The sequence below is a fragment of the Pteropus medius genome, unplaced genomic scaffold (genome assembly GCF_902729225.1).
Source record: "Pteropus medius unplaced genomic scaffold, Ma_sr-lr_union100, whole genome shotgun sequence".
NCBI classification, from domain to species: Eukaryota; Metazoa; Chordata; class Mammalia; order Chiroptera; family Pteropodidae; genus Pteropus; species Pteropus medius.
In genome coordinates this window covers 4,393,256-4,454,636 of record NW_024348242.1, presented here as the reverse complement: position 1 = coordinate 4,454,636, position 61,381 = coordinate 4,393,256, and the positions used below count along the sequence as shown (strand labels likewise).

Below are 61,381 nucleotides of genomic sequence, written 5' to 3'. Positions count from 1 at the left end.
TGGTGGCATCTTACCTTCCTGTATTATCAAAACCAGGAAATTGATTTTTGTACAATAAAATTAACTAGTCTACAGACATCACCTGGATTTCACCAGTTTTTCCACGTATCCTTTTTCCTTTTTCCTATCTTCTTCCTTTTCTTCTTTCCTTCCTTCCTTCTTTCCCTCCTCCCTCCCTTCCTCTCCCTCTCTTCCTCCTGTCCTTATATGTCTTTGTTATAATTCTGACATTTTATTACATATATACTTATATAAACACCAGCATCTTCAACATATAGATGGTTCTCACTATAGAGCCAACCCCTAGAGACCACTGATCTATTCTTCTTTATAATTCTACCATTCAAGAATGTTACACAAATGACGTCATGCTGTATATAACTTTTAAAGACTGGTCTATTTTGCTTCTCCACTCACTCAGCATAATGCCCTTGAAACCCATGCATGCTGTCGTGTGCCTAAATGGACTGTCCTTTTTGCTGAGTAGCTTTCCATGGCATGGATACACCACACTTTAACCATTCACCCACTGAAGGACATTGGTGGATCCTTCTTTCCCAATGAAGTAAAAGTGTTGCAGATACAGTCGAGACCTCCCTTCCATCCGATTTCCCTCCCTCCCTCTCCGGAAGTAATCTGTATCCTGCAGTTACTGTGCATCCTTGTCATCCATGAGTTTTTTTCTTACATAGTGATGCTTCCAAAAATCATGTTACCCTGGTTAGCATGCCTTAAACATTTACGTAAACGTCATCAAATTGCATGTATCTTTGGCAACTTGCTTTTTTTTTTTTTTTAAATGCCTACAGCACCTGGTCTTCCTAGGTGGTCTCCCCTCCAAGTACTAACCTGGCCCGACCCTACTTAGCTTCCGAGATCAGACGAGATCGGACACGTTCAGGGTGTCATGGCTGTAGACTGGTGACTTGCTTTTTTGCTCTAGATATTGTGCTCAAGATTCAGTCCTATGGCTACAAGTTCATTGTTTCTTCATATACGGTATTCTGTTGGGTGCCTGCATCACTATGTATCTATTTCTCGACTATTGGACACTTAGGTCATTCTCTATTTTTCACTATTACGAACAGTATTGCAGTGAGCGACCCTAACCTGCCTCGTGAGATGGTAGTAGCTTCTTTAGAAAGACAAGAGGAACAAAGGGGTCGATCACCAGTTAGCTTTGGAGAAAGGAAACTTATAGAATACCCTCTAGACGCAGGGCACTATGCCAGGCGCCTTCAGTACATGATCTCAGGCTGGACTTGGGCGGTGCCTGAGGGCCTAGTGTTGGGCAGCCTGAAAAGTTCCTGAAATATTGACTATCAGATAGGTCAGGGGAGTCAGCCTGCTTTTTTCAGTTCACGTTGCTCATCTCTCACTTTGCATTTTTTCAGAATCTTAGGGGCAGAGACTCTGGCGTCAGCGTGCTTACATTTGTTCTCTTGGTCCATCTCGTGTAAGTTGTATGACCTTGGGCAAATTATTCAAACTCTCTGGGCCTCAGCTCCTTTTCTGTAAAACGGAAATAGCACCTTTCAATACCTTCTGAAGCTATCGGAAGGATGAAATGAGGTAGTCTTTGTAAAACATTTAGCACAGTGTCTCACAGCTAGCGCGGAGCAAATGCAGATATAGTAACTGATGGTGATCACATGATGACGACAATGATGAAAGTGGCATCTCTCAATCGTGCATCTATCTGTGCATCATGCTGCTTTACCAAAACCAGAAATGGGTCATTAATACTACGTTCCTACTAACGTATCGTATTCCAAAGGAGGGATATTTTGTAAGCATGCTGAAAAGAAACCTACTGTTTTTCAAGCTGGCGACATTGTAGATCAGCTCATTTACTCTTCTTTTCTTCAGTTACATTGGGAATGTCATGTCCTATCCCCAACACCTATTGGTGGCTATAAATCCCTCCCTGGGTGTGGCCAGAGCCCCGAGTATATCAATATTTGTTAAGGGCCTAGAAGAACTTGCCTGTCATCTGACAAGACCATGGGCTTGTGGACGATAGGTCAGGTCTGACATTTGTAACGCCGCTCGCAAACCCCTTCTCCCTGAAGAGACAAGAGAGTGGCCAGATGTTAAATCTGAGCCCAAAGAAATTCCTGCACTGATTGCAAAATAGTCATGTTTCATTCATCATAAAAGACACGAAATTTAGTGAGCAGAACTTCCTGGGCAGGTACTCACCACACCTAAGCCTGCCAAAAAGTCTTTCTTTCTCCCGAGTTTATTAAGCAATACAAAAAATAGCGAAGACTTTTCTTCTCCAGAACATCTCCTGAGGGGCTCTAGGAGTCACATCTGGAGGTCTACATCTGGAAGGGTTTGGGGCATTGTGAACTGCTTCTCAAAGGTCAACCCATGACCTCTGCATTTTCCTGGGGCCATAGTTTTACAATATGGCAGAAATTTTGGAAGCGAGAGAATTGAGATCGACTCTGTTAAAAGCCCAAACCTTCATGCCGTTTAAATGAGCGAAACAGATGATCTGAAATGTTATCAGAGGAACACCTGGCAGAGAGCATGTTTTTATACAAACAATAGTTTAAAAATACCCTTTATCCAGCTGCTGTGTGACTGTTGTCTTTATGACCTTTTATAAAGAGTAGTTTGAGATGGATCAGATTCTGAGAGCATCTGACCTGACAGACACTGAGTCACGTTCATGGGTAAAAAGCTGGGGTAAAGGGCCATGACCTTGCCTCCTACAGCCACCACCATCTTCCCCTAAATCCAGTGTAAAGTATCCTTCTAAGACATGGGAAAGGAGACAACACACAGTGAGAGAAGAAGGCCATGTAGAGACGGAGGCAGATCCGGGAGCGATGCCTCTTCAAGGCAAGGAACGCCAAGATTGCCGAGAGCCACCAGCGTCCGGGAGAGAGGCGTGGAACAGATTCTCCCTCGGAGCCTCCAGAAGGAACCAGCCCTGGTGACACCTTGATTCGGACCTCTGGCCTCCAGGACTGAGAAAGGATATATTTTTGCTGTTTTAAGCTGCCATGTCTGTGGTACTTGTCGAGGCAGCCCTAGGAAACTAATGGGCTCACAAACAGACTAATTCTCACCTCAGGGCCTTTGCACTTCCCATGCCCACTGCCTGGGACCATCCCCTTCCCCCGGACTGTTGCACTGTTTGCTCTGTCTGGTCATTCATGGCTCACCTCAAGGTCGCTTCCTCCTAGAGACCTTCCCAGTTACCCTACCTCGCTCCCTTTTTTCCCATCACCCAGCTTTGCTGTCTCCTGAATACCATAGCTATCCTGAGTTCCCTTCCCGTTCATTCGCATACTTCTTTTCAGTGTGCCTTGGCACTTTGAATGAGGATGGTGGGCACCCCTGTCGCTTGTCCTGTTTCCACCGACCACCCAGAGCAGTGTCTGGCACCTAGTTGGTGCTTAATTCACAAAAGCCGATAGAACGCATGAACAAATGAATGAATGTGAGTTGTTAGTTCTGAGCAGCTTGGAATTTCACAGCTGGTCTCCCTTCTGACTCAGGCCTCCGGCTGGGGAATCCCTACTTTCTTCCGAGCTCATCTCTGCCATGTCCTCCTCTTTAAGTTGGAGATCTCTGCTTTTAACTTCCTACCTCTAGGAGTCGAGCGTAGAACCAGATCAGCAAAGCGCTCTGAAAGCATTTAAGAAATTGAAGAACAGCTACCTGCCTTCATTTACTGCCGTTCAGCTGCGGCTGGGAGTCTGTGTATCTACCTTTCTTATCTGTATCCAAGTCAGGATGTCAAAGCAAGCCTTGTCTTGCTAAAGAATCGAGGAGTGACAGAAGCCGGAAATGAAAGCATAACAGAAACTTGGACAGATCACAGACTCAAACCAGTATATCCCCTTTCCGCCCCAGATTCGGGAACTGAAACTACTCCTTAGGAAGTTCTTGCTTCCCTCTCTATGCAAAAATTCCAGTGCGGCTGGATTCCTCTTTTAATATACAAACAGACTAGCCATAGTCACCAAACTCTAAATAAAATGGAAAGTGCTGTCTGTAATGACCCTTCCGAATTAAATGTTTTTCCCATGCTCCGTCCCATCCTGGTCCCAATGCATACGGAATTTTGACATAAATGTCTCACGGTGCAGCTGAGTATTCACGTAGTTTTTTACTTTACAGTAGATGACATTTTTCTACCAGGACACAGTTCACAACCAGTAAGGTCTCTGCTTAAGTAAGAAGTCCATTTTCATGAACCGTCACCCAGACACATGCAATACCAGACTGTGCATCTCATATCAGTTTATTGAAGTGGCAGATTTCTCATAAGTACAGAAATATAAGCAAATGAACCAAGAGTAATCTTCCCCCTCTAAGCACTGGACAGCATTTCTCTTTTAATGATAAAAGCGAACAGAGGTGGGAAGCAGCTCTCTTCCCCGAAGCCTTTTATCTGCTCAACCTTCAAATAGCGCAAACAAGAAAGAGAATGGATTCCTTGCAGGTTGTAGCACAAATGCCTTTTCCTTTCTCTGAGTCACACCGTTTGGCTCAGTACCTCTTTGGGCTAATCCCCTTCTTAGCACCACTGCAAACTCAGACGTTAACCCGAGTTCACGAGTCTCTTTGTCTAGTTCGTTTCTGCTAGAGCTCGGTAAAGACAAACCAGTCCCACGGAACCCAGGCGATCTGCTGGCTTGTGTGATACTGCCTGCGCCCCGTCCAAGGCCGTAACTGCCCTCCAATCACTTGGCTCTCCTTTCCCCGGCCAGAGCCATGAACAGGGTCGGTATGGCCCCAAGAGCCGAGAAGCATCCAAGTCTCAGGCAGGTGAAGGGAAGGGACCCGTGACTCCCGGGTGCTCGTGGCTGTCTCTGTGGTTCCAACTCCACTGGGCAGAAACACAAACAGTTTTGCCATCTTCACTTCTGCAAGTGTCTGAGATGGAGCGGAATTTTCAGATGCACAGAAGCTTGACTCTCCATTCCTCCAGGGTGTCTGTGGCCCACTCTGCCATACCGCTTCTCTAAATCAGATTCTCTGAATCCGGAAGTTCCAGGAAACCTCAGGCCAAGTCTAATGATGTTACTGTGCGCACCAGCCAAACTGTTTCTCCAGAAATCTTGGCGACAGTCTCCCTTCTTGGCGTGGTTATTTAACGAGAAGTCGGAGTCAGGTAAGAGGGGCTCCATGGCTCACTGGGGTTGGCCATTAAAGCACCTGGAACACTCCTGGTAGCACTCAAATCCTCCGTGAGCTCGACGCTAGTGCTCCGATTATTGTCTGGCTCCTCTGGAGTCTTCTTCCGGAGATAGCGGTTGATCCAAGTGGAGAAGAAGTTGGGAAAAGATGGGCTGGAGAAATAGTACACCAAAGGGTCCAGCATGCTGTTCATATAGGTGAAGCTGAGGGTGATGAAAAACGCCAGGTCAGCCGAGCTATAGATGTCACAGTCCTTGGTACCCACGGTGTGCAGGAGCCAGAAAATGCGTATGCGCACAGCCACACTGGGCAGGAAGCAGATGATGAAGACAATGGCTACCACCATGATGAAGTTGATGGCCCTTTTGATTTTGGCATGCCTGTCCATTTGTCTCTGCCGCAGGCTCCAGATGATTCTGACCGAGCAGAACAGGATGATGCTCAGGGGCAGGAAGAACTCCAGGAGGAACATGGCGTCATGCCACCTGAAGATGTGACAGATGCTAAAGCTGCTGCACAAATTCGCGTCGTGATTCCTGATTAGCATATTGTTGTACAGGAGGTGAACCGTCAGGCCGATGGTGAGGACCCACAGGAGGCAGGAGATGATGGCCGCCGTTCGATTAGAGATCTTGTTCAGAGCATGGTGGGGATGGACCACCCGGAAGTACCTGTCCACGGCCACCACCGTGAGGAAGATGATGCTGCCTTGGCGGTTCATGGCCAACATGAACAGCATCAGCCGACAAGGGATGTCCCCAAACCTCCAGTCCCACTTCCTCACATAGTTATCCGTCAAGAACGGCAGGCAGATGATCAGGAGAAAGTCAGCCACGGCCAAGTTGAACAGGAAAATCCGGCTGGATTTCCAGGACTTGAGGTGGAAGCAGAAAATCCACAGAGCAAGGCCATTGCCCAAGAGCCCAAACACAAACTCCAGCACCAACACCGGTGGCAGGACGTTGGCAATGAAGTCGTCCCGGAACACACAGCAGTTCTTGTTGTGTATCAACAGAAAATGAGTTTGCTGGCGGTACGGGTTCATCAGTGGACTGAGCTGGGCCCAGCGGGCGCCTCACCTAGCGAATGCTCAAGGAAAGAGGTGTGTGCCTGTGTGGCGAACCTGTGGCTCAGCACCCGCCTTTATGTCATGTCAGGGTGTCGAAACAGATGACTGAATGGTTACCAGGAAACTACGAAATTGCTTAAAAAAAAAAAAAAAAGCCAGACTCTTATGCAACCTGCTGTTCGCACAAATAAGCAATAAAAATCCCCCAGGCGGATAGGAACCCGCAAAATTTTCTCATCATAAAGGATAAGTTTAGGCGAGCCGACTGTCATTTATGAATTACTAAAATGTGGAGGGCATCCCTCTGGAATGCACAAAGTACAAAGGACTGAGTACTGGCGGATTGATTCACTGTCGTGTGGTCGGTTTACGTAGTTAACAAAACAACAGCAGCAAAAATAACATACTGTGCTAAACAGCAGGATTTTCCAGAAATGAGTATGAATTATTAGCATGTATATGATTTAGGAAACAGCACACACGCGATTTCTTTTGGAAAAGCTGAGAAGAAAGTAATTGTCTATTTTATGAGGGCAGATGTGTTGCATGCCATCTTTCCTGTACAAACATGGATTGTTTTTCCATACCAGAACTCTGCAATTAATCTCTAGTTAGGGGAAGAAAAAAAAAATGCTACTTGAGAACAGCATAAAATTCCATAAGATGTTTGAAAACGTGACCCTAGTTTGGACTGTCGGTTGTACGTTACGGTGAGTTTGGGTTTTTGTTTGTTTGTGTTAGCTTTTGACATGCTTCCATGCTCAAGTGATTTATGTTTAAGTATTTTTAAATTTATCAGTTTTATTTTTTAGAGCAGTTTTAGATTCACAGCCAAGTTGAGCAGAAAGTTCGAGCGGAGTTTGTGTCTCCTTTGTCCCCTTGCCCGCCGTTTTCCCCCACCAATCATGTGATATTTTCAAAGCCCCCATTTTTGGAAAATTAAACTTAGAGCGAGGGGACCTAAGAGGACTTTGAACTCTGCCAATTCATACATTATTTCTTTGCTTCTCAGTCTGATTGGGTGGAACCCTACAGAACATTTCTACCCCGCGATATTTTGGTCTGTTGAATTCTTGCTTTACTAGAGGTTTCTAAATTGTGTTGCTTCGACTTTGGGTTAGAAATAGGAAATTCGTTGTTTTAGTTGCATGCCCAGGTTCAGTAATAGAGGTTTGTAGACTCTTGACAGTGAATTAGTCAAGGCGATCTAATATTAAACTCCCATAGGAACCAGACGTACTCGATGATGAAGATGATGATGAAGATAATGTTGGCACCTGTGGTACAGAGAGCCCCAATGTGTCAGCTCCCACGCCCGGTGTTTTACCTTAACTATTACAATGAGGAACATGAAGCTCAGATTCAAAATGAGGAACATGAAGCTCAGAGAGGTTTTTCGCATATTCAAGGCTACTCAGCTAATAAGGGCAGAGCTTGAGTGCGGATCTGGCTCCGGCTTAAAAGTCTATGTCCCTAACCAATTCACGCATTACCTCTTATTATGTGATTGCCTCATCTATAAGGCTGCACTGGATCGAGGTCACATTATGTGGGTGTCTTAAGGCTCTAGTGAAACAACTGGTATTTGTTTCCCACCCTTGCTGCCCGTGAATATCACGTTTCCTTTTAGGACAAATGTGAACTTGTCAATGATATTCTTCAAGTAATCCTGAAGGTCCTTTTTAACTAAAAGTCAATAACAAGAGTTATTTTTGAAAAAATTATTTCTGGGAACTAAAATTTGCAAAGGTCCCTCCCTTTCTGAATTTTAAATTTTATAATATATGCATTTTAAAATAATAATGATAGACAAAATTAGAAAAGAACAGCAACAAATATTGTTAAATTTGGAAAAAAAAGAAAAAAAGAAAAACTGGAGAGGCCGGTTGCTTGTCCTGGTTCCCTCATTAACTAGCTGTGAAACCTCTTCACCGCTCGGCTTTCTCATATGTAAACTGAGGGATTAGATAATCTTCACGCTTCCTTTCAGCTTCACATTCTATGATCCTAAACCAAAGTTCACACCTACTCGTGTAAATCCCCCGCCCCCAACCCCGCCCCCTGGGTCCCGGTGCCTGCTCTGGGATTTCCACCCTTCCCACCGCACCAGGGGCATGTTCTGTCTTGCATGTATGCTTCCCTTATGTATTTATTTTTTTTCTATCACATGAGTTGTACAGAAACTCATTATAATGAATCATTTCAATAGCGAAGGCAGTGATTCCACTGAGTTTTGTGGAAACGCCACTTAAAATCTATGAGTTTCGCAATCGAATCTCCATGCCTGGTTATCATATTACAGCTCGAATGTGTACCACTGAACTGGATGGAACTATTTAAAAAAAAAAAAAAAAAAAGAAAAAAAGCTACCATTTATCAGTAGTTTGCTTTATGCCGGGCGTTAGTATACATGACCTCATTTAATCCTCGCAAGAACCCTGTGAGTGATATGTTAATATTATCATCTTCCCCATTTTACAGATCTGAAAACTGAGGCTTATAGAGGTTCAGTAATTCACTATTTGTCTTTGAACTCTGTCTTTGCGCTCATAGCTCTATAGGTTGGCCGGGCTCAGCTGAGTGGCTGTCATTTGGGGGGAGGTCTCAAGTGGCAGCTAGATTCGAGCAGGACATCTGGGCACTTCTCCCCCTCCATATCGTCTTGTGTCTATGCGGCATCTCTCTGTGGCATCTACACGTAGCCTCTTCACATGTTCTTTCCACAGGGTAGGCTAGGCATCTTACAAGGCTACATAGGGCTTCCAAAGTCACACAAGCAAAACTTCTCAGTGTTAAAAACCTAACATTTGATTATTTAACCAAATAATCTTGAAAAAGAAGAACAAAGTACAAAATTCACACCTCATGATTGAAAAACTTGCTGCAAATCTACAGTAATCAAGACAGTGCGGTCCTGGCATAAGGGTAGACATATAAGTCGACAGAGCGGGATCTGAGAGTCCAGAAGCAATCCCTTACACTTACGGTCACCTGACTTTTAAAAGGGCACTCAGACAAATCACTGGCGGACAGAATTGCTTTTTTAATAAATGAGGCTGAGACAACCAGAGAGCCACATGCAAAAGAATGAAGTTGGTCCCCCTCCTTGCGTTGTACATAAAAAAGTAACTTAAAATAAATCACAGACCTCAATTTAAGACATAAAATTTTTGGAATTTAAGAGTAAGTTCTCATGAGGTTGGCTTAGGCAAAGCCTTTGTAGGTACATCAAACATGAACGACCACAAAATTGGTAAATTGGACTTCATCACTTTAAGGAGTAAAATGTTTTTGTTTTTACAAAAAGAAGGAAAAAAAATGCTTATTATACAAGCAAAAGAAACAAGATCTTGTCGGCAAAAGTGTGGAAGAAAACTTTTCATCTACTGTTGATGGGAGTATAAGTTGGTTCAGGCTTTTCGTTGGGCAATTTGGTGGCGCATGTAAAGATTATAAGAGCTAATATAAGACAATAATAAGAGCTAATAGAAATAGTGCTTACTCTGTGTTGGACGCTATTATGGGTGCTTTATACATCTAAACTCATTCAGTACTCACAACCACCCTTCGGGGCAGGTACTATTCTTGTCCCCATTTTACAGACAAGGAAAGTAAAGCATTGAGAGATTGAGTAACTTGCTGGAGATCACACAGCTGGTAAGAAGATAAGGTTTGAGCCCAGACGGTCTGGCCCCAGGGCTACGTTCTCAGCCACTGCGCACACTGCCTCGCCCACTATTACCTGTCCTCTGACCCAACAAGTCTTGTGTCTAAGGATCTAGCTTCCAAAAACTCTGGCCCATGTGCCTAAAGATGTATCATTCAGAATAATCACCATAGCAGGATGGCAATAGAGGCAAATTGGAAATGACTTAAATGTTCACTGAAAGGCCATTGGTTAACTATATATGTTTTGTTTATACAATGAAATATAGTTAAAAACGGTGAGCTCGACCTCTGTTCTGAGGTAGGAAACTATGATAAAATACCTTGCAAAACTATATAGAGGAATCTTTACTATATATACATATATATATATATCCTGGTTTAGCAAAACAAAACAAGATTCATTCTTTGTGGGCAAGTGTGTATATATCCCGAATGTTAAAAGTCATCACCTCTAGGATATAAGATTAAGAAAAATGAAAAGAAGACTTTTACTTCTTACTTTATAGATTTGAAATTCTTTGAATTTTAAGCAGAAATGCATATATGCCTTCTGTAGTTAAAGACATTTAATTCTTTTTCTTAAAAGAAGGGAATCTGAAAAGCGATTCACGAATCTTCTTCCCAGAAGGGTAGTGAAAAGACCTCTCCCTGGTGGCTCTCATGGCTTCACCTCTGACCAGGCCGTCTCAGCCCAGCCTGGGTTTTCATTCACGTCTCGTTGATTTCCTTACGGTTCCCACTCTGCTCTAGTTGGGATACCTTTCCCCAGTAGTCATCTGGTTGCCTCCTGTCCATCCTTCAGGACTAAGTTCATGAGCCACTTCCTCTGAGAAGCTTTCTCCAACCCCCCCACCCCCCAAGCCAGGATTAAGGGCCCCTGGGTTCTCCCGTAGAACCCTCTGTCGACCACTTTCCAGGCAGTTCCCCTGAGTGGTCATTTTATTTGTCCCTTGGTTTCTACAATAGGGTGGTCAGGGGCTGTGTTTTTCATTGTGTTTCTGCCGTGTCTGGTACGGAGCTGGTGCCTAATCAATTTTCCTTGAAAGAGGGAATGAATGAATGAATGAATGAATGAATCGTCACAAGGAATAAAATATTGACTCCTTCCCACTTCTACTGTGTCATCACTGGAAGCTAAATGTAGATGAGGCCCATATGTGAGCCCATCTGTTTATTCCATCTCAACCTATAGATAGAGATAGACATAGACATAGACATAGACATAGACATAGACACAGAGACAGAGATGGAAACTTTAGGATCCCAGCTTCATGGCTAAACTCAGAAGGGCGTTTAGTTTAATACTCTGCTGTCGCCACTTTGAAATTCTTAAGGCTTTTTGAACAGGAGGGCCTTGCATTTTCACTTTGCCCGGGGCCCTGCGAATTATAGAACTAGTCCTGAAGCCCTTTATGCATTTGCTGTGATGACGGGGTCTTGAGACATACTGGAAACCTCTGTGGGTTCGATGACCCAGAAGGTGGGCAGGTTGGGACCAGGCATCCCAACTCACTTTGCTCACTTTTCTGTAGAACCTTTAACAATTGTCTTAACCCCTTGGGACCCAGAGTTCTAATCCTGTCTAAGCAGCCCCTGCCCTCAGGTGACTTCAGACCCCATCTTAACCATTTCGCTTTTAATAAGAGGTAAGAAAACCCATTCTGAGAATAAACCAGAACTGAAACTTTTACACTGTCAGCACCAATAAAATGTGCCTCTTATTTTTTCCATACAATTTCTGTAGAATATATGGTCTCATATCTCTTTTAGCTTTTATGTGACTTTTCCTGGAAGACCTTGAGTAAGAGGAAACATTTTCCCCTAAATCAGTTACACTTTTTCTGTTCCAGGTAGTTTAAAGGAAGCTTTGCCAACAAAGCTATTACCCTTCTTCTTTAGAGTTTCTGAAGAATGCTTCTTGACGAGATTTCGTTCTGTCACATTCTGTGAATTTAAAAAGGAAAGCAAAGGCAAGACTGTGTTTGGGGTTTTGTTTTGATTTGTCTTTTTTTTTTTCCCATTCTCGCTGTTTTTAGTGAGCACTTCTGCCTACCACGAGCTTCTGGAGTTTTTAGACTTTTTTCTTTGGAACGTACAGTCTTACGAGTCAGAGTCATTTAACGTAGGGTCACAGACAAAACAACAAACTTGCTGTAGAAACCCATTTTTATTAAGACGAAGCAACAAAGGAGCCCAGGAAAGAGTTAGAATGAAAAACAGAAAAGCAGAAGTGTGGGTTTTCACAGATTTATATCAGGAAGATATGTGGTTCTTTGATGCTGATAAGAACCCTGGCTTCAGGATCCTGTATTAGTTGAATCTGCACAACGATCTTTTGAAGTCAATGTTATTGTCACACCCGTTTGGCAGGTGAGGAAGTAAAAACTAAACGTGGTTAAATAAAACCAGATTCTGAATCATATCTAGTAAGTTGGGATTCAGACTAGAGTCATCTGACTGTCTACAGCCCACACCTTTCATTCCTAGGCTGTGCAGTGCCTCTGAAAAAGGAAATATTGAAGACAGCCTATAAGGGGGTTTTGAAGCCAAAACGCTAAAAGCTGGTAAGGTCCTTTAGTGCACAGAGTACCCTGGGAACCTGAGAACGTGTAAATAAAGGCTCAGAAAATGACAATGTTGGCTCTAGTCTGAGGCAGGCCAGCCTGACATTTCATAGAATCATCTGGTTTTGAGGGTTCCAGGTACAATTGTGTATAAGGGACACTTCCCCTTTCCACCCTTCGGTAGAATCCTGCAATGAGAGGAAAACACTGATGTTTGCAGAAACTGGTCTAGAAACTACATTCATTGAAAAGGTGAAGGTTATTAACCTGTTTGCGTCCCCCCCAAAAGAAACTTTGCCGTCATATAAGAGTTGACTGATAACCTTCCAGGTAAAAAAGACATAGCACAGCGCCTGGCACAAATATGAATTCAGTAAATACGTGGAGAATGAATGAGGGACTAATATTAACTCATAGTCACGTAAAAGCAGGTAAACCAATTGTGCTGGACTCAGCATTTCCAAAGGCCAGAGGATTTTTTTTTTTTTCCAAGCACTCAGCTCCCACTGGAAAAATCAGGGCAGGTAAACATATCCCTCAGCATGTTCTGCGAAATGCAAAGACTTGCAGAAAAATACAGAGCTCAGAGAAGGTCAGAGCAGATTGTTTTGCTGTCATTCTCCTCGGGCTACTGAGAAGCCAAGAAATGAACGGCGGTGGGGAGCGGGGGGTGAAGATGAAAATCATCAGAATCGAGACATTCCAATCTAAAGAACCTCGCTCAGCCTGAAATAAAAGTATTGACTTAGTCCAGCTTCTATTTTCCAAGACAAGTAATGATTTAAGGTTAGCCGACAGGAAATATCGATAAGTCATTAAGTTCACTGACTCCCCGGGGGAGAGAACGCGACAGATTTAAACACATGTACCTGTTTACTCAGCCGTTTAAAATTACACGGAAGCCGAGCTCTTCCTAAGCGCTCCCCCCGCCCCACCACCCAGCATACACACGTCTCATTACATGCACATATTGTCCCCTATCATTGTAATCAGATCATAGAAATGCGACCGACTCACTTCTCCACTGGGACCTTCCAAAAACGCATAGTAGCCTGAACTTTGTTTCCAACAGCGTGGGGGGGATGCAGCTAAGGAATGGCCGCGTTTTCAAAGCCCCCCACCCATAGCACGAATTATTTCTAAGTTGCCAAACTGTCCTCTGTTTGGTCTGTCTGTCTTAGTGCCGGTTCAACACATTTGGAGGTCCTACAGCACATCGGGCTGGCTGTGCAAGCTGTTTGTCACGCTGATGCAACTCTTGCGACAGAGGTTTGAAATTGGCATCTCTTCTGGCCTCTGTGCTTTAGAGCGTCTGGGTCTCAAACTGCAGATTTTGAGCTTGGTGTAAAATTTGGGGAACGAGGGACTTGAAAAATAATACACCAGGGGGTCCAGCATGCTGTTCATGTAGGTGAAGCTGAGGGTGACGTGGAGGGCTACGTGGACAGAGCGGTCACAGGCGCTCGAGGGCATCATCCAGAGGAAATAGAGTCTGGCTGACACACTGGGCAGGTAGCATGTGACGAACACAGCCGCCACCACCATGATGAACCGGGTGGCCTTCTTCATCCGGGTCTGCCTGGCCAGCTGCTGCCTCTGCTTCAGGCTCCAAATAATCTTGAAGGAGCAAAACAAAATGATGCCGAGGGGCAGGAAGAACTCCAGCTGGAACATGATGTCGTGCCAGCCGTTGTCCGACTCCATGATGAAGCTCTCACAGGACACGGTCTTCTCCTGCACACACAGATGGTTCTCCATCAAAAGGTGCAGAGTCCCCAGGATCACCACGGTCCAAAGGGCACAGGCGACGCCGGCCGCGGTCCGGTTGGAGATAGTATTCACCACGTGGTGCGGGTGGACCACTTTGAAATACCTGTCCACAGCCACCAGTGTAAGGAACGCAATGCTCCCGGCCCTGTTCATGGCCAGCATGAAGAGTGCCACCCGACAGGGAATGTCCTCAAAGGCCCATTGTCTACCTCGGCGATAGTAGTCTGTCCGAAAGGGCAGGCAGATCATGAGGAGGAAGTCAGCCACGGCCAAGTTGAAAAGGTAAATAGTACTCGGCTTCCAGGTCTTCATGTGAAAGCAGAAACCACACAAGGCAATCCCATTGCCCAGGGCACCGAGCACGAAGGCCAGGATCAGCAGCGGCGGCATCACCTGGGAGATGGGGTCCCCTTCGATGAGGCAGCACGACCCGTTGTCCATGGTGGACAGATGCTTCGTGTGCCCTGGACTCCCCACAAACGCACAGAGGTTTATCTAATCGCTGCCACTCACCCGGCTGCTGGTTTTCTAACTTCTTCACCCTGAGGTGCACGCCCCGACCACACATGTGGGTTGATGCGGCCACTGCTCATTTGGAGAACAGAAACTTCAGCTGGAAAATGAGAGTTTCAGGGAAATCCTTTCTCAGGAGCCTGGGTCACGAGCTGCAGGTCTTCCTGAGAGCCCAAGTATGCAGCACCGCGAGGCTTTGAAATGCATGTAGTTTCATGCAAGTGGTCATTTCTGCAAAGCGGCCGGCAGGTCCAATGAGATTCATGCTGGAGGGCAGTTGCTGGGTCCGGCCCCAGAATGATTTTTATTTCCAGCCTCACTCTTCCCCCGCAGACTCTCTCTGTGCTGGAGAGCTCGCAAAGCTGCCCAGAAGGTTCGAAAAGAGTTTGTTTGTCCTCCCTCCCGGAGGAGAAATACAAACATTTCCTGGAGCCAATCTGGACCTCTGTGTTACTTTCCTCCCTAACCTTTGCCTGACTGCCCCGTCCTGTCCCCCATCCCATGGGGCGCTCCCGGGCGGTGCCAGAGACCAGCGGCTCAGAACCATTTCCTATGCCCACACCCAAAAATACAGCCCTCAAAAATCAGGAGGGTCTGCGGAAAAAAAAGGTTCTAAAAACCTCACTCGTTGGGTGTGAAAAAAGTTCTCTGAAGTGGGTCCACCTTTCCCGCCCTCCATTCGTACCTCCTGCCCTTTGCCTCCTTCTTTGAACCCAAGAGACTAGTTGCATAACCAGAGGGACCATGACATGGATTGGAAGTCACTGTTCATATGTCTGTCTCCATGAAACAGCCTCTGTGGGAGCCAGTCCCTCCCTCTGCTGTATGCAAAAGAGGATTTGGCTCCGAGCTTCCCACTGGTTGCTCAAAAGAGCCAAACACCATGACATATGTGTTTTTTTTTTTTTTAATTTTAATTATGTGTTGGGGGCAGATGAGGATTGGGGCAGTCGGTCATGGCATCTCTCTCTAAAATAATCATGGGTAAAACTGGACTGCTCCGAAGATCAGAGTCTTTGCTAAAATGACCGATTCTTTGACTGCAGAGATCATCCATCTGCCCTGTGCCTTTCGGTTTAGGAAAGGGCTGAGGAGTGCGTGGAAACATGCCTCCTTCCAGATGCTGAAGAAAGCTAAATTCTTCCCACCGAGTCAGCCCCACAACCACCGCCCACTGCCCCTTCCCTAGCGCTGACCACTGTCACCTCCCAGCTGTTCAAAAGTGTTGGCTTCCTTTTTTTCTGGTCCATTTCTTGTAATTCCTCTTCCACACTGCAGTGCAATTTTTCTAAAGTACATATGTGTCATATACTTTCTTTTTCGCTTAGAAGCCATCATTAGCATCCTTCGATCTGCCAGGGTGATAGCTATATAGCCTGTGAGCCATACCTGGTTCGAAAACCAGTTTGATTTGGCCCACGTGTTTTGAAGAACTGGGACTGTCCTATAAAAACCTGTATTTCCAGCTTCTCGTGGGAGACTGGAGGATCTGGCCCACAATCCCACATAGCAACAATCAGCTGGAGCCGAGGGCAGCTGCACACTTTAGACAGGCCACAGTCCCCACCACTCCCTCTTACCTGGCCAGCGTCACTCATTCACGCGCCTGGTCTCTGTGAGATTTTGAGTTTGTCACCTCTGCCCTCGGTGAAAGGTCACATTTCTTTGATCGGTTCACAAGGTTCCCAAACGACATTTCCGGTGCCATTCCCTTGCCACTTTCCTCCTCACTTGTTAGTCTCCTAACTTCTAACAGATAAGTGTTTCTATCACACATCTACACTTAGCTCCCCCGCTAATCTGAGAGGTCCTTGGAGATGAAGTCCGTGTTCTTGGCAGGAAAGGCATAGCACGAGCATCCGGATGACTCACCCCTGCTTTTTGTGAGGGCTCACAGTAGCCCCTGTCACTCTGCGGGCCTCTGTGACTCTGTGAGAAGGCCTTGACTAACAGGAGCAACTACTATAGGCTGTAGCACCCCAAGATGAGGCTGGGCAGGTAGGTCTGAATAAGGTATTCAGGTCGGAGTTTTTAGCAAATGAAAAATATTCTTCATCTGTGTTAGCAGATACTGTCCGGATTCGTGTAAACACAAGGGCTTCCATTTTCCTGTGTGACTAAGGCCTTTCTTTTCTCATCCTTTCCGTCTGTCTTTGTCAAATTCTCTTTGGAGAATTAGCTGGAAGGCAGAGAATTTAGGAAGAAAAAGGTAGGTTTCTCATTCTCTGAAAGCCTACTGTGAGTAACGTGTGCGGAGGGGGAAGACGGGAAATCTTTTTTGCCGTAAACTTAAAATTGCTCTAAAAAAGCCTTCGAAAATATATAGCAGACTTTATTGCTCATCTTATTTTTACTCCTAGCTATTAATTACAGTGCCTGACGGTTTATTGATTTAAATGCTATTCTATGCTATTCTATGCCAACTATACTTAAGTTAAAAAAAAAAGTTAAAATTAAAAAATAAACAGAAATGTTTATTTAGTAAACCTCCCTGGTGTTTTTGCTAGAGGCTTCAGGACCCCCAAAATGAGGAAGCTGTTATCTGCTGTCTGGAGTTGGGTGTTTAGTAGGGGAAATAAAACAAATCCGTAAATAATAATAAAGAAAAGCAAATAGAATAAGCATTTTAAGGAAATATTTTCCAAAGTGGTAGACATACCACGGAGGAAATGTGAGATTATTTTAGGTGACACAGAATAATATACACATGCATTTTGACCATACGATTTTATTTTAATATGTGTTCAAAAAACAAGTACAACTGATCCATTGAAGTTTTGGGAGAGAGAGCTGTTGAAATTTCCAGGGGCAGAAATAGAAGGAATAGACATTTCAGACAAAATGAAGATCCTGGAAGAAGTAAGGCTGGAGGGGGCATGTGAGGAACGTTTGAGGAGTTTAGACTTTGGAGGATTGAGGAAATAGTTGAAAAAAACAGAAGCGACAGCCTTCTCTCTTCTGTTGCCCCTCCCCCCCTCCCTCTCGCCCCTGGAGCCATTGTATCGCCCATTATTGTCACCTGGGAATTCTGTTTTCTCTTTCTACTGTGTTCCATGGTGGGGATATTATCCAGATTACCGAAGCCGGCTCCCTGAAGTACCAACACTTAAAAAGTTTCTCAACCTCTTCCTCCGATTCCGCATCAGACCAAGAGACCTGAGAACCATCCGCCCAACAGCTCAAGCCATAGCTCGGTCCTCTCTTCTCCCTCACTCGCTGCAGTCCCCACTCTGCTGGTCACGTGCCCTAAATCTCTCCGCCCGCACTGCTACCACTCTGGCTGGTCCACGGTTCTGGAGAAATGCGCCTGCCTCCTGATTGGTCTTCCTGCTCCTTCCTCCAACCCGTTTCCAAAACTCAAATCGGACGATGCTGCTCATCTGGTCAGATGCTCCTGTGGCTCCTCGTTGTCCTCAGCGGGAAGAGAGGGGGCCGGGAACCAAGATAGTTGACAAAGCGATACAGGAACTGGCTTCAGCGACTCCAACGTGAGCCATAACTGCGTTTAGTATCCGAAGACTGTCTTATAGGGACTGCTGGGGACACACTTTTTTCCCCTCCTACTCCCGGATAAGGATAACTCCTCTTTTGTCGGCCTCGGCCTGGGTCGGCATCTTGCAACAGAACCTTCTACGATGATGGAAATGTTCTAGGTAATCCACATGCAGCTTTTGGGCGCTTGAAATGGGGCCAGTGAGAACTGAGTTTTTAATATTATTTAATTTGTTAATTTAAAATTTAAAAGCCACATGTGGGTTGTGGCTACCATATAGGAAGCCTAGGATACGTCTTCCTCTAAACCCCAAGCCTTCTGGGAATCTCCCTGTCTGATCTGCACCATTTCTGCCACCTACATGCTCACCACAAAGTAGTGTCATGGTTTACTCGTGTGTCCTCCCCCATCTCTACAAAAGCCAGCCTAGGTCTGATTTAGCTTTGCACGCCCAGAACATAGCCCAATGCCTGGCATCAAGGGCACACTCGGTAGGTACGTCTTGAGTACATGAATGAACTAGTGAAGAGACGGTCCCAGACCTTTGCAATTTATTTATTCTCCTGGCTGTGAGGAGATCAGGAAGGGCGGGTTGAAAGAGAACTCGCCGATACACTGGCCAGGCTTATCTGGCACGGTGCGGGGCCTTGCCGTGCCACCTCCTCCGATGTCCTGTAAGATAGCATATCCCTTGGTACGTGACAAGGGCAGGAAGTGGACATGGCTGTGGGGGCTGCCTAGCAGGTGACAGGAGGAGGAACTGTCTGTGGTAGCGTGTTGAAAAGACACACCCCTGTGTGTTTCTCCTTTATTCCTGCACCACTGCCACACTCACGACGCTCCTGATGCCAGATGGGTAGGATGTTTTTTCTACCCCAAGCGGTTCTCTGTGACACCATCTGGGTGATCCGCAATTCAGTTCAATTCTGGCACTAACCAAAGTTAGTGCCGACCCCATCGGTCAAGCGTTTGGTCCCATGAGACAGCGCCCATGTCAGATGCCAGCTGCGAGTTGTGGGTCACCAGGTTACCCACGGCTTCTGTTTGACTTGGCTACAATTCGAGGTTCCCATGACCCCCTCCTCGGATTCCATCATAGGTTAGAACAGCTCACAGAACTTGGGGGAACGCCATGTTTATCAGTTTATGACGTAATAAAGGATGTGATCAAGGATACAGATGAACAGCTAGATGAAGAGGCACACCGGGTGAGTTCAGAAAGGGTCCCATCTGCAGGAGCCTCTTGTCCCCATGGGGTTGGAGCGTGTGTCACCCTTCCCGTCCATGGGTGTGTTCATGAACCCAGAAACTCTGAACCCCATACTTTGGGGATTTTTATGGAGGCTTCATCACCTGGGCACGTTCCATCATTAACTCCATTTCCAGCCCCTCTCTCCTCTCTGGAGAATGGGCGTGAGGCTGAAAATGCCAAGCTTCTAATCGTGACTTGGTCTTTCCGGTGACCGGCCCCCATCCAGGAGCCCCCCAAGAGTTGCCTCATTAGGACAAAAGGTGTTCCAGGGAATTCCAAGGGATTTAGGAGCTCTGTGTCGGAAACCAAGGACAGAGACCAACATATATATATTTCTTATTATTTCACAGGTAGAAGTCCAGGGGCTGTACTTCCCCATAATGCCTTTCCTGGCCAGGAGCCTGAGTAATAGCTTCCTGTGGTCACTGTAACAAACTGCCATATGCTTGGTGGCTGGAAACAACAGTTTATTCTCTCACAGTTTTGGAAACTAGAGGTCTGAAATGAAGGCGTCAGCAGGTTGTGGTCCCACCAGAGGTTCCAGAGGAGAACTTGTCCCTGCCTCTTCCAGCTTCTGGTGGCTGCTGGAATCCTTTGCTTGTGGCCGCATCACTCCAATCTCTGCCTCTGTGGTCACATGGCCTCCTTTCTGTGTGTCACTTGTCATTGGATTTAGGGCCCAGAGAATCTAGAATGATCTCATCTCAGGATCATTGTCTTAATTACATCTGCAAAGACTCTTTTTCCAAATAAGGTCATATCCGCAGTTTTGGTGGGTAATGATGTGGACATATCTTTTCTGGGGTAGCAGTTTTTTTCAACATCAGTGTTTGAACCCTAGAGTTCCTTTCTCTATTTCAAAATGCTTTCTCTGGAAGGGAGGAAGAATTACTGACTGCATTTAAGGTCTAAGGGATTTACCGTATTTTTTGTTTGTTTCTGCTCGGTAGGGCTGCAGTCCAGGAGAAAGCTGGGGGCCCAGAGGTTAAGGGGAGCGAAGGGGGTTGCTTCACAGTGTGATGAGGGGTCACCTGAACTGACACACGCTCTGATCAGGAAGTTCCTTGCCATTTTAGAATGAGTCTTAAGAATTGCTAACAGTGGTTTTTTCCCCTACATATAAAATGCAAGAAAAATTCAAAAAGACAGGGAGAAACTATAGATTCAAAGAGATTTAAGAGATATATTAACCAATTGTTTGTACTCTGACTCAAACAACTCCAACTGTTAAAGAGTATGAGATGTTTGGGGAAATTCGAATACTGATTAGCAAAGTAAAGAAATAAAGGAATTGTTGCCAATTATTGTAGAGCGATAACGGTGTTTTGGTGATGTTTAAAGAAAGACTCCTTGTATTTTAGAAATAAATCCTGAAATATGTGTAGATGGAATTATATGATATTTGAGATGTGATTCAAATTAGTCCCACAGGAGAGATGGGCAGAAATAAAGAAGAGAGAGGCCAAGAGTTTTGATTGTGATAGTTTGGATTGTAGAAACATGGACATTCATTGTTCTATTCTTCCTACTTATATATATTTTCCATAATAGAAAATTAACATTGAAAGCGACTTAAATCTTTACCAGTGGGGAATGAGATAAATAAATGATAGGGATTCCATTCAATAGAGTATTATCTACTTATTAAAAGAATAACAGCATTCACTTGTATGACACCCCCTTTGGCCCAGGCCCTGTTCTAAGCATCTCTGCTATCCATAGAGAGTGAGACTGAGTTATGCATACTGATAGAAAAAGATGTCCAAGGTATATCGTTAAGTAAACAAACAAACAAAAACAAAACCACGAAACACACCAAAGTTTGTGTAGTAAACTTTGCTTGGGTTGATGAACAACCCAAATGTTCATCAAAGGATAAATAGATAAATTGTGAAAAGGGATGAAGTACTGACACATGCTACAAGGTATGTGAACCTTGAAAACATCCCCAGTGAAAGAAGTCAAAGGTAACCAAAGGCAACATATTATAGGATTCTATTTAAATGAAACATCTACAATAGGTAAATCATAGAGACGGGAAGGAGATCAGCGATCGTCAGGGTCTGGAGATAGGGGACATTGGGGATTTGACTAGGCAAGGATGGGTTTCACCACGAACTTAGCGAAGGGCCTGCTCCGTCATGATAACATTGTATCATTCTTTGTAAATTCATTCTCCTCTATAGTGAATATTTCAGGGCCTCTCGTCGCAGAATTGGTTGTGTCCCCTGTTGGTCCTGCGTTGCAGGAAGAGCAAACGATCTTATTAAACATCTGCTTTTTGAAGAAGCTGAACGGGTTAGTTTTCATGACCCTCTGTCACGCCTGCTCCCTCCTTAGCATCTCAGTCCCCTGGTCCTTCTTCCTTTAAACAGAGCTTCTGGGATCGAGAGCTCCAGCGACGGGGTGGTTATACACTGCTTTTGTCCTCCCAGCATCCAGGTGCCCTCCTTTTGGCATTAATACCCTGCTTTTCTTTGGCGACTCATCCATCCCTGGGGTTTGACCATCTTTGAGGTTTGAGAGAATTTATCTCCATCCCCTGGCTCTGGGAATGGGCATATGACCCAGCCTGGCAAATCAGAGCATCTCATTCCTGCAACCATTGTGATTGGCTCAGAGGTAGGTGTAGGACTCAGAGGCTAACGATTCACTGTTTTAGCCCATTTGAGCTGCTCTAACAGAGGTTTATTTCTCACAGTTCTGGAGGCCTAGAAGTCCAAGATCAAGGTGCTGGCAGTTTGTCTGGTGAGAACCTGCTTCCTGCCTGCTGTCTGCTCGTTGTGTCCTCACATGGCAGAAGGGGGAAGGGCGCTCTCTGGGGTCTCTTTTATAAGGACACTAACCCTACTAATCACTCCACAAAGGTGCCACCTCCTAATGCCATCACACTGAGGGGCAGGATTTCAACATATGAAATGGGGGAGGAGAGCGAAACATTCAGTCTATGGCAGATACATACGAACCTGAGTCGTTTGCTAGCATTGTTTCCCAACCATCAGAAAAGATCATCTCTCTTTTTTCTGGGGTTCCTAAACTCATAGAAAATAACCTCAGTATTTGGGGAATATGAAGAAAGCATAGGGAAGAATCCAAGAGGTGAAAAGAGATAGTTCCCTTTCTAAAAAAATACTTTTAAATTTGAAATAACTTCAAACTTACAGAACAGCTGCAAGAATAGTACAAAATTAGTCCCATACATTCACCCAGAACTACCAGGCGTAAGCACTTTGCACACGTGCTTTATCATGCTCTGCGAGAGAGAGTCTGGCGTATGTTATTTTATCTCTAGGATCCAGCCATGCCTGAAACTGGGATCCACTCCTGTGGATTTGTGCCATCTTTCTCTTGGGAAAGCAAGTCTTGAAGGATCTTCATCCTTTCAAGAGAAAAAAGTGACAAAAACTCTCTTCGCAGAAGGAAAAGAATGAATATTTTCAATTTAGCGCAGAGCCAAAAGATGAAAAATGTATTCGTTTTGAAGGTAGCTCATATAACTTGGGAATAAATGGAGCCCTTTTCACTGAGTGGTTCTCATTCCTGGGTGTCTCCATCCACTTTTGTGTTGTTTTCAGTTTTATGTAGAGCCCGTGTCTGATAATTTATTGATAATATGAAAGTATTATTTACTTAAACACATGAGATCGATTGAAGGTTAGTCCTACGGTGTTTCTCTTTGGGCCAGGCCTTATCCTAAGAATTCTCAAACACCTTCTTGAGTAGGAGAGAAAGGAATTCAATGACAGCCCATTTAATCTGCCATAGTTCATAGCAACCTACCTTACATACGTATTATGTAGTAAGTTGGGAAATTTATAAGTTATTATGATGCCTTACGTCTTTGCAGTCATTTTGGGGTTTCTTCAAAATGTACATTTATGAGCTGTGCTTTGTAAGGGCATAACATCCGTTGTGTGTATCATAATGGGGAGAAAAAATGTTGGGAAACAGGTTTTAATAAACGCTCGTCAGGGCTGCCTTAACCCTTTGTGTCCATCAGAACTAATTTGAAAGTGACACTCCAAACTAGCTTAAGCAAAAATGGAAATTTGTTGACTTTTCCAGGGTTAGAACTGACGTCGGATGTGCCGGAATCAGACGTGCACCACCTTCACAGAGACATAGTGGCAAGACGGCCGTCAGCACCTCTGCTGGGCAGCCTCTGAGGCTCAAGTCCAGGGAGAGACAGGGAGCCTCTTTCCTAAGTGCTCCCTCAGGAGTGTGCCGGGATTCACTCTGAGCGATCTATCCTGGAGTTAGGCCATCGCTGTTGCCAGCAGGACACTGCCGATTGCGTTAGACCTGGGTCACGGGCTCCACCCCTGGACTCGGGGTCATGAAGGCCCAGTCAGACCCCACGGGTAGAGAGGTGGACACCTCCAAACCAAAATGGACCTGTTACAGAGAGGAGATGCTAGAAAGGCAACCAACAAATATCCGCTCCACCCCAAGTGATTACTTTGAAAATTCCCCGGAAAGGGCCAGATGAAAGGAAATGTCTGGCTGGAGGGCCAACCCAGCCTCAAGAGCAGGAAAGAAAATAACCCCATGATCTCTTGAGAAAATAGATCACGTTATGACAAGGTGTCACATGTGGTAAGAAGTCGCTTCTAATTCAAAGAGCCATGGAAATGCGTTCATTCTCTTTGCTAGACGGCTTCTCAGAAAGCGAGCGTCAGAATGCCCCATCATCCATGCCTCCCCTGAATGACTGGTCTTGCCACATCACTTCCTCATCATCCTTTAGTTCGGTCTCACCATCATCCCCTTCCTTCAGGCATGTTTTGCTTGACCACAGGTTTCCCTTCTGTGTTGAACAAAACATCTGACTTTCTTATAGTATGATTTAGGAATGCATTCTGTAGTATAATAGAAAACCCTACTGTATTGTTTAAACAGATGGGGGGGAGGGTGTTTGTCTTTCACAATAGGAAGCCCTGGAAAGGAGGCAGTCAAGAGCTGATATGGTGACTCAACAATGCTATCAGGAACACAGGCTATTTATACATTTTCCAGCCTCCATCCTTAGCAAATGCATCTCTATTCTCAGGCTAGTGACTCCTGTTGCAAGATGGCTGTGGTCCCTCCAGGCTGTGTACACGACTTGGTCAAAAAGAAGGGAGAGAGGGCAAGGCTTTTTTTTTTTTTTATGTGATGCCTCACCTCTTTATGTGAGAAGTGTTAAATGATAAAGTTTTAAAAGAATAAAAACATGACTCTTATTTAATTATAAAATAAACATGTCGAAGATTTTACTTCACTCATGAATTAATACGGGAATCAATACGATGTTAAAACCAATTCAAAGGAGAACTTTAGAACACACACACATAGGCAATTATACATGCATACACGGGCAATCAGGAGTGCTGAAATTCATTTACAAGTAGATGAAAAAGCTGTCAACAGTAATAACTGCAGCTCGTCCAGACAAAAGGGATGCTGGGAAATTCAGTATCTTAAACTAGACTCATCCTATCTCAAGTGAAATAGGATTGTTAGGAAGTCTGCCTCACCTGTACACCCATTTGATATGTCAAAGACAGTAGATTATTCAATAATTTTTAGCTCACGTGAGTATGAGGATGGCCGTGGATGTCTACTGGTTTTGACACGTCACCATCACTCCCTCTTCTGGTCATAGTGCCTCAAGTCTCCTTCGGGATATACCTGATCCCCACTCTCCAAACCCAGCTCCAAAGGTGGACACTCAACTCAGGGCTTGTCTAGTTATGGTGATTGATTTAGGGATGGACACGACTGGAGTCAGGCCAAAGAGATTCAACTTTTGGACATTCGTTGGAACAAAACTGTGACTTACACTAGAAAATAGTAATACTTAAGTCTGAAAGATACCTAGTCCATTTCCTGACAATGCTTAATGCGTACGAGGATTCTGTATCCTTTGCAATAATCCCACTGCCTTTCAAAGCCTGTGGCTTCCTGGTGAGAAACCACCACAATGTTTCTTTATTTAATATGTTGTTCCTCTTTTTAGCACCTGAGAGCTGACAGGCTGTGGAGGGCACTAGGAAATACAAATCTGGGTTTGAATGCCAGCTGCATCAGGCAGAGTCCACCCAGAAAGCAGAATCCCATCTAAGTATGTAAAGCAGAGGAGCATTTCATTCAGGGGATTGTTTATACAGGGAATGGAACTGTTGAAAAACTAAACAGAGGTGATCGAGGCAACTCAGACATTAGCGGCATCGAGAAGCCATCAGCAGCCCTAGGCTAGAGACCAGATCCAGGGAGGAGGCTGTGATCCCCGACCATGGCAGACAGAGAAACAGCTGCTGCCAGAGATGCTGCTCAAGAGGGCGAGGGGAAAAGATGGGAAGAAAGCTGTTGCCGTTGGCCGAACCCAGCTAGAAGCTTGGGAACAAGGAAGCCTGGGAATACAGTCTATAGGAATCAGCTGTCAGCTCCCCCTTCCCTACAAAGTGGAGCAGGAAAAGGGTGAGGAATAGAACTGAAGACATTGGGTCCACTATGCAGGGCTGGCCGCCTCCCCATACTTCCTCACATCTAAGGTGACATTGATTGTAAGATGCACCCTTAATCTGTGCACCACTAGGAAAAAAAAATGCTGCCAATTAAACTATGACACGATGCGGAGACTCCATCCATTACAATGTATCACGATATGAGATTAATGTGAAAAATATACATCTTAAATAAAATATGCTATTAGCTGTGTGATCTTAAGCATATGCGAACTGAATTCATTTCCACCTTTAAGGTTCAATTTTACTATCTGGAAATTAGAGACACGAATGCCCACTCGATGGGGGTTTTTATAAGGATTAAATCAGCTAACGTGTCTAAGACTATTTAGTGAGAGTAGGGACTTTGTCTTTCATTCTTTGTAGCCCCAGTGTCTAGCACAGTGCCTGGAGCAAGGACGTTTTGTGGAAGGAATGAATCCACCTTGACTTTGTATCTCCCCAAAGAGCAGGACCTTGGCACATACAGGGAGGTGGGTGTCAGTAAATGGAAGCTATTATTATTGGAATTGGAAGCTACTATTACTGGAATCAAACACGCTTGGGAACAGGATCTTTCACGAATGTCATGCAGTTAGTGACTCTCTCGCAGTTTGGGGGGACTCCTCTTTAAGAAAGATGTCCGAGTGGAAGTCACAGTGGCTGGTGGAAAAGAGTATGCCGATGGCTTCGTGAACACATGAAGTTAAGTTCTGAGCAAAAAAGTTAGGGCGATGGTGGTGGCAATGGCGAATGAAGTTATCAGGGAAGGAGGTGGCGGATGAAGCAAAATAGAAAAGAACACCTTCTACCATCTACAGAGCTCTTGTCTGTCCTACTCTTTCTTCAATCTTCAAAGCTCTGCAAATGTTATTTCCATTTCACAAATGGAACTCAAGCTGAATATGGACGTGAAGGGTTTTTCTCAAAGTGAAAACTAGATAGAAGCAAAGCTAAGTAAACTACAGAGTCTACCAGGCTTCAGGGTCCCGACGGGAAGCCTGAGATTCAGACAGATTAATTCCAGTTTGCATCACATACGAGGACAGGTAAACACGAGAAAGGTGGTGAAAACAGTTGTGAGCGTAGTGAGATTGTGGGCGATGAGAAAATTGTAAAGAGCGTTGATATTATCTTTTCAAGAATAATTCTGGCAATGCAGGGAACGGGGTGAAATGAAATCAAACGCCTCTTCCAGCTGCAGTCTCCCCGCGGAGGACCCACTTAGCCATCAAGACCGAGGTTAGGCCGGAATCCGGCACGCGCTCCGTCCGCCCGGGCTCACTTGACAGGACAGGGAGTCACTGCGACTTTCGACGCACATCTCCGCGTTTCCAACCGGCCTCCGCGTCCGCTCGCGGACCGCCAACCACCCAACGTCTCCCACGGGCAACGAGCACCGCCTACTGGCCGTCAGCCTCTCGGCGGCCTGGCCCCGCCCCGAGCGAACTGCGCATGCTCCCCACTCCTCTTCGCCCTTCAGGCTTCTCGCGACAGCCACCCAGCGGCGGCCTGAATCTCGCGATAAAGGCTTATTGTCTCGCGGGACCGCGGCTGGCAGACGGGCTCTCAGTTGGCCCGGGCCGGAGGAGAGGAGTTGCATGTGTAGCTTCAGCTGGCGGTAGTGGCGGGAGCGGAGGTGGCGGCGGAGACCGCCTGGGTAACGACCCCTCTTGCTTCTCCCGCTTCCGAGAAGCTCGTAGAGAGCGTGGGGAAAGCTGAGGTGCTCCCCGGCGGAAGGGGGCCGGGCCGGGCTTCTCCACCTCCCCGCCCACATGGGCCCCTCTGGTGTCCCCGGGATTGCCCCTTCGCCACAGGTCTCTCCCCTCCCACCTGGCCGTCCTTGTCGCCTCAGTGCTCTTCTATTCTGCTCCTTCCCGGTTCTTCTGCCCCATTTTCTCTCCTCAGACTCTGGTCTTCCCGCCCCCTTCCCATCCCGTCCCCATTCCTGACTCCTCAGTGTCCCTCCCTTGGCTTTTAGCTGCCCCCACACCCTGCCCTCTGGCACCCTCGGTGACCCACCCATTCCAGCCTGCTTTCTTCTAGCTGCTTCGTGGTGTTTATTGCTGCAGTTTGCATCCCTTCCACCTCACCCCAGACCTTTAGCCCCGTCTCTAAGCCGTCCTCTCCATCCTTATTTCCCATTGCTTCCTCTTTCACTAGTGCCCCGCGCCCCACGTTCTTCATGGTCTCACTGTCACTTGCTTCCCTGTAGATCTGGTCACTAGCGTGCCCAGAATTGCTCATATTTTATGAATCCTAATGGCAGCTTGTGTCTTTCACTTAACACAGAAATTAAAGAGAGTTGGGGCGGGGGAATTTCAGGTGGAAGGAGGCAAGACTACACCTGAACACTGCTGCTCTGGACTCCTGGTCTGAAACGGTGAAGATGTGTTATTTTCCTTGCTTGCAGGTTTGTGAGATGGCTGCTGACATTTCTGAATCCGGTGGGCATGATTGCAAAGGCGACCCGAGGAGCAATACCAAGTTAGATGCAGATTACCCGCTCCGAGTCCTTTACTGTGGAGGCAAGTGTTGGAAGGCAGACAATGGCTTTTTACTTACTGTATTTTTATGCATTTTGATAATAGTTTCACATTTGGTCCTAGAAATCCCTTTTTCATCTGTCTTTGTCATTTGGTGACTCCTTAATTTGGGGCGTGGGGGTGGGTGGGTGAGAGACTGGTGAAGAGGAGACGTGGATTAACAGAATCCCCCCCAACCCCTGTGACTTCGTAAGGCTGATTGAGTTTTGTTATGATATTGGTCTTACTTGGTTATGTTGCTTGACTTTGGAATCATGGACCAGGGTTTGCATCCCGACTCCAGCATTACCAGCTATGTGACTTTGGGCAAGTTACCTAATTTCACTAAGGGTTAGAGGTTTGTTTCTTAAGGTCTGAAAAATGAAGACGATGATTGCATCTTAAGTCAGATGATCCACGTTAAGCTTCTGGTACAGCAGCTAACACAAGAACATAGTACAATAAGTGCTAACTAATTATTACTATTAGAAAAGTATGCTAGTTTACTATGGTTTGTTCTTGTTTATCGGATGTAATTAAGAGCTGTTTTTCTTTGTACCCTGTTTCAGCGAATCTAAGAATCCTTATTTTATGATACACCATTATTTTAGGATCCACCAAGAAAGAAAAAATGGTCAGATTGATATGCTATAAGATCGTTATAAAAATTTAAAAAAAAAAAACCAGAATTGGTGAAATACAGTATATGAAAACCATCCTGTGGAATCGCTTATGTCTCTCAGCTGAGGTGGCTTTTGAACAACTGCACTAAAATATAAAATCCACCCCAGTGATAATTTATGTTGACCAGAGGTCCCTAACCTTTTTGAGAATGGTTTATTTTCATTTCCCTCCCTAGTTTGTATTGATATTCCAGGCAGCGGGACAGGGTTACTCTTTCCTCAGGGAGTTTAAGGTCTAGTTGTAGGAAAGCACTTAGGGAATATTAAATGCTAAATTAAATGATACTGTAACTATGAATTTGGAGTTCAGGAAAGGGAGCGGTCTTTGTTCAGAGGGAGCTAGGGACGTTTCCAAGGAAGTGAGAAACATAAGGTAATAGGTAGGATTTGCAAGGAAAGGTGAAAGAATTCATAAGAACAGTATGGTGGCAAGATTCAATATGCTATCTTTAGGGGAGAGGAAAAACGAAGAGCTGATTGGAGCAGAATGCTGGTTGGAGTACAGTGAGAAACAAGGGCAGCTAGGATGGGGGTCATTTCTGGGGAGACATTTCATCTTCAGGTTAGAGACTTCAGACTCTGAAGCCAATCTGAATTTGAGTCATACCTTAGCCATTTACTCACTGTGTGACCATGGCCAGTTCCTTCATCTATAAAATAGATAACAGTAGAGCCTACTACTGAGGGCTTTTGAGAAGAAAAAATGGAATATACTCCCAACCGCTCCACCTCCTAATACCATCATTTTAGACGCTGGGATTTCAACATAGAAGTTTTGAGGGGCACTGAGCATAGAAGGTTTCATGGATGATGATACTCTGTTCTTCATACTGCGTCACATCAGCAGTGTGACGTAGTGTCAGGTTCCACAATTAGTGACGTGAAGTTTGAAGGTGACTGCTGGATCTTTGCGTTGAAAAGTATAGTTTACAAATAGTAATCTGTGGAGGCAAATTGATTTTAAAAGCAAATATCAGCGAACTCAGAAGAATCGTTCAAATATTTTCATTGTATTAGAATTTTGCCGAACTGAATATTATTTTAAAATGGTATACAGTTTTATAGCTTTAATATTTGCTATAATGAATGGTATTTAACCTATAATTGCATACTGACAATATGTCTGAATATCTGTACCTACTATTTGAACTTGAACTGTGAGGGTTATAGAGCTCTGTTTAGCCAGGGAGAGTTTTAGCAGAAGGAACTCTAAACTTGAAATCAAGAGATGCTAGATTCCAGTTTTCTTCAGCCACATACCACCTTTGTCATCAGATGAACTATTTAACCTTTTCTAGGGCTTCATCTATAACACAGTGATGATGGGTTCAGAAGGCAGGCCAGTCATCTGGCTGGCACATAGCTACGTTGCCTGTATATGTTGTGAAACCTCATTTAGTGGTTAAGGGCCTGAGCTTCAGAAACAGACCGGGGTTCAGATCCCGTTCCGCTGACCAGATAGATTAATGTGGGTTACCTGTGCTGAGTCTCATTTTTTAATTTATCGAACAGATATGGTAATTCTTACCTCATAGGGTCATAATGATTAAACATAATAATACATAAAGAGCACAGCAAAGTGCCCGGCACATAATAGGTGCCCAGTACATGGTCATTGCTGTTATTAGTAATGCTGTACCATTCCACCTCTCCCGCCCAAACCTCAAGATGTTGGGCACATTGAACTACTCCATTCTTCACCTTAAAAATAAAAACAAAATAAGCAATTGACCCAGTAATAGAATTATAGTTAAAATCGGGAAAGCCTTCGAGTTCCTCTAGTCCCTTAGGCTGTGCGGGCTATACAATGACAAGATTGAATCAGCCAGCGTGCCTTTTAGCTTTACAATTTCATGATCTTATGTAGCATAATATGAAAAAGGAAAGGAAAAGCATACTGCAGGGAAATGGTAGCAGAAATGCTACTGAAGTTTATAAATGTGTTACTATGAGTAAAAAGAAGTAGCGGCTGTTTTGATAAAGCTGTCAAAAATAATAATCAGTTCCATTCAAGCTTTGTCATATGGGGAATCGTTCCCACCTTATCTTAGTTTCAGACTCTCTGAAGTGGTTATGGTAAAACCCTAAGATATGTAAGGTACTATAGTCGGATGTCCCATCAACCCAAGGAGACATTCTTTTTTAGATTAAAAAAAATCAAGGTAATACTTCTATTAACCACATGCCTTTTACCTCACAAACAAAAACAAACAAACAAACAAAAAAACGCTGGGTAGCATCTGAAAGGTAGTACAGAAACGGTAGAAGCATTTTGTCAAATTTAAAAGTTATGATGAGAGCTGTGTGTATATATTTAAATTTTTAAATCCTTTTTTTCTCTCTCCATTTCCCCAGTCTGTTCATTACCAACAGAGGTAAGTTTTAAAGTTCTTTTTTAACTTCCGCATTGGAGGTCGTTGATTTTAGAGCTAACTCGAGAATTTTGTTTTCTTATTTTTTATTTTCTGTCATTTGATAGTAGAGTTTCAGCCCTTTTACAGAGAACTGTGGTTTAGAATAATTCAGTGGTTTTTTTAAATTGTTTTCTTTAGACTTTGAGTCATATGTGTATGTCATTTGCATGTTGCTATACAGTTTGGATTTTTGTATGGAACCCAAGAGTAGTCAGCTAATAAAACAAGAATAACCTTACAGCCAAAATTTAATGACTAAGCAGAGGAGAGAAAGCAGAAATTATGCATAAGACTTCTGTTACTAAGCTTCTAAGCCAGGCTCTATGGGCAAGTCATGAAATTAATGAGAGCAAGAAGTAGACATGCTCGTTTTTGTCTGTTTGCTCCTTCTTCTAAGGCCATTCTGTTTGATGGAGAGGAAATAAATTATTATAGTAAGGAACTGCCTAATTCTTTTTAATATCTAATTTCTTATGGGGCGTTTCCTGGTTGAATACAGATATCTTGTGGATAAGACGTCAGGTGGGAGTAGTTAGTTTTATCATTTTTTATGTAGCAAGTGTAGGAAATGATTTTAAATTGAAATGTATTGGTTGACTGAAAATGTTTTGTTGTGATTCAGTTTGCTCTTTTTTTTCCTTCTAGTACTGTGAATATATGCCTGATGTTGCTAAATGTAGACAGTGGTTAGAGAAGAATTTTCCAAATGAGTTTGCAAAACTTACCGTAGGTATGAACATTTTTTTTCTTTCATCAATGCTTGTATACCTGAAACAAATGCATATAAGGCATTATTTTAAAGATGTGAAAGTCCTTTAGTAGGATCATTACAGAATTATATTTATGTTTATGAACTTTAAAACTATTTTAAGTTCTTGAGTTAAAATTCCTTATATAAAATCACAAACTGCTCTATGTGTCTTCTCTCCCTGAGACAGGTTAGGTCAAAGTATCAACTTTCTCATATAAAGAAGAATAAATGATTTAGAGGCAAATATATTTTCGCTCATTCATTCAACAGATTATTTCTTGTGAGCATGTCATATACTACACATAGTTTCAGATGCTGAGGATAAAGCAGTAAACAAAAGATCTCTGGAAGTTATATTTTAGAAAGGGAGACAAACAAAATAAGTAAAATAAGACAAATGAAATAAATGTGTTACATATTGGTAAGTAGAGAATGGGGAGATAAGAATTATTGGGGAGGGAATTTGAAATATTTAGGTAGTGACCAGGAAAGATTTTGCGGAAAAGGTGGCATTTGAACAAAGACTTAAAGAAAATGAGGGAGTGAGACCTTTGGAAACCTGGGAGAAGATTCCTGGCAGAAGACACTGAAGCAAGAACTGAACAGCTTATTCGGGGAACAGCAAGGTGGCTTTTCTGTCTTGAGCTTATCGGAGGAGGGGGAGAAGGATAGAAGATGAAGTCAGAGAAGTAATGGAGCACCACATCTTTAAGGCCACATCTTGGCTTTTACTCTGAGTGAGGGGAACTATTGGAGGGTTTTGAGCAGAAGAGTGATGAGGTCTGACTTTGTTTGAATAGCATCTCTTTGGCTGCTGTGTTAAGAATAGACTGAAAAGGGGCATAGGCAGCAAAGCAGACCGGATAGGAGGCCCCTGCAGTAATCCGTTCAGGTGATGATGACGACCCGGACCAGGATGATAGCAGTGGGGTGGTGAAAAGTGGTCAGGTTCTGGATATGTTTTGAAGGTAGAGCTGTCAGTGGTTGGATGAGAAGCCTCAAGTCTGGTGTTACAGTCAGTCTACATGTTTGGCCGTGAACATGACCTGTCTAGGGCATGATGCGATTTGAGGAGGGGGTGAGAAGCTCTTATTCAGGACCAGACTTCCCGCTAACTAGATTAGCATGTTTAGAAGCTAAACACTCAGAGTCACTATGAGTGTTTCATGCTCCTCTCATGTGGCTAAAAATCATAATCCTCACATATCAAAGACCACTTTTTGCCTTCTGTCACCATATACTTAGCATAACGACTTCAGAATTAGGCTTGATAGGAATCTAGTACTATGACCATTTGCTTTATAAATATCATGCTCAGTTATTGGTTAAATACCTTATTTGTGTATGAGGTTCATCAAAGGTGATGTTTTAATATTAGTATGAAATGATGTTAATGCTTTTGGATTTTGTTTTTATGTCTAGAAAATTCACCCAAACAAGAAGCTGGAATTAGTGAGGGTCAAGGAACAGCAGGAGAAGAGGAAGAAAAGAAAAAACAAAAGAGAGGTGAGACCTAAATTCATGATTTGATTTACACAAACCTACCTTCCCTCTGCCCGAAAAACTAAGTAACGAAAGCATTCCCAAAGTGAGTCACATCTACCTGTTACTGTAATTCCATGTGTATATTACCCTGAGAATCAGATTCTCAGGGTAGTCGGATGTGATATGATTTGGGCTTTATCAGTAAATTTGACCGAAGAAAGCATGCTTTATTTGCTGTATATGTACTTAAAAAGCAACCAGCCAACTCGTTTATGATTTGAAAACTTTGTTACCGTTTTAGAATACTTGTATATTCTGTTTAATTAGAGAGGACGTTTATATAAGTTTTTATTCTCTGATTACTTCTGACAGTTGAATTTCTCCTAAAACTACTTTCTCGTGCTCTGGATCGTGTCCCCATCTTTTTTCTTCCTTGATTTTTCTCCTCGACTAAAATTAGCTCATAAATATTTTCAGGACTTTGCATCTTTGAAAAAAATTCCCCAAGAGCCTGTATCTTTCTTTCCTTATCCCCCTATTTCCCTTCATCAAGGCAAGTGTAGTTCTCAACTATAATGCTTTTTCTTATCTCTGAACTTGTTCCCTTTTCCTGAAGTATCCTTTCTTAAACCTCTCCAGCCTATCTCCCTTCACCTGGACAATTCCTTGTTCTGCAAGAGCTTAGATGTCACTTCCTCTAGGAAACCTGTTCTGTCCTTCAGAACCAGAGTGAGCCGTTCCTCTGCAGGGCTGTGATAGCGCTGTATTCGTGGATCCTACTATAGTACACATCAGGTTGCTGGAATCACTTAACCTTTTCTGTCTCCCTTCGCTGGACCGGAGTCCTGGAGGGCAGGGACTATGTTCTGTTCTGCTCATCTTTGTGTCCTCAGCCCTCGGCCTGGTGCTTGGCACAGATTACTTAAATATTTATTGAATGAATACTCGTGCATGTGTTTATTAATTTTGTATTAGAAAAACTTTAGAAATTACTATTTGGTACTTTTAAAAATTAAAGACAGTATTCTCTGTGTTAAAAACAAAATAATTAATGCCGAGCTCTTTCTTAAATAAAGGTGGAAGGGGTCAAATAAAACAAAAAAAGAAGACCGTACCACAGAAGGTTACGATAGCTAAAATTCCCAGAGCGAAGAAGAAATACGTAACGAGAGTGTGTGGCCTTGCAACTTTCGGTGAGTTTAAGCTTAAGTACGTTTAAAGTGTGCGAACTATTTTCTCGCCCCTGTGTGCACTCACATGCGCGCGCGCTCGCTCGCTCTCTTAATCTGGTATCGTGAAAATTTCACAGGTCTATTTTTTGCTAAGAAAATATAAAATGAAATTTTGTACTTCTTACTATAGCTTCAGAATCAAATTTTGAAGAAATTTTCAGATCTTTTCAGAGGGGACTGGTTTAGCTTTTTCCTTTCCAGAATTCCTGCTTGGACACATTTTATGTAATAAAATGAATAAGGATGGCTAAATAGGGCTCCCTTTGAAGGCTGCCAGTGCTGTTCCTCTGTCCCTGCAGGCTTGGTGGCAAAGGGTTGTAGAACGGCTTGTCCCCTCTGGGAGTGACAGTGGAAGGTGAGGGAAGGTAGGTAGTGGCAGAATGTCCCGCTTCAGAGCTCTTTCTGTTCCTGGGGGCCTTGAATGAGTAGTGAAATGGGGGTGAAATTGTAAACTGAGGTCCCTTCATGTGACAACACAGATTGAAAAACAGTCACTGAGTATTAGGTTTGTTTCTCTGCTCTGAATTATCCTTTTATAAAAAGGGATAAACACATGAACTTCATCATACTTGAAAGTGTGTGTATGTAATGTTGGAGTTAATGTGTTCCTGGATTTATTTTGGTCTTGCTGTATGAGTTATGAATAGTATGGATGATGCTTTTTTATGTACTAAGGCTTTATTTGCTCTTGAAAATATTAGTTTAATTGTTAAGATTACTGCCTGTGGTAGTTTGTAATTATTGCTCTGAGAGGAATATGAAATCCATGAATACAGTCTGTTTTTATGAATTTGAAATGCAAATTAAATTTCAAAATGAAAAAAATATCTTTGAGATACAATTTCAATTATAGTCTTGCTTTTTTTTTTTAAATAACAGAAATCGATCTTAAAGAAGCACAAAGATTTTTTGCTCAAAAATTCTCCTGTGGTGCCTCAGTCACAGGGGAGGACGAAATCATCATTCAGGGGGACTTTACAGATGACATAATTGATGTCATTCAGGAAAAATGGCCAGAGGTGAGTATATGGAACATACGCATCTATAGAAATAAGTTCTTGAAGCAAGTTGCTTTTCACAACTCATGAAATGTAATTATGTGTTTTCTAGGTGGATGATGATAGCATCGAAGATCTTGGAGAAGTGAAGAAGTGATTTTGAAAATTTGTCTGTATTTAATGGTCTGAACTGAGTTGATATGGCCAAGGGGGAGAGGCCTTTTGAAAAGATATATATTTATCCTACAGTAAAACTGTAGACTACCCTCGCCCTTGGCATTTTCACTGTTCTGTACAAGGCTGCTTGTTTTTTTTTATTGCCAAAGTCTAATGAATAGGGGAGACTGTCATGCTTATGCATGAAATAGAATTTAGTCAAATAAAAATTTTTGGTCACTTGGTACTGACTTCTCTTTCTCCCTTTTTAACTTTTTATTTTTGAAAAAACACTGTAGACTTTTTGTGGAACGCTTATCTGTTGATTATTTTTAAATGGCCATGATTTAATCAAATCATGATTTTTTTTTTTTTTTTTTTGAAGTTTTTAAGCTGAGTAATATTTTAAAGAATTTGAATTTGGCTTCATCCCCAGTAATAAGTATCTCCTTGCTTCTTTGGTGTGATAGTTCTGAGATGCTGCACATCTAATAGATTCGTGGTTGGATTGGCTTCATTGTTACCATCCATGTGGGCACGTCACCACACTGTCACCACACTGTCGGTAGGAGTTGTTCGAGCTCTTCTGAAGATTATTTGTAAAGTATATTAAAAGCCTTAAAACCATCTGCACTGTTTGACCCAGTAAGCCGCTTCCTTGACATTATCCCGAAGATAGAAGTCTTGCGTTCATCATGATGTTACTCATGTTATCAAAAAATTACATACAAATGATACACATGAACAATTGGGAGATTGTTAAAGAAATGATGTTGCATCACATGGTCGACGACTAGGTATATATTTTAAAATATTTTCCAAGAATACTTGGAAAGAAATTGAATGACGTTAACTGGGGTGCAGACCCCAATTCCATTTGATATTGTCATCATTATTGTTTTGAGTGGAAGGCCACTCAGGCTTAGAGTTCTTGTTCCGGCTACAAATTATGTGTGTAAAATTCTGCTAACCAGTTGAAAATAATATAAACCATGTTCAATATATTGTCTGGGAAATAACTGAAATGTTTTTTTCTCAGAAGAGAAACAGTGACAATTTTAACGAATGCACTAAATGAATTTAAACTTTGTTTTTATAAAGGTCTTAAGTCAGGTGCTACAAATTGAAAAGATTCATGGTATTTTAATTGCTTGTAGATACCTTTAAGAAATTTAGAACCTATTGTTTACTGCCATGCAAATTATAATCTTGAATGAATGGTTTTTAAAAAATAATTAAAATCTTAAAATGTGTAGTAAAGATGTAAATTTAAAAAATGAAATTCTGCATTAACTGAGTTTTACTAAATACAATTATCTAATGAAGCAAATTTAGCCACCAAGATCATTTGGTATGTGTTACGTATGCCGTTGGTGCTGGAAGATGTCTGTGTGCCTGTATCAACACGTGACTTCATGTAAAGATTCTCAATGTTCACAGTTCTTGGCAAGTGCAGTAGATCTTACTGCAGGAAAATGCAGAATTAAAATTGTCCTTGTGTATAACATGCGAATCTTTTTCTTTGACCTGAATTTAAAATGCAGCATAGTTTTAATCTCATGAAAATATAATAGAAAAAGGATCAACTTTAATTCATACATTCTCTTTGTATATTTTGGAATGTTTTCATAGTATTTTTAGCAAAAATAATGCTAACCTTTAAACTACTTTAGCTCATAATGTATATAAGAGATTTGCCATGATTAAGCTGGCAATTTCAAATGCAAATACAGTTTTGATATGAATTTTATTCATTTAAAAAATAGATGTTGACAGTGATTTTAAATTTCTTTTTAGTTATCACATAGAAACCTCAGTAAGTCAGTTGTTGCTTAAGATATAGTCTATGGTAGCTTTCTTGCCGTTAGTTTAAAAATTTGATAAATTACTATTATAAAGATGAATTTTTACTTTTTAGATCCTGTCTTTGTTGTTTACTAAATTCCTTTACTTAGGAAATAAGATAGGGAGACTGGAATGAGTCCATTTAGCCCATTACTTTGAATTAGGGTGTGTGTAAAATCAGATGCAGTATAATTCTTACAGCTTTTATAAAACATCTATTTAAAAAAGATCTCTTTTTAAAGTTTTTTGTTTTAAAGAAAACCTACGGAAATGAACTTAAAATACTGAGATTTTTTGATTTGCAACTAGTCACAATACTCTTGCCACGTTCATTAATATTTACCAACCATAACCTCATTGAAATTGACATTCAGTCACAATCCTTTTCATCTCTCACTGCGACCCCAAGGCACTGCATAGTCATCTACTGATGGGCTGTTTTTAAAAACTAGTCAGAATTTGCTTTCTTGCTTTTAAATTCTAAGACATCGTCTTGTTGGGTCTCCTAAACATAAGGCTATCCCTAAGGAGGCAAAGGTCACCCAAATCGGTAAAGCTTGAAAACAAGAAATTTTATTTTTTCCATTTTCGATTTTGTGAACATGGCCATACTTTGCTAATTCATAGTCAAAATGTAAAATTGCAATACCCTGACTATTTGGTCTTGTATCTTGCTGGTAATGCCATCTTATGGGTTAAGCAGTAGGGATGGGTGAACGTGGGTTAAATGTGATAATGTTTTTCATAGTCCAGATCCTGTATAACAAAGAGGAAAAGGGAATAAGGGGTGACTGAAAACACATGTTAAAGCGTATAGGTTCAACCCAGAATGTGGTAAATTTTGCCATGGTGACGTTCCAAGGTTCTCGTTGCTATTGAGGAGCTACATCACGCGTACAAAAATAGCTTTATTTTTATCTGATTCTTAGTTTCCGAGCTGTCTGCTAGGATGGCCAGCAACTTAACTACCAGGGCTGGCGTCTGCTTCCATCCATCCAACCATTCGAATGCCAGGTACCGTTCTCAGTGCCGGGTGTAGAGGGCGGCTAACGAGACTGAGCTCACACTTCTGTAGGCAAGTAAGTGAGCAGCTCGAGTGTCCAAACCCGGGGCGACGGGGACAGAGACATCCTTCAATTTGCTTCATCATTCACTGGGGACTGGAAAAGAACCGGTACTTCGCGGCCCGTAGGCAATGGATTTTACGTTCTCAGTTAAACCATTCGCGCGCCCCGGGGCTCGGCTTTGCAAGAAGCCAGGCCGGGAAGGCGCCCCCGCCGGGCGGGGTGGGAGCCGGCATCGCGCGCCGGGTCGCGCGGCCGCCGAGATGTCGCGAGAGCGGGCCGACCCCCTCGGCGACGCGGGCGGCGCGCTCCGCTGGAGGGGCGGTTGGGGAGGGCTTGCGGGGCCGGCCGCGGCGCGGGGCTCCGGGGCTCGGGGCTCGCCCCCCGCCGCTCCGGGCAGGCGCGCCTATGGCGTTTCTAAGGTGACGCTGCGCACAGCGACTTTCTCCGGCGGCGGAGGACACGCCTATGAACCCTTCGGCGACCTTCTTCGCCGGGCGCCAGGTGAGCGGCCGCCGCGGGCCCGCCGTTCCCGGGGCGAGCGGACGGCAGGCCTCGGGGCACGACGTGCATCCTGGCCGAACTCGGGGGGCTTTTAAGGCACGGTTTCCGCCTAAATTGAAAACCGCGCGCGGGTCGTCGAGGAGAAACGGGGCGTCGCGTCGGTCTCCTGACCTCCGGGGACCCTGACGTTCAGCCCAGGCGCAGGGACGAGTGCAGGGACCGGGTGCCCGCCTAACGATGACAGCGGGCGCTCGCGGAGAGGGAGCAGCCAGTGGGGGGCGGCGCAGTCATAACTCCGTTTCCGCAAAAAGTCTGGAAAGCGAACTTGCCCGAAGTGTGCATGTGTCGGTCTATACTGTGAGATGAACTTTTTTGTACACTGGGACTATTGCCGGTTTTCCGATGCTGGACTATACATGCTCTTCGCCCGCGCGCCCCTTTGCTGTGTTCCCAAGCCACTTGGTGCGCAGTAAATGTTTTGTGGCATGAATGAGTGAATTAATGAGTGGCTTACCAAAGACCGGAATTCAAGTCTTGTGATTTGGAATCCTTTGGCTCCAAATTCCATTTTCTCTGTTTATGTACTAGTGAGTAACTGTAGTTCATTCGTTATTATCTATTTACAAATCTTATTTTTCAGAAAATAGGAATGATGTAGATGAGACTCTGGTGAACTTGACTGTCTTTAAGCTAGAATTATTAAAGCAACGTGTTTTGTTTAGTTCTTTATTTCACAGATGAGGACGGAACCATATTTTGAAAGGTGACTTAATCTTAATAGCTAATGTTTGTCGAGTGCCTACTAAGTGCCAAGTACTGTCAAGCGCTTGACAGAGCTCATCTTCCACAATACACACAACTCTAAGAGGTCACGTGCTGTTTTTAGCATTTTGCCGGCGAGGAAACTATCTGCTTAGAGGAGTTAAGTAACTTGCCCAAGGTTAGAGGGTCACTAAGTGACTAATTCTGGATTCACACTTCAGGTCAGACCAGTTTCACTGCACTGGACTTTAAAATGATGTATGCTTGAAAGGAATTGTTGTAGGTAGCTTTGGTCGGTGTGAAAAGGGCATCGTGGTTATGTAAAAATGTTCATTTTTAGAGATGCATACCGAAGTATGTAAGAGTGCAATGTATTTTTTGTCAATAACAACAACAACAAAAAATTTGAAACGAGAAAATCTTCATAAGAGCAGCACCTGGGCACTGCGTGTGTGGGGGTTCATTGTGCTCTTCTTCTGTCTTCTGTGTGCGTGTGCGTGAAAATTTTCCTTTACAAAATTTATTTTCAAATAGATATGCTGAGTTTGGACCAGTCTTAATATTAAATTGTTCTTGGTAGATTGAGTATTTAAAGATGTGTTAGATGTTATGAGAATTACTTGCATTTAAACAGTACTTATTTCCATGTTTCCCTTTACTTGATCACCCCAGGATTCCTGGGCAAGGTGAGGGATAATATATTGTTGATTGATACAAGGAGAGGCTGGGTAAAGAAAAATATGCAGAAACAGGTTCATTTGTGATTAGCCAATGGAGGTTTTACAGACGGTCTGAATTTTCAAGAGTGGTGTATGTGCCATGACAAAATGATAGCCGTAGAGGGCGTAGCGGGTGTGGACGCTTGTTTTAAGTACACATAATTTTGATACCATGTTATACACAGTGAGTGAAAGTTAATTTAACTACCTTAGATTGGCAGCAAAAGAAGATATAATTATTTGAAAAATGTGCTTTGGCCGATTTATGTTATTGATTAGTTTTATTCTGCTGTGAAACCACTTTCTATGATCAGAACATCGGGTCAGAAGTCGAGATTTCCACTATCGAGAAACAACGGAAAGAGCTGCAGCTGCTCATTGGAGAATTAAAAGATCGTGATAAAGAGCTCAATGATATGGTTGCAGTACATCAGAGACAACTTCTTTCATGGGAAGAGGATCGGCAGAAAGTATTGACTTTGGAAGAGCGTTGCAGCAAGTTAGAAGGTCAGAAATGCATTCAGTAACACCCGTTGTGCACTTCTAATAGGCTAACACATTAAAATGAGAATGCTAGAGAAAGAAGATTACCTCAGCACTGTGCCTGCTGTCCTGGAGTTCCGTTTCATTGAAGAGAGGAGGACTTTGCGAACACTCACAATCAAACAAACAATGCGAATTAAAGTAGGGCAGGCAAAGCACTTAAACGTAGAAAGCGTGCTGGGTAGAGCTCCAGTTAACATGGAGTGCCAAGAGCGCGTCTTTAGGAAATTAGTTTTGAGCTAGAATATAGATAAGGATGCCACAGAACTAACCATTTCTCATGAACTGACTAAAGATTTTAAACTCTTGATATTGAATTTGATCTTAAGTATCTAACACAGTCATCTTTTAAAATGGTAGCAATCTCAAAAATGGCTTGCAAAAATTTTTTTGTTCCATATTTTAGTTCTTTTTTATTCCTTTAGTGCTGCCCTAAAGTCTGAATGTTCTATTGACACTACGTTGATACGAGAGTATTAGAGGGGAAAACACTAGATCTGTTTAATAGAAAGATAACCATACTGCACCTTTTTCTTTATATTACACAAGGATCCTGTAAATATGACAATCTAAATATGCATAAGTTTTCCATTTCTTTGAGGACCATCTGATTTTACTTTTCCCATACCCTGTCTACACGTAGATACACCTAAACACACTGTTTACTATAGTTGCATATTAGATGTAATATAAGATCACATAAAATATTTTGTGTAAACATGTTCAAGAACAAGGTAACATTATATATATATAACCATCAGTATTTGTATTTAAAATAAGGAACTTGAATAGGCATTTCGTGGAAAACTGAATGGGCAATAAATATATAAAAAGGTTCTCATTCTCATTAGTAATTAGGAAATGAAAATTAAAACCGTAGTGAGACAACATTTCACACTTACCAGCCGGGTAGAAATTATCAGGTGTCGGTAAAGGCATGGGGCCACCAGAAGGCTGTTCACTGCTGGTAAATGTGTCAGTTGGTACAACTACTTTGGAAAATCGTTTCACGGTTTCTCGTAAAGTTGAAGATACACATAACTGTTGTCCCAGCGTTTCCATCCACTTCAGTGTGCACATGAATGGCCTCAGGATCTTGTAAACCTATAGATTCTAATACAATAGGTCTGGGGCTTGAGAGTCTGCATTTCCGACAGGTTCCCGGTGATGTCAGTGCTGCTGGTCCAAGGACCACTTTGGGTAGCCGGGCTAGAGAGGAACTCCTGCAAAAACGCACCAAGATGCATGGACAGGACTATTCAGAGCAACATTGTTCATTATATCTGCAAAGTGGAAACAACCCAGTGACCATCAGTAATAGAATATAGATGGATAGATTTTGGCATAGTCATATACTGGGACATTTTATAGAAATGACAGTGTACAGACAGGGTTCCAGCAATATAGATCAATCTCAGGAGCATACTTAAGTGAAAAAAGCAGACAGAAGAATTTATAAAGTCTACTTCCATTTATAGATGGTTCCAATTAAACGATTTTTAGGGATGTGGTCATAGGTGGTAAAACTATAATAAAAAGTAAGGAAATTATTAAGATCAGAATAGTGGTTGGGAAAGTGGAAATTGGAGAGATTCTGTTCAGTAAGTGACATACAGGAGTTGCCTACAGTGTTCTATTCCTCGAATGGGGTACAGTATCACACATTTTATAATAAAACTTTGAAAAGAATTATCTTTTAAAAAATTCTTTAGCACACTTAGTTTTTAATGATGTGTTGGAAAATAATACATTTTAAGCTTCAGATCTGACCCCAAATAAATTGATGAAATTTCCCTCAGGTGAACTACATAAAAGAACTGAAATAATCAAGTCACTCACAAAGAAGGTAAAAACCCTTGAATCGAATCAAATCGAATGCCAGACGGCTCTTCAGAAGACTCAGCTCCAGCTCCAGGAAATGGCTCAAAAGGCAACTCATTCCTCCCTCCTCTCTGAAGACCTCGAGGTTGGTTTTATGTCGTGATAAGCTTCACTGCTCAAATTCTGTTTGTGTTTCAGTTATTGAAAATGGAGACTTAAATTTCTCCATTAAAAATGCGTGCGTGTGTGTGTGGGAAAGCACATCCATCCATCCCTCCGTCATCAGTCATCAGTTTCCTATCCATTGCATTGCTTCGGTTCGCTGCACAGTGCTGTTCTGTCTTGAAGAAGCTTCATTACAACCCTTTTCTAACTGTTACGCCGTATCAACAATGGGTCATTTTAGAAAGCCTTTCTCAAAGTCTGAGGTCACCATCATAAATTTTGGTAGCTTGAAATTATGCTTTCTAAAGACTTGTGTCGTAGCTGACATGATAAACAAATATCTACACATGTTAGTGGCGTGTGGAGAATAAAATCTTTAAGTCTGGTTTTTTAATTTTCAGTTCAGCTTGTCAGTCACCAGATATTTTTTGAGCTCGTGTTTATGAGAGGCACAAAAAAAGCCATTATTTTTTGTTATATTTTTCATATTTTTTTATAATGATATTAGTATAGGTCTTAGTAATATGAGTCTTATATAATTCATTGTAATAGTATAGATTTTATTTTATACCTTTAAAATTTTTTTTCAGATTACTATTCTAGACAGTTTCTGTCTCTAAAATAAGTAAAAACTATTCTAGAATCTATTGATATGTTGAATTAAAAACTGGAAATGTAACAGTCACTTGGGCTGCCATAGTGAAACACCATAGATTGGGTGGCTTAAACAACAGAAATTTCTTTCTTCATAGTTCTAGAGGCTAGAAGTCCAAGATCAGGGCGCCAGCATGGTTGGTTTCTGGTGAGGGCTCTCTTCTGTGGCTTACAGACAGCTACCTTCTTGCTGTGTATGTCCTCAAGCCATGGAGAGAGAGCAAGCAAGCTCTGTGGTGTCTCCTCTTGTAAGTGTACTATCTCATTCTGAGGGCCTCACCTGCATGACCTCATCTGAACCTAACTGTCTCCCAGAGGCCCATCTCCACATACTGTCACATTGGGGTTAGGCATATGCATTTGGGAGGATGCAATTCAGTCTATAGTGGGATGGTTTTTGTAAATTAATAAACATTATTTTTTAGGGCAGTTTTAAAGTGGAACATACAGAGATTCCTCATACATCCCCTGCCTTCCCCACACACAGCCTCCCCCCTGTGGACATTCTACACCAACCACCTCAGTGCATGCGTTGTCATCAGTGAGTCTGTACAGACCGTCATTATCCCCCAGGGTCCATAGCTTACATTCAGGTTCACTCTTGGTGGTGTGTATTCTGTGGGTTTTGACAAATGTATGATGACATGTAACCACTTACAGTGTCATACAGAGTAGTTTCACCACTTGAAAGTCCTCTGGGCTCCATTGCTCCCTCCCGCGACCCCTGGCAACCACGGATCTTTTTACTGTCTCCGTCGTTTTATTTTTCCTAGTATGTCGTACAGGTAGAATTACATAGTATGTAGCCTTTTCAGGTTGGCTTCTTTCACTTAATAACATGAATTTCATTTTCCTCCATAGAGTTATCTTTTAAAAAGCCTGATTATTTTTTCTAACCAATAAATTCATCATATACTCAATAATTATATCATATATAGTTCTATGGTTTTAAAAAAAATCTCATAAATGAGAATACCCCAATATGAAGTTCCTTCAACACAGAGTGAAAAATAAAATTAAAGGAAGACACACAGAAGTTTACCAATGCTATTTTATTTTCAGCAGAGGCAATCTCTTACTGATTCACTTTTCATTCATTTCTTTCTTTCCTTCTTTCTTGCCAACCTAGAATTATACATAAAAGGCATTAGGAAGTAGACACGCGTACAGACATTACCAATAATCCAGATGAGCAAACACAATATTGAGAGGATGCGAGAGGTAATGGGGAAATAGATATTTGTATTCCTTTTCAGTGACTGCTTACTTAGCCCACTTTATTACTAAAAAAAGCTAAAAAAAAACCCAGAAGAATGAGCACAGATTGTGGCTGATGATAGTAATGAAAGCTTTTAAATGACTCACAAATTAGTATTTATGTGTTGTTCCCTTGTAGGCTAGAAACGAAAATCTCAGCAACACATTAGTGGAACTTTCTGCTCAGGTAGGACAATTACAAGCTCGAGAACAGGCTCTCACGACCATGATAAAGCTAAAGGTAATTTCAAATAGTACTGCCTCCATTTGCTGGGGTACTTCGTAGCTTATGTAGTATAGTCACAGACATGATCTTACTTAAGTCCCATAGCAACGCAAATAGATAGAACTGCCGGTATTGCTCTCTTTGTTGAAATTCTCATTTTAGAAACGAGGGAAACAAGTTTAAAATGACTCCGAGGCCCTGAGAGAGGAGGCAGGTCTCCACTTTTGGGCCCAGATTACCTCGTTTCCTTCTGAGGCATCCATTGTGAGGTCGCACAAGGTCACTGGCCGTCAGCTGGCTGGTTGATCATTTTTCTTGGAGAGAAGACCTGTTAGCAGCCGAGCAGTTATGCGTATAGTTACTGACGTGCCATAAACAGTGACTGGCGAACGGTCTCTTCGGCCGTAACACGTGTTTGACAGCCGGCTCGTAGGGAAATGGTGGTGGCGGAATAGAACACTCATGCTGATTCATGTGTGATTTTCCCCAGCACATTCGTGTTTTCAGGTGATCAGGGGCAAGCTTTCTTAAAATTAAAGAGAAAATATTAAAAGCTTCAGAATTGCCTTTAGCCAAGTGGCGACTAGTTGAGTGGTTTCACCAACCACCACGGCTTCCGTCGTAGCGACCTGCCTGGCGAAGCTCTGAGTGTAACGAGGATGCTGAAGAGGACTGGCTTCCTGACGCATCTGTGTTGGCATTTGCTGAACTGTATTTGTGTACCCAAGAGGACTGCCGGATTTTTTGCCATTGGTCTGATCACAAAGTCCCATCAGCTTTTAAACGGTCTGTCCAGCCCCCCTTTCTCCCATGAGCCCTCCTAGTGTGAGATGTGCAGACTGCGAGACTTTTCATGATCACACATGCTAGGGCAGAAAGCCTTGTCCTCCAGCAGAGGTCAGACCTGCTGATAATAGTTATTAGTGTCTACGGCCACGCCGCCCTGAACAAGCCCGATCCCGTCTGATCTCAGAAGCTAAGCAGGGTCAGGCCTGGTGAGTACTTGGATGGAAGATCAGGTGCTGTAAAAAATAAAAAATAAGAGATTGTAAGCTGGCAAGGTCCTTACAATCTGTGAGGTCAACTAAGGGTTGCCTTGCCTAAAAAAAAAAAATTATTAGTAGGGGAGGGAGAGAACTTTCACTTAGTATTTTTATACTTTTAGGTATTGTTTGAATTGCTTTTCAACAAGCAGATACCTTTTTTTGTAATTAAAACAGTTACCTTGACACTAAGAAGTTCTGAATTGGGTAGGTTTTAAATAGGGTCTTGGAGTCATTTTAACCAGCCGAAAAGAAAGGGAGGAAGAGCAGGGCCCATGGGGTTATCTGTAATGCAGAGCGGAAGCCCCCTCAAGGGCCACCAGGCCTCCTGTTGCTCTTAGGTTTTCTTAGTTGAATTGTCTGGTCCTAAGCTTTCCATGCTGGGTCGTGTGTGGTTTCCGGGGCCAGCTGGCTAGTCAACTCCATCACTAGTTAGTTGTGTAATCGTGGACAATTTAATAGTGTCTCGTCTGTCGCGTGGGGATATAATAGTACCTCAGAGAGTTACCGTGCAGATTAAATGAATTACCCCTGAAAAATGCTTAGAATGCAGTCTGGCACACAATGACTTCTTAACAAATGTAATTTTTTCGCATCGATTAGTTGGAATTTAAAAACCTCATATAACAGTTTTCACATCTGGTTTATAGGACAAAGATATTATTGAGGCAGTCAGTCACATCGCGGACTGCTCGGGTAAATTCAAATTATTAGAGCATGCCTTACGCGACGCCAAGATGGTGGAGACTTGTATCGTGAAAGAAAAGCAAGATTGTAAGCAGAAATTGAAGACGCTTAAGATTGAAATTAATAAACTAAAAGGTAAGAAAGAGACATAAATTTAAGCATTTTGTCCTGGGAATATATTTCCTTATTCAGGTTCACTCAATCTCATGATTGAGACTAGGTCTGTTGCTGGCTTTAGGTCTTACCACGAAGTGTTCATTTTGTGTGCATAGAATTATGCTGCAATTTTTGCATTGCAAGATAAATAACAGAGTTGGGAAAACTGCATAATGCGTTATGTTTTAAAAATAATCCTGCCTTTGCCATACAGTTAGCTGTTGCCAGTACATACTTCGTAAGAACCGGCGACACTGTCCTGGTGGCTTGCAGCAGTGAGCCTTTCTTAAACGCACGCACCTGGAAGCGGGAATGGACCGGTCTCAGTTGGGCCCAGCCGGGCTGTTCATCCTGGCGCAGTTCCGCTTCCTGAGTGTCACCTCCCCACCTGTAGGCCAGCCTGGGCGCTTCCCCCGACGGTGGAGGCAGGAGCTTAAGAGAAGCACAAACTCGTGAGGACCTGACACAACCTCGCCTCCCCCTCATTCTGTTGGCCAGAGCAAGTCACATGGCTCAGCCCTAGGTCAAGCAGTAGAGAAACACCCTCTGCCCCTTGGCGGGAGGGACGAGGAACCAGCACTGACAGCACAGCCTGCCAGACTGGCCTTCCGTGCGTGGTCGGTTTTAAAATTCCTTCGGGTCCTCCTTTTCTGTTTGCATTCTCACAGTAACTGCATGATCCGTTTCTTTCTGAGTAGTGTCACTTGAAGTTTTATAACGAAGCGAAGGCCAGGTATACCAGATAGGTTAGTGCTGTGCGCTTGAGTATGGACGTAGGTGATGGAGTCAGAATTTAAATTCGTCTTCGAGGCCGGGGCGGGGCCCCACCTTCCTCAGGCTGCCGGGCTGAGGAGCTGTCTCTTTGGCCTTCCATCCGCACCCATAGCATCACCCTTTATAAATGGTCATCACGCTAGGCACGAAGACTGACTCCCACGGTGGAAAAGCACCCTTCAGGTGACAGAGCCATGCTGTGGGGGGGTTTCTTCTGCGTCCCACCATCTGTCTGTCCATCCATAGTGAGTGCCTCGCGAGGCAGCGAGCTGCTGTTGAAACTGCAAGTTTATTGTGGCCGGTTTAACCTAAAAGACTCAATCTCGTTCACATGATGCCCTGACTTGTGGCAGATAATAGGTTTTGTCTCCATTTGTGGCTCTATTTGTGACTGCAGCCGTAGTCATACTGTAGGCCCTTTGATGTCGGGGACCGACCCTTTTCTTCAGATCTACAGTTAGTGGCACAGCTCCTGGGTACATTATAGGTGTTTGGTAAATATTTACTGGATGCTATGTATACGTAGGTGAGATAGTCAAGTAAAAAGTCTGTTTCATCAATATTTATGCCTTATTTCAGAAATTGAATGTCCATTAAACTATTTTTTTTAAGAAAAGCAGTAATAGATGGTAGACTAGAGAGAGGGACAGAGACTCATTTCGTTTGGGTGGACTGAAATGTCTTCGAAGAGAACATTTGAGCTGAAACTTAGAGATAGTAAGAACCAGCCATATGGAGATCTTGGTCAAGAACCTTCCAGGCAGAAGGGGCAGAAAATGCAAAAGCCCCAGTGGTGGGTTTCGAGGTTGGGACACGTCCCAGGAACAGAGAGGAAGAGGGAGCATGAAAGGCAGGGCCAGGCCGCGCAGGGCTGACGGTGAGTTTGGGTTTCGCCCTCAGCATAACAGAGAGGTGACGTGAGCAGAGCCCCATTGCTCTGGGGACAGCGGGCGAGGCTGGAGCAGGGAGGCCAGTGGGCAGCGCTAGGCACGCAGGGAGATGTCGGATGCGGGCGCGTATGGACTGACATTCATGGGACTTTGGATTAACTGGGAGGGTTGCTGAGGTCATGCGAGGCATTCATAGTGTGTATTCTCTTAGGAACTGCTATTTATCTGAGGACTTTTTTTTCCTTCTATTTATGAAGAGGATCTAAATGAAAAGACAACAGAAAATAATGAACAACGAGAAGAGATCATTCGCCTCAAGCAAGAGAAAAGTTGCCTGCATGATGAATTGGTTTTTACTGGTAAAAATAGATAATTAGTTGAAGTGATTAAATAGTTATATATTTGCGACCTGAACTTTCTACAGTACTACTATGACAGACTAAATATATACACATATATTTTAATACCCTTTAGATACGGGGAGGGCCCAGGCAGGGGATTTGAAAGCGGTTATCATGCCTCCTAGTTAACTGCTTCCTCTTCTCTAAAACGAGGGTCTGCCTCCCTCCCAGATCAGGTGTGTGACTGTCCTTCTCACTAAAAATTCATTAAAAAAGAATCTTATGAATCAAAGGAGGAAGGATGTTTATACCTTTGCAAATACTATGTAAAAATTAGCAATTCAACATTTTTCCTGTTTTGCAAATCGATTGCCTATAATTATTACAGTTGGAAAAATACTCATGTGTTACATCAGAGTGACCGTAAAGTAATAACGTTGGGGGTGAATTTTTTTCATGCTATAAAAGCAAGTTTATCAGTAAGGTGTAACTTAGGCCCCGTCCGATGAACGTAGAAGTTGCATTTCATACCCCCGCCCCCCCCACATTCCCTCACGCTTCGTCCTCTTCCCGCCCACTTCAGTGTCTAGAATTTCCGCTAGCGAAGCCTCTCCTTTTTCTGCTCCCAGCTGGATATCACTAGTCTGTAGATCTCTTCTCTGTCCCTGCCAGCCACGAAGACTTTCTTCGGCTTTTTGGTAGTTTGTATTAGGAAAATAATAGATTTGGAGGTAAAATTCCAAATAGAATTAAATGAACATTTTGGGGGTCTACACCTACCCTCAGTGCCTCTCCTTATAGGAAGAGAATACATTTCTATAAGTTAGAGGGCAAAATGTAGTGTTCTATTAAAATTTTTTCAAATAAAATGAGTTCCTAATTTAAATCTCATGTATTTAAAGGATGCATTTTCTACCACTAGAGGCCACTATTTCCATTATTTTTAGGATCGCTTTGTCTCAGTAATATTGCTAAAGAGAGAGAGACAGACAGAGACAGAGACGGAGACGGAGACAGAGAGATAGAAGATATATATGTATTAGTAGCTTCAGAGCTGAGTCCAAACACCTTTGGGTCAGCATTTGTGTGCCAGGCACTCTTTTAGTTGCTAAGAAGCTCACAGGCCCAGAGAATTCAGTGCTATACAAATGCTGTGAATAAAACGCTGCCAGAGGTCAGAGGAAGAAACAGTGTCTTTTCTTTTTGATTCACCATTTTTTGCTCATACATTCTCTTATGTGTGACCAGGTAAAATATATAGAATTTATTACATAATACTATAATGAATCCATTTTGCGAAATAACTTTTTTTATCAATTCCTAAGCTGATTTCTTAAACATCTTTTCTATTCATACCAGTGTCTCAAAACAATTTTTGTGTATTTAAATTATAAAAGTGAGTTAAACCTAAAAATAATATTAAAAGGTTTACCATAATAATATACTGTCAGGTGCTATGGCTAAAAAGTAAGACATTTTAGTTGAAGTTGGAAGATGTCCTAAAAATGTACTTTTAAGATCAAAACTCTTTTTCCTCTTGTTGAAGACGAAGTGCTTCCCAGAGGCTTAAGGACACGTTTCATTTGTACAGATGCTTACAAGAAGTTTGCAAATGAAACGGCGATAGTAGCTTACACTTCCAAGGGCCCGACAGCCCTGAGGTGAGGCCCTCTGAGACCGAGTGGCCTGCCTGAGGTCTCCTGGTCAGTGAAAGGCAGGGCCTTGAGCAGAATTTGGCCGGGTCCAGACCTCAGTGCTGTCTCTCTTGGGCTGCGTGCTCGGGCAGGTATCGGCAGAGAGTTCCAGACCCCTTTGTGTTCTCCGACAGTCCACTTTGATCTCTCAGCTACACCCAGCCGGGTAGAAAAGTATGTGATCTTGGAAAACAGTTTATATTTACAGTGGAATTGCCTGTTACGCAACAGTAGATTATTCTAAAGTTAGAGATTAAGGCAAAACTCAAATATATTTAAGATTAGTCTTGAACGCCTGATAAAGTGGTTGGCTTTTGTTTAGGGAGCGTGCTGCATCCAAAACAAGTCTCTGAGGACTAAGAGTGCACGCAGCGGGTCACGGTGCCGTTAACACGAGAGGCGCGTGGACTCGAGACCAGCTGACACTCACAGATGCGCTGTGGGCATCACTTCCACTGTCCAAAGTAGCTGCGCTTCCTTTTTAAAATTTTTCCTTCGTGCATATGATCGAGTTCACATCAGCTAAATACAACTCCGTATAAATAATGCAAGTCCACCACCTATGTCTGCTTTCGTTATGGTGTTGACGCAATTAATGCAAAAAAGTTCAGAACTGAATAGAAAAGACATAGTCGTTTGAACCTGGCACCGCGGCCTTCACTGAGCTTTCCACGTTCTCCGTCGTGTGCACAAGGACTACCTTTAAAGTCAAACAAGCTGCAGACCCAAGTCGGAGGTTGTGTGACTGTGTGTGTGTGTGATTTTGCCCAGATCCTTCCCACTCTTCCTGGTCTCCTGTGGCCACCAGCAAACACTGCAGAATTGCTGTCCAGGTGGAGTGACAGTCTGTAGCAAAGCACATGCCTTTGTCCTGAAATAGTTTTTGTACTGTTCCAAATGTAATGTGATAAAGATAAATATTTTTATTCTTTTTCATCCATTACAGAAATGACATGTGAAAACAGTGTTTTATGAAAAACTATAGATATAAGATGTAAATTTTGATTTAGATTTTATCAGATTTACTTAAAACTGATTCATGTAATTAGAGGGTCATTTTACACGTTTAGTTTGAACTTCTTGTAAAGATTGATTTTTAAAGTGAAGCATTTGTTGACTTCTCACTTCTATATGAATGAAAAGATTTCTCCTTAAGAGTAATATTAATATTTTTTTGGTACAAGTCTTCGTATAGCAAGCACTTCAGATTCTTTCCTTTCTGTGGATTTTCATTTACCAAGTTATGAAACTTTTTAAAATACCGATTTCTCGTTTCCCATTCTAATAATAGTGAAGTGTCCGTGTTTCAGCAAAATGTTTGTGGTCTTTGTAAAAGAGTGAAGATTTTAAAAGAATATATCTCTGTTCTGTCTCTTTGAACTAAGAAATTGAAAGTAAAACGTTTACTAAATGGAATTCTGAATCTGAATCACCTATCAGGTAAAAGGAGTTTTTAAAGAAATAGGAAGTCTTTAAAAGAATGCTGGGCTTTTTTCATTAAAATGGAAATACCGGTTATCTGCCTGTGGGGACCCCACAGGTACAAACATCATCGGTTTTGGTCAGTGAGAACACATAGGAAGGGCCAGATTGTGAGATTATATCAGGCTGACTGGCCTATTGGTAAAAATAGTGATTTTTGCCCCTTGTACTGTTGATTTTTTTCTGTCGGTAGAGGTAATATGTTTGGATTTTTACAACGAAAATACATTCATAAGTTACCTGTGCAGTGTGAAAAAAACTAAACTTTAAAGTAATATGTATATATTTTAAAGATTTAAAATCAACCTCTCCCTCCCCAGAAGAAGAGAGGAAAATAATTGTCATTCATCCTCCCATCCAAATATAACTTTTTAATGTGTTGGCCTCCTTGCACCCCGACTTTTCTATGCATGTGTGCATCCATGCATACATACAAGCACACACGTGTACCTTGGTCATAGAGTTGATACAACTTTGAGTCCTTTTTTGACTTAGCATTAAATGTATTACAAAAGTTTTCAGATTGGATGAAGGATTTGGTTAGAATCACGTTTCACAGCTGTTCTCAGCCATCCACTTCGCTATTTTTAAATTCAGGAACAAGGGGAAAAGAACGTTAGCCAGGCATTAAATTGTTGAAAATGAAGAAGCTTGTGTCGATAGGGCTGATGAAAAATATTTTAATAATATTTATTCTTCAATAGCAGAGAGAGAAAAACGGAAAGATGAGTTACTTGATATTGCAAAGTCAAAGCAGGAACGCACGAACGCAGAACTGCATAATTTGAGACAGGTGCGTCTCCAGTTATATTTTGCTATTAGGTGGGAAACATTTACAAAGAAACATCAAATTAGGAAAAGTGTGTGTCTGTTGATTTTGTTGATGGTGCTTCTGGAGCCCTAACTACATTGAACGCGTGTCACTTTTAGCTTAGCAGATAAGGTCTTGTTTATGGTAATTAAAGGTTAGGAGACCAGTTAGACTAACAAATGTCAGTGTTAACGTAGGAAAAATAAAAGCAAAAACATTTAGCCTGTTTCTCTAGTCATTATCTGGTCTGACTGTTTAGAATTTGAAAGTACCAAATTATTGGCTCAATTTAGTTTTAGTGTTACATTTATATTCATTTATCAATATCTGTGGCAGATTTATGTAAAACAACAGAGTGATCTGCAGTTTCTTAATTTCAATGTGGAAAATTCTCAGGAATTAATACAGATGTATGACTCAAAGATGGAGGAATCAAAGGCCCTGGAATCCAGGTAATCTTAGGAAGATCTGTTAATACAACCTTGTATTTTATTCCATCATTCAGTCAGTATTTGTTAAGCACTTACTGTGGGCCAGCACCTGCTACCAACCCCTCTGTGACATACGTGCGCTCATGATGATCATTCTCCTGGGTGGTGGCCAGGCCTGGGCTTAGAGTTTTAGGCACGATCCTAATCTAGCCACTTGATAACAGAAATTCGTTAAACATGATCGTGTGTCTGTCGTGTAGGAGGCTTTGAGCTAAAGTAGAACTCCAGGGATGAATCATTTATTCATTCATTCAGCTCTCGCAGTGTTATAGGCACTGGGCTAGAAATAGGGAAAGACACAGAGGACAGGCACGTGCCTGGAAGAAGGGGTGTGCTGGAGCGGGGCTCTCAGCTCTGTGCTCGCCTTGGCTTTCCTCGTCCCAGCTGCTGGAAGGAGATGTCCCTTCCCCACGATGAGCCGTGTGTGAATTAAATGGGTTTCTCTAAAATTAAAACAGAAATATCTGTGGCATGGTTTGGTTTAACAGGCACGTGGCTGTCCCACAGTTAAATTCGGTCCACTTTCCCAAGGGGTCATGGGAAGGAACGGGGCTTCGGGAAGTTCCCCGCGGCTGCCGTGACTGCCCAGCCTGCCCCGGCCTGACGGCGGCTCCTTGGCCCACGAGTCCGTGGTTCCTGCAGAGGGATCCGCGGGGCGAGGGCTGGTGCAGACGGCGTGACGGCGGGTCCAGCACTTCTCTTCCCAGGCTTTGTGCTGGGGTTGTCACACGACGCTCTGTGTCCCACATCATAGGCACCAGGCCAGATCAGAATACCTGGATCCCCAGGACATGAAAAGCTTCAAAGGACAATTTATTAAAAGATTCATCACATTTATGTAGTACCCTTAAATTTTACTTTATGCACATGTGTCATTTTTACTTTAAACCATCTTTCAATATATAGCTACATAAATATCAGCAGATGAATGGGATGGGCATGAATGCAGAGTGGTAAACACATTCGGCACTGTCCAACTCTCTCTTTGTACCTTGAGTCCATTATTTTTCAGTGCTGACTTTACCTATATTTACTGTGAGATAGAATTGGGAAGGGAAATATCAGATCGATCAGTAAGTATTTACTTAATATTTCTTAAAGCCGGTCCTAGGTGCCGGGATGATTAAAAAATGGCCTCTCTATATAAAAACAGTCTGTTGAGAAGACAGGACCTGTACATGAAGCAGTGAGCAATATAGCTGTAATAGGAAATTTGCTGTGTGGTGGCTTAGGTAACACATAGAGTCAGGTGATGACTTGTGGTGAGACCATAGGCACCGTGGGAGGCGGGTGGATGCGTGGGCTCAGCACTCAGGACTTCTGAGGGGGTCAAGCTGAAACTGGGCTCTGAAGAAGGAATGAATATCCTGTCATTTCATTTCAGACAAATGGGTCTTTTTAGGATTTAGCTCAACTAATGGGGTTTGGTTGAACTATTTAGAATGATGGTGTCAAGTGTATCTTAATAACTTCCATTTTTTTATAATGCCACCATAGCAGAGACATGTGTTTATCAGACCTTGAAAATAACCACTCAAAAGTCGATATTAAGAGGGAGAAAAAGCAGAAGTCACTGGTTAAGGACCAAAAATTTGAGACCACGTTGTTTCAGCAAAATAGGGCAGACAAGAACTCTTGTGACGTGTGCCAAGAGAAGAAGCTACAGGTTAATACTTCATTTGGGGAAAAAAGTGTAATTGCTCTCTCGTCTCTGTTTACAAAAAACTTAATGGAGAAACCGAAGTCTTGGTCTCTGGGAGGAAAACTCCAGATCGAACCCGAAAACAAAAGTACGTTGTGTAAGGTCCATGCAAAATTACCAAAAGGTATTGGAATTGGGATTCAGAACGAAGACAAACAGCTCTCGGACATGTCAACTTTTTCTGATGAAAAGCAGTGGCACGATGTCAATGTGTACCTGGGCTTGGCCAGCTGCTCTGCTTCAAAACAACCAGAAAAGCTTGATGCTGAATATCAAGATCATGTGGAAAGATCTGGAGTTTCCTGTTGCCAAAAAAACGAAACCTGTTTGGGTGAAAACGACCTGTGCGAATCCCAGTGCTGCCACCCCAGTAACTTTGTCATCGAAGCCCCAGGCCAAATGTCCGACATGGAGTGGATGAGTATTTTTAAGCCTTCGAAGCTGCAGAGAATTGTGCGGCACAAGTCGGTGTGCACTTGTTCAGAAGCTGCCTGTGGGACGAAATACAACTCTTCCACCAGGTGAGTGACGCGCTCCTCCGTCGCCCCCGGGGAGCCCACAGTGTTTAGGAACGCTAAGGGCATTCGAGACCACGTGTTCCTCTCCCCACCGCGGCGCAGGCTGTTGGGTTTTGAGTGCGCAGAGACGGGTCAGGCTCCAGGGCAGCTTCTGAGGCAAAGGTTTTGCTTAAAAGCAAAGCCTGTTGGCGTGAGTTGGGTAAATATGTTTTATTTAAAACCAGACAGGGAGTCACTTTACAGAGTGGAATGCTCTTCCTTCCCCAGCCCCCACCCGGTGGTTCTGGACTGATAAGCCGGACACGTCACCCTGAGCCCCGTGGGCATTTCTCTTCACCTCACACTCTTACCTGTCCATGTGCTCTGCCTCCGTGTTCACTGCGTCTCTCTCAGACTTGCTTTGTAAAGTCATGCAAGAGAAAGAATACTTGTACTTGACAAGCTGCTAAAAGTTGCTGATTTTTTCTAAGAAGAAACCAGATTAGTTATTACCATGTGCTTCATTGTTCAGGCTCATTTTATTGTTAGAATGGCTGAATTTTGTGGTCGGGTGACACTATAAAAATGTGATTTTTAAATAAAACCCAGCTCTTCAATCTTATATTACAGAAAGGACAAAGTTTCTATATTGAGGTCCGTATTGTGATCATCACTCTGATTTTTGTAGGACTTCATGATTAAATTTTTTTTTTTTTGCATTCATATTATTTGGATTGTTCTTTGTCCTTTTTAGAAGCCTGAGTAATTTAAAAATCATACAGATAGTTATTCTGTTAGTTGCAAAATTTAAAAAAAATTGTTTATCACACTAAAAGCTGTCTATTCATATCTGGTTTTAAAGACCTTCTGGAATTGTAACCTCCGGTAAGGCACAACCACATGTACTTCACCACTGAAAAGAACACGCATAAATTAAGGGAAAAGCTTGTGTCAGAAAGTTTTAAGAGCTTGGTGGACAAATAGTAAATTTCATGTATGAGAGGAATCCAAATTTAAACTCGGAGTTCCCTTTCAAGACCGTTTTTACCTCCCTGGCTTGAAATAATCCAAGCGACTTCTCGCTGTGCCAGCAGAGGCACCTGCCAAGGCCTCGGGTGACAAGTGCTTGATTAAGTAGAAGAGATCCTTCTGTTTTCCTATTTTGCCTTAGATTATAAGAAGTTGTGTACCCACTTTTTTATCTGACTAACGTGTTCACCTCTGGACCGCCGGTCTGTCTGACAAACAGGGTTACCTGTGCGGGGAGCCACCACGCAGCCTCTTCCCAGGCGGCCCCAGGTTACGTGTGGGGAGGAGGGGGGAGGGCCCAGCAGCTGTGCCTCCGCAGCCTTTGCCATTAACTCTGCTTCAAGCCCGGACCTTAATCACGTAGCCGGAAGCTTGGCCACACATAACACGGAGAAACTATAGAATTAATGAGCCACAACAGCGCCACTCTGCTTTTACGAAAGGACTTCCAAAATCCATTAATGAGATTCCATCTCACAAACCAAAAACCTGCAGTTGTCACATATTGTTAATTTTTTTTCTCCTTTTTTTGGGTGATCCTGTCCCTTAAACCTCTCTGTCTCTCTCTTTTTTTGGAGGGAGAGGGAAATTCTCTATCCTGTGATTACCCTTTAACTTAAGAATTTTGTTCCGCATTCATTTATAATATTCTACTCAGACATTCTATTCAAATCTGTAATGTTCTTCTCAAGCTTGAGCTTCTTCATTAAAAAGGAAAAACAATTCTTCTTGTTGTGTTGAGATACTTTTAAGTTTAAGCATACCGGTGATGTGCGTTTGATATTGTTTTAAGGTGTCTGTTTTTGTTTGGTTTTATTATTCACAGTGAGCTAATTGCCATCCAGCATTCCCACTGTTTGGGCTCTTTAAAATCGGCCTTGAGAGAGGAGGAGAAGCTGGTGGAGGCAGAGTCCTCTTCTGACAGAAAGAACTCACCGAAGATTTTGTTAATCAACAAAGACACAGCACTGCCTAGTGAGAAGGTTTGTGTTTCACTTAGAAATACCCAGCTTATTCCAGCAAGACTTGTCCCCAACACGCTTTTAATTCTCCTGCAGCCCTTTTGTTAGTGTGCTTAATTTTGGCCATTTTTCAGGTTTTTTTTTTTTTTAAGTTATAGGACTTTATAGTATTAATATCCTATAGATTAGCTCTAGGCAAGATGTCCAAGAAAAACGAAGACTATAACAAGCAATCATGCACCTACATTCAGATTGAACATGTTTACATTTTGTCACATTTCCTTATTTTTCTTGTTAGAGAGAGAAAATGTTACAAAGTGTAAGGCCCACATCCCGTTCTCCCCATGCCCCCTCCTCACGCCACTTGGCCACTATTCTGAAGTTGCTTCCATGCTTATTTTTATACTTGCACTACATAAAATTATATGCTTAAACATTATATAATATAGTCATTCTGTGTATATTCAAAATGGACATGATGGTAAAATACTATATCCTTTTGCGGTGTGACTTTTCCAACTGTGTCAGTCTTCTGTGACATTTATCCATGCTGACACTTGCAGACCTAGTCTCTTCGTTTTGATCGTTGATTGACACGTAGCCCATGGGTGGAATAAACCACAGTTTGTCCACCCCCCTACTGACGGGCACTGAGGTGTTTCTACATTGTCACTGTCGTGAGTCAGCCAGTGTCTTCATCATACACGAGGCCGTCACTGCAGCTCTTTAAACAAAGGAAATAAGTTCAAGTCAACTTAATTCCTTTTGGTGTTATTTTGGGAAGATATCTGGCTTTGAAATCAGCCTGATCTGAGTTCGAATCCCCGTTTTGCTTTGTCTTAGCTCAGTGACCTTGGTAAAGTTATTGAATCTCTTTGAGCTTCAGTTTCTTCATCTGCGGTTGCGCGGTGATGACATCACACAGTTGCTTGCCTTACATGAGGTGTCGTTGGACCTGGTCCTTAAAGGGTATTTTTTGAGTGTTAGTTCTCTTTGTTAAAAATTCATCATTACCAAGTGTTGCTAGGATCTGGAGCAGTTGGGACTTTAATTCACTGGTGGTGGGACTTGTTCGTGAATGTTCAAGCAGCTTTACTGTAATAGCTAAAAGAACTGGAAGCAACCAAAATATACATCAAAAGTGAATAAACTGGTATATCCATACAATGGAGTCCTTCTCAGCATTAAGAAGTGAGCTGTTTATACACATGCAACATGGGAGAATCTCAAGATAATTATGCTGAATGAAAGAAGCCAGACAGACAAAAGTATGAATGCGTTTATATAAAATTCTAGAAAATGCAAACAAATCTGCGGTGACAGAAAGCAGATCAGCAGTGGTCTGGGAATGGGGGGAGGGGCTCAGGGCAGGAGTTCCAAAGGGACAGCGGTGTGACGGACGTGATCGCTGTTCACGTGGGCACGGTTTCAGGGGTGTGTGTGCGCATGTGGTTAAACACAGCTAATCGTGTGTCACTTATACCCCAACGCTGTTAATGTTTTAAAAGCTACAACTAGGAGGAGAAATATTAGCTATTACCTTTTGTAGCTCTGGTTTGTCAGTGTGTGCACCTGTTTTTCTGAGGCAGCATGTGGCATTGCATGCCTGTGGTGTCCATGCATACGCGCGCGTGTGTCTGCGCGTGCGTAGTCTGTATTTATTCATTGGCAGACATTTATGAAACATCTTCTGGATCCAGTGTATTGATCATTGTTCATGGAAAATTAGAAATTAACTTTTCTTAGTGAAAAATTAGTCTCAGTGCTTTTGAGAGTAGTCGGCATGCTAAAAATTCAGATCTTAAAGTTGAAAACTAAAACTGAGGCATATTTCCACATATTTTTAATAGCTTATAAGGCTTTAGTGTTAAAGTTTCACTTTGCCCGTATTCTGACATGCTAATTATGGCTTTGGTAAGTTGATTTAGGAAAGCTAAACAATGCCTAGGATTCTTTTATCACATGGATATTACTTAATTAATTGTCGCAAGTTCTGTTTAAGTCAAATTGTTTAGCCAAATAGGCGCTAACAAATAAATGGAATTTACTTATTCTAGTATTTAATGTCCTGCTTTGATACATAATAACCTAAAGTCACAGAAATGTTAATGAATAGTTACCATTTGTGCGTATTACATCGTATTTGTAAACGTAAACATTTAACACTACTTCTCGATTTCAAGAACCCTAAATTGTGTTGTCTTCCCAGGACGATTTTTCTCCCACCAGCAAGCTCCAGCGTTTGCTGGCCGAGTCTCGTCAGATGGTCACAGATCTGGAGCTGAGCACCCTGCTCCCCATCAGCTCCGAGGCTCTCAGCAGCAGCGCCAAAAACGTACGTGGTCACTTTCCCTTTGACCCCTTCTGTGGTATCTGATTACTCCTCTGAGCTCCCGAGTGCAGATACCATGCTGCATTGATTACGTTACTCTGTGGAAAGTCTTGATATTGTGTAGTATACGTCCTCTACTTTGTTTTTCTTTTGCAAAATTGTTTTGCCTATCCTAGGTCCTTTGCAGGTCCACAGCAATTTTAGAATCATTTTGTCAGTTTTCAAAAAATGCACTCTAATATAGTGATTTCACTGAATCTATAGATCACTTTGGAAAGAATCGATATCTGTGAACAGAGTATATCTCCATTAATTTACGTCTTCCTTCATTTCTCTTGACCATATTTTGTAGTTTTCATTGTAGGGGTCTTGCACATCTTTTGTTAAATTTATTCCTAGTATTTTGTCTGTCGATGCCATTATACATGTTATTTTAAATTTCATTTTCAAGTTCGTTGATGATATAAACTACAGTTGACTTTTGTAATTTGCATCTTTGCTAAATTCACCTATTCTAGTAGATTTTCTATAGATTCTTGGGATTTTTTACATAGACAATCATGTAATTTGTGAATATAGAATTTCTTTTTCAGTCTTTATGCCTTATTTCTTTTTCTTACATTATTGCTCTGGCTAAGACCTCCAGATATGTGTTGAATAGAAACTGAGAGCGGACATCCTCGGCTTGTTCCATGAAATCCTCTCTGG

At 42.7% G+C, this 61,381-nt stretch overlaps 4 protein-coding genes and 1 pseudogene across 7 annotated transcripts; 2 read left to right on the top strand and 3 right to left on the bottom strand.

Annotated features, from left to right (window-relative positions):
• Positions 1-800: 800 nt before the first annotated feature.
• Positions 801-919, bottom strand: LOC120616155 (uncharacterized; annotated as a pseudogene).
• A 3,222-nt stretch (positions 920-4,141) lies between these two features.
• On the bottom strand, positions 4,142-6,292 carry HCAR2 (hydroxycarboxylic acid receptor 2). The gene has a single exon (XM_039879328.1). It carries the CDS (start codon positions 6,206-6,208, stop codon positions 5,117-5,119), a length of 1,092 nt encoding a protein of 363 aa, XP_039735262.1. The 5' UTR covers positions 6,209-6,292; the 3' UTR covers positions 4,142-5,116.
• A 6,648-nt stretch (positions 6,293-12,940) lies between these two features.
• On the bottom strand, positions 12,941-15,460 carry HCAR1 (hydroxycarboxylic acid receptor 1). The gene has a single exon (XM_039879329.1). The coding sequence runs from the start codon at positions 14,674-14,676 to the stop codon at positions 13,672-13,674; it is 1,005 nt and encodes a 334-aa protein (XP_039735263.1). The 5' UTR covers positions 14,677-15,460; the 3' UTR covers positions 12,941-13,671.
• Positions 15,461-27,482: 12,022 nt separating this feature from the next.
• On the top strand, positions 27,483-37,727 carry DENR (density regulated re-initiation and release factor). 2 transcript variants are annotated; one of them, XM_039879326.1, is made up of 8 exons: positions 27,483-27,638; positions 28,392-28,506; positions 31,542-31,561; positions 32,246-32,330; positions 33,774-33,857; positions 34,913-35,029; positions 35,948-36,087; positions 36,179-37,727. In XM_039879326.1, exons 2-8 carry the CDS (start codon positions 28,401-28,403, stop codon positions 36,221-36,223), a joined length of 597 nt encoding a protein of 198 aa, XP_039735260.1. In that variant the 5' UTR covers positions 27,483-27,638; positions 28,392-28,400; the 3' UTR covers positions 36,224-37,727. The 2 variants fall into 2 exon arrangements, with proteins under 2 accessions (XP_039735260.1, XP_039735261.1); XM_039879327.1 differs by having other exon boundaries at positions 27,539-27,701.
• A 1,708-nt stretch (positions 37,728-39,435) lies between these two features.
• Positions 39,436-61,079, top strand: CCDC62 (coiled-coil domain containing 62). Of its 3 annotated transcripts, none has more exons than XM_039879323.1 (11): positions 39,436-39,635; positions 41,431-41,623; positions 43,459-43,625; positions 45,696-45,797; positions 47,476-47,647; positions 49,590-49,691; positions 53,557-53,642; positions 53,997-54,112; positions 55,649-56,374; positions 58,206-58,362; positions 60,551-61,058. In XM_039879323.1, the coding sequence occupies exons 1-11, from the start codon at positions 39,600-39,602 to the stop codon at positions 60,716-60,718; spliced, it is 2,025 nt and encodes a 674-aa protein (XP_039735257.1). In that variant the 5' UTR covers positions 39,436-39,599; the 3' UTR covers positions 60,719-61,058. The 3 variants fall into 3 exon arrangements, with proteins under 3 accessions (XP_039735257.1, XP_039735258.1, XP_039735256.1); XM_039879322.1 differs by having other exon boundaries at positions 39,437-39,635; positions 53,554-53,642; positions 60,551-61,056; XM_039879324.1 differs by lacking the exon at positions 45,696-45,797 and having other exon boundaries at positions 53,554-53,642; positions 60,551-61,079.
• The last annotated feature ends 302 nt before the right edge of the window (positions 61,080-61,381 follow it).

Bases quoted from the DNA above. Each gene is read 5' to 3' on its own strand.
- HCAR2 (XM_039879328.1), bottom strand. From the start codon at position 6,208: ATGAACCCGTACCGCCAGCAAACTCATTTTCTGTTGATACACAACAAG.
- HCAR1 (XM_039879329.1), bottom strand. From the start codon at position 14,676: ATGGACAACGGGTCGTGCTGCCTCATCGAAGGGGACCCCATCTCCCAG.
- DENR (XM_039879326.1), top strand. From the start codon at position 28,401: ATGGCTGCTGACATTTCTGAATCCGGTGGGCATGATTGCAAAGGCGAC. The intron at 28,507-31,541 runs GCAAGTGTTGGA...CCATTTCCCCAG, and splicing joins CCGAGTCCTTTACTGTGGAG to TCTGTTCATTACCAACAGAG. The intron at 36,088-36,178 runs GTGAGTATATGG...TGTGTTTTCTAG, and splicing joins TTCAGGAAAAATGGCCAGAG to GTGGATGATGATAGCATCGA.
- CCDC62 (XM_039879322.1), top strand. From the start codon at position 39,600: ATGAACCCTTCGGCGACCTTCTTCGCCGGGCGCCAG. The intron at 53,643-53,996 runs GTGCGTCTCCAG...TATCTGTGGCAG, and splicing joins AACTGCATAATTTGAGACAG to ATTTATGTAAAACAACAGAG. The intron at 54,113-55,648 runs GTAATCTTAGGA...ATGCCACCATAG, and splicing joins TCAAAGGCCCTGGAATCCAG to CAGAGACATGTGTTTATCAG.